The 71,593-nt window shown below is 47.4% G+C and overlaps 3 protein-coding genes across 24 annotated transcripts in view; 1 reads left to right on the top strand and 2 right to left on the bottom strand.

The window, feature by feature from the left end:
* Positions 1 to 23,372: 23,372 nt before the first annotated feature.
* On the top strand, positions 23,373 to 35,466 carry tmem221 (transmembrane protein 221). Its single transcript, XM_072482267.1, has 3 exons — positions 23,373 to 23,760; positions 31,082 to 31,167; positions 34,503 to 35,466. The coding sequence occupies exons 1-3, from the start codon at positions 23,435 to 23,437 to the stop codon at positions 34,997 to 34,999; spliced, it is 909 nt and encodes a 302-aa protein (XP_072338368.1). The 5' UTR covers positions 23,373 to 23,434; the 3' UTR covers positions 35,000 to 35,466.
* On the bottom strand, positions 26,672 to 52,060 carry borcs8 (BLOC-1 related complex subunit 8). Of its 22 annotated transcripts, none has more exons than XM_072482272.1 (7): positions 47,857 to 47,932; positions 45,206 to 45,318; positions 44,095 to 44,159; positions 42,402 to 42,509; positions 40,256 to 40,325; positions 32,887 to 32,998; positions 26,672 to 26,836 (listed from the first exon to the last, which is right to left on the bottom strand). In XM_072482272.1, the coding sequence occupies exons 1-6, from the start codon at positions 47,891 to 47,893 to the stop codon at positions 32,912 to 32,914; spliced, it is 480 nt and encodes a 159-aa protein (XP_072338373.1). In that variant the 5' UTR covers positions 47,894 to 47,932; the 3' UTR covers positions 26,672 to 26,836; positions 32,887 to 32,911. The 22 variants fall into 22 exon arrangements, 17 of the variants coding, with proteins under 17 accessions (XP_072338373.1, XP_072338378.1, XP_072338376.1 ...); XM_072482277.1 differs by having other exon boundaries at positions 40,256 to 40,283; XR_011936087.1 differs by lacking the exon at positions 26,672 to 26,836 and adding an exon at positions 37,637 to 37,716 and having other exon boundaries at positions 31,763 to 32,998; positions 40,256 to 40,368.
* An 18,823-nt stretch (positions 52,061 to 70,883) lies between these two features.
* The window catches only part of mrpl34 (mitochondrial ribosomal protein L34), a 4,778-nt gene continuing 4,068 nt past the window's right edge, over positions 70,884 to 71,593 (bottom strand). The window contains exon 2 of the mRNA XM_072482266.1: positions 70,884 to 71,312. Within this exon, the coding sequence (XP_072338367.1) occupies positions 70,991 to 71,312 (322 nt within the window). The 3' untranslated portion in view covers positions 70,884 to 70,990. The remainder of the gene's footprint in view (positions 71,313 to 71,593) is intronic.

Raw genomic sequence — 71,593 nt, 5'->3', positions numbered from 1 at the left:
AAGAGAGTCCTCCCCATATTCCGGCCAATCTATATCCCTCATCCAACATCATAAATCAGATTATTGCGTCAATATCACATTGCTGTTTGTGGGGGTTTTCCTGTGGGCAAGTTGGATTCCGCCTTTTCTACATTATATCAGTGACTACAGTTTAAGATTGCTTCATTGGCTATAAGGTTCTTTGGGATGTTCAGCGATCATGAAAGATGCTTTATAAATGCAAGTGTTTCTTATTCCTTCTCTCTCTCTCGCTTCCTCGCCACTCCAAAAGAAGGCATTGCACCTTACACAACATCAGGGTAGCCCTTTGCACTTTGCAGCCAATTATGACCTTTTTTTCAATTGTAATCATTGTTGTAATTTAGGAAACACAGCAGTCAATTTGCGCACAACAAGATCCCATAAACATCAATGTGATCAAGGGCAGCACGGTAGCACAGTGGTTAGCACAATTGCTTCACAGCTCCAGGGTCCCAGGTTCGATTCCCGGCTTGGGTCACTGTCTGTGCGCAGTCTGCACGTTCTCCCCGTGTGTGCGTGGGTTTCCTCCGGGTGCTCCAGTCTCCTACCACAGTCCAAAGATGTGCAGGTTAGGTGGATTGGCCATGCTAAATTGCCCTTAGTGTCCAAAATTACCCTTAGTGTTGGTTGGGGTTACTGAGTTATGGGAATAGGGTGGAGGCGTGGGCTTGGGTATGGTACTCTTTCCAAGAGCCAGTGCAGACTCGATGGGCCGAATGGCCTCCTTCTGCACTGTAAATTCTATGAATAAGTACCGGATTGAGGGATGAATGTGTGGCGAACACACCGAGGATGACTCACCTGTCCTTCCTCAAAATAGTGCCATGGGTTTGTTTACATTCACCTACAAGGACAGACGGGAACTCATTTAATGTCCCAACTGGAAGACAGCACCTCTGGTAGTGCAGCATGCCGTGGTACCGCACTGGGAGGCTAGGCTATGTGGTCAAGCTCTGGAAAGACCTTCCAGATCTCCGTAGCTCAGTACCAGACACAGGATTTGGTGGGGGGGGGGGCACATTGACTGTAAATTACCGAAGAATGGAACCACAGGCCCTATCCAAAACAGCAACTTGGATTTACGCAGTAGCTTCAATGTAGTAAATGCCACAAGGCACTTCACAGGAATGTTATTATTAAACAAAACCAAGAGCAAGAGGAGATATGAGGACAGGTGGCCAAAATCTTGGTCAAAGAGGTTGACTTTAAGGAGGGGGTTTAAGGAGGAGGAGATAGGTGAAGATGTTCAGTGAGGGCATTCCAGAGCCTGGTGGGCCCAGGCAGCTGAAGCCATGGCTGCCAATTGTGGAGAGACTGAATCAGGGATATCAGCAATATTCCAACATGTCATTATTTTAATGTTTAAAGGGAAAGAGCTCGTCCAATCAGGATATAGCAACCTGCTTTGTTAGCTGTCAGTTTGAGCCCAGGGTTCAATACCCCATCACCTGATAATGTGACTGTTTCTAAGATACACTGATAAGAGGGCAGCTGTCTCCCTTTATCTGATTCTAAGAATTTTTGTGTTTCAGGTGAGTGTCCTTTTGAGAGAACACCGCCCCCTCAAGGCTGCTGAAAGCTCCTCCTCCACATTTGTTGGTCATCAGCGCCCCCTGTTGTTGCTTGCAGGCATTTTGCCCTGACAATCCATCCATGTCTTAATAATAATAATCTTTATTGTCACAAGTAGCCTTACATTACCACTGCAATGAAGTTACTGTGAAAATCCCCTAGTCGCCACATTCTGCCGCCTGTTGGGATACACAGAGGGAGAATTCAGAATGTCCAATTCACCGAACAGCATGTTTTTCGGGACTTGTGGGAGGAAACCGGAGCAGCTGGAGGAAACCCACAAAGACACGGGGAGACAAAGGCAGATGAAAGTGCAAGGATAGATGATTTTAAAGATCCAGGGACACTATAACAAAGAACCACCGGGAATTTTTCCCCCGTGTCCTGGGGCCAATATTTATCCCTCAACCGAAAAAAAGGTTATTCTGGGAATGATCACATTGCTGTTTGTGGGGTGTTTGCTGTGTGCAAATTGGCTGTGGCGTTTTTTTATGTTACAACAATTCACTATACTTCAGAAAAATTCTTCATTGGCCTTGACACCCTTTGGAATGGCCTGAGGATGTGAAAGGGGCTATGCAAATGCAAATGTTTTCATTTGTGTGATATCTTCATGCTCCCAGATTTTTTTAATCTTTCTTGGGATGCGGGCTTCGCTGCCTAGGCCAACGTTTATTGTCCATCCCTAATTGCCCTTGAGAACGTACTGGTGAGCTGCCCTCTTGAACCGCACACCGGTGGGGGTATACGGACTGTACTGCTGGGAAGGGAATTTCAGGATTCTGACTCAGCGCTGGTGAAGGAACGGCAATATATGTTCGAGTCAGGATGGTGAATGACTTGGAGAGGTGACCTGAAGGTAGGTGGTGGGGTTCCCAGGTATCTGCTGCCCTTCTAGATGGTGGAGCTTACGGGTTTGCAAGATGCTGGTGAAGGAGCCTTGGCGAACTGCTGCAGTGCATCTTGTAGATGGTGCACACGGCTGCCGCTGTGTGTCAGTGGTGGAGGGATTGAATGTAGAAGATGATGAACGGGGAACCGATGAAGAGGGTAGATTTGTCTTGGATAGAGTTGAGCTTATCAAGTGCTGTTGGAGCTGCACTCATCCAGGTAAGTGGAGAGTATTCCTTCACATTCCTGGCTTGTGCCTTGCAAATGGTAAACAGGCTTTGGCGAATCAGGAGGTGATTTACTCTCCGCAGAATTCTCAGCTCTGACCTGCCCTTGTAGGCGCATTATTTAAATGGTTGGTCCAGTTCAGTTTCTGGTCAATGGTAACCTCCCAGATATTGACAGTGGGGTTTCAGCAACGGCAATACCATTGAATGCCAAGGGGTGATGGTTTGATTGTCTCTTGTTGGAAATGGTCATTGCTTGGCATTTGTGTGGCACAAGTGTCACTTGCCACCTATCAGCCCAAGCCTGAAGATTGTCCAGTCTGGCTGCATTTGGACATGGACTGCTTCAGCACCTGAAGAGTTCTGAATGATGTAGAACATTGTGCAATCATCAGCGAACATCCTCACTTCTCACCTTATGCTGGAGGAAAGGTCATTGATGAAGCAGCTGAAGATGTTTGGGCCTAGGACACGACCATGAGTCTTGTTGGGCTACATAACCAGGGATTAGCACCCTCCTGAGCCACCTCCTGTCCTCTTGCCTAGAGGGTCCATGCACATTCCAGCAGACTGTCACTGAAAGAAAAATAAATTCTGCATTTATTTAGCACCTTTCATGACCGTAGAATTTCCTAAATCATTTTACAATCAATACAGTGCTCTTGGACTCTCGTCCCTGTTGTAATAAGAACGTAAGAACTAGGAGCAGGAGTAGGCCATCTGGCCCCTCGAGCCTGCTCCGCTATTCAATGAGATCATGGCTGATCTTTTGTGGACTCAGCTCCACTTTCCGGCCCGAACACCATAACCCTTAATCCCTTTATTCTTCAAAAAACTATCTATCTTTATCTTAAAAACATTTAATGAAGGAGCCTCTACTGCTTCACTGGGCAAGGAATTCCATAGATTCACAACTCTTTGGGTGAAGAAGTTCCTCCTAAACTCAGTCCTAAATCTACTTCCCCTTATTTTGAGGCTATGCCCCCTAGTTCTGCTTTCACCCACCAGTGGAAACAACCTGCCCGCATCTATCCTATCTATTCCCTTCATAATTTTATATGTTTCTATAAGATGCCCCCTCATCCTTCTAAATTCCAACGAGTACAGTCCCAGTCTACTCAACCTCTCCTTGTAATCCAACCCCTTCAGCTCTGGGATTAACCGAGTGAATCTCCTCTGCACACCCTCCAGTGCCAGTACGTCCTTTCTCAAGTAAGGAGACCAAAACTGAACACAATACTCCAGGTGTGGCCTCACTAACTCCTTATACAAATGCAGCATAACCTCCCTAGTCTTAAACTCCACCCCTCTAGCAATGAAGGACAAAATTCCATTTGCCTTCTTAATCACCTGTTGCACCGGTAAAGAAATTTTTGCGACTTATGCACTAGCACACCCAGGCCTCTCTGCACAGCAGCATGTTTTAATATTTTATAATTTAAATAATAATCCCTTTTGCTGTTATTCCTGCCAAAATAGATAACCTCACATTTGTCAACATTGTATTCCATCTGCCAGACCCTAGCCCATTCACTTAACCTATCCAAATCCCTTGCAGACTTACAGTATCCTCTGCACTTTTTGCTTTACCACTCATCTTAGTATCGTCTGCAAACTTGGACACATTGCCCTTGGTCTCCAACTCCAAATCATCTATGTAAATTGTGAACAATTGTGGGCCCAACACTGATCCCTGAGGGGCACCGCTAGCTACTGATTGCCAACCAGAGAAACACCCATTAATCCCCACTCTTTGCTTTCTATTAATTAACCAATGCTCTATCCATGCTACTACTTTACCCTTAATGCCATGCCTCTTTATCTTATGCAGCAACCTTTTGTGTGGCACCTTGTCAAAGGCTTTCTGGAAATCTAGATATACCACATCCATTGGCTCCCCGTTATCTACCGCACTGGTAATGTCCTCAAAAAAATTCCACTAAATTAGTTAGGCACGACCTGCCCTTTATGAACCCATGCTGCGTCTGCCCAATGGGACAATTTCCATCCAGATGCCTCGCTATTTCTTCCTTTTTTAAAAAATGTTTTTATTCTCCATTTTCACATTTTCCTTCAAAATTTACACCCTACCAACAGGCAGCAAACGGTAACAAATACAAAGTCAATACCCTTAACATCAACAACGATCCCATCCTCCCACCACTCCACCCAGCTGCCAATATATGCATCAAATAAAACAAAACCTCCCACGGTGGAAAAAAAAACAAAGGCGAAAAAGAGAAAGAAGTCCGCAATCGCCCATGGCCACCATTAACCTATAGAGTCCCCCCCGTCCCCCCCGTCCCCCCACGACGACACTCAATGCCATCCAACCTCCAAAAAAGTACCATAAATGACACCCAAGAGTTGTAAACCCTCCCCCTCCCAAACTCCTCCCCTCCACTTCCTCTTGTAAAACTCCTCCCCCCAACCTCAGTTCCTTCCCCCCCAACTTTCCACCCCGACTAGACTCCTCGGACCCTGTTCTGCCAGGCTCTGATGGCTGCAGCCCCTTCCCCACCTCACTCCCGTTCACTGGCCGGCTTAAACCGGCCAGCGTGGAGGCCTCCGCCTGGGTCTCTTTCCCCCTTGCCCGGCCCCGGGAAAAACCTAGAAGTCCCCTTTAGCACACGAACCCCGCATACACACGCACACCACAAAGAACCCTCATTCCGACTGAAAGTCCCATTTCTTCCCTTGTCCAAATATATACAACGTTGGCTCCTATAGCCCATACACCCGCACGCAGTGAAACAAAAAAGAAAAAATACATTGGTACATGACCATTTCTCAATTCTACCACAGTCCTGCCTTCGCAAACTCCTCCGCTGCTTCAGCCGTCCAAAAATAAAAGTCCTTGAACTTCTTGGTCACCCTCAGCTTCGCTGGATATACAATGCCGCACTGCACCCTGCTAACGTACAGTGCCCTCTTCACCCCGTTGAAGGCAGCCCGCCTCCTCGCCAGCTCCATCGTAAAGTCCTGGTATACGCATATACCAGCTCCAGCCCACTGCACCACCCGCTTCTGCTTAGCCCAGCACAGGACCTTCTCCTTTACACTGTACCTACGGAAGCACAGAGTCACTACTCTTGGCGGCTCACTCACCTTTGGTACAGGCCTCCACGACCGATGTGCCCGATCCAGCTCATATCAGGTGGGATCCTCCCACTCCCCCAATAGTTTCGCCAACATCGCGGCAAAGTACTCAGTCAGCCTCGGTCCTTCCACCCCTTCGGGCAGCCCCACAATCCTCAAATTCTGTCGCCTGGATCTGTTTTCCAGGTCTTCTGTTTTGCCTCGCAGATCCTTGTTGATCTCTATCACCTTCCGCATCTCCTTCCCCATCGAGGTAAGTTGCTCACCGTGCTGCAATAATGTCTCTTCCACTTCCTTCAGCGCCTCGTCTTGCTCCGGCACCTCCGCCACTGCGCTCGCCACCGCCGTCCTCACTGGGGTAATCGCCTCCTCACTATTTCTTCCTTGATGATAGATTCCAGCATCTTCCCTACTACCGAAGTTAAGCTCACTGGCCTATAATTACCCGCTTTCTGCCTACCTCCTTTTGAAATACGATATCCAACTTGTGCAAAAGCAATTTCCCACGAACAGTTACGTGATAATGACCAGATAATCTGTGTTTGTGATGTTCACTGAGGGACAAATATTGGCCAGGTCACCAGGAATAACTCCCCAGCTCTTCGTCAAAGTAGCATTCTGAGATATTTTACATCTATCTGAACGGGCCTCAGTTCAGAAACCTAATAAAAAAGATGATGGGCTGGAATCTCTGTCGGCGGGACCGTCTGTTTCACCGGCAGCGCACTCACGCCCGTGGATTTCCTGACAATGGGAAACCCCATTGGCCGACTGCCGACGGGGAATCCCGTTGCCGGCACCGGAAAATTGGTGCGGCGGGACGGAGAAACACGCCCGACATCTCCAACAGTGCAGCACTCACTCAGTACCGCAATGGAGTGCGCGTGCTCGAACAATGGAACGGGACTTGAACCCACAACATTTTGACTCAGAAGATGAGAATAGGATCCACTCAATTGATGATATTTGCCCCTCCCCCAGCACAGGTCACCTGTAAGTCTGAAATATACGATTGTGAGATTTAGGACTACATTTGGATGACAATTTGCCCTTCTGGGGTCATGAAAGGTGCTAAATAAATGCAAGCCTTTCTTTTTCTTTCAGTGACAGCCTGCCGGAATGTGCATGGACACAGAGGACAGGAGCTGTCTCAGAGATGGTGCCAATTCCTGGTCAAGTAGCCCAACAAGACTCAGGGAAGTGTCCTCAAACTAACCATTTTCAGCTGCTTCGTCAATGACCTTTCCTCCATCGTAAGGTTAGAAGTGGGGATGCTCATTAACTCAGATAGACGTCCCCAGGTATCTCACCAAGGCACTGGGGTAAAGTAGAAACTTTGAGGCATAAGGTAACGAAAGGACAGGTGACCATAGCACAGTTTAAGAGGTAGGAATTAAGGAGAGACTAAAAGGGTGAGAGAGAGAGGTAGGAGAGGCAGATATTTTGGGATGGAATTCCAGAATTTAGGACCCAGACATCTGGAGGCATGGTGGATCAACTTAAATCGATTAAAATCGGAGTGTGTCAAAGAGCAGAATTGGTGGACCACAGATAACTCAGAAGGTTGCCGGTCTGGAGATTACAGAGATCATGAATGGATTTGAACACTAGGATTTTAGGATTGAGCCACTGATGAACTGGGAGCCAATGCCAGCCAGTGAGCACAGGGAGAGATGGGGGAGTGGGACCTGGTGCAACTTAGGATACAGGGCAACAGAGGTTTGGATGCGATGCTTGCTAAGGTACCTACAAGGAGTCTGCACTTTAAAACTCTCGGGGTGCATTCTAACCGGGGTTTCAATGGAAGTTAAACCGGGAACTTTGCGCAACAAGTGGGTGTTTCACCCCTCTCCCCCCTCCGCACCCGGCCCCAGTGAAATTTAGAATTTATCCTTGAGCAGCTCCCCTTCAGCTGGACGCTGCAATGTTAATAAAGGACATGGGAGGGAGCCAGTGAGGTGACTGGCTGGCATAAACTGTGTTTGTGCATTGGGCAGATCAGGGAGGAAGAATATCAGATTCTCCCCCTCTCTTCCAGAGGTATGGTTCCTGGGAAAACAGGGAAGGAAGAGGGGGAAGATGCCAGCAATGGGCTTCCGACCCCAGTCACAATCCAATGACTCCTGCAGGATCTTAAAGCACTGAACGAAACCATTCAACCCATCATATCAGTCCTGCCTCTGTGAAAGCATTACCCACACTGTTCCATCTGCCATTCAATGTTTTCCTCCCATTCAATTTTTAAAAATCAACCAATTCCCTTTTGATGTGTTGGGTACTCTGCTACACAGACGAACCAACACGGTTGCGAATGGTACAACTCAGTTTTATTACTAACATATATTTACAGTGGTAAACTGGTTACTGAGGTTCGATCATAACCCTAGAATCTGTGGACCTATTCCTCACTATCTTGGAGTGGCACTCAGCACATGGTGGATGTCTGAGTGGCTTGCTGTGAGCTCTGTGCCCTGAGCTGTCTCCTGCTGGAATGCCCGGGAAGTGTTGTGTTCCCTGTTTTGTAGTGTGTATGCTCTTGCCTGTGATTGGCTGTGGTGTTGTGTGTGTGTTGATTGGTCTGTTGATCTGTCCATCAGTGTGTATGTATGTTTGCACCATGATGTTTACCTGAATATCATGACACCTTTGAGAAGCCGCCACAAATTATTCTTCTTTAAAAGCGTCGGGATGTGGGAATCACTGGACAGGCCGGCATCTATTACCCATTGTCCTGTTACACTGAGAAGGTGGTGGCGCATCTTCCTCATCGCCAACAGTCTGTGCTCATCCAGCAGACTGGTTCGTGAGGTCACTCCAGAGGGCCTGACCACATGAGGAAGTCACGTTTCCTTCACTCTAAAAAAGGATTCACCTTCAAAAGGAATGCATGCTTTGAAACGACTCTGCTGTCACTGAAACTCACAGGCTCAGGATTACTGACCAGTAGCATTGCCTCTATAATCTGCCCTGCCTCCACCCTCACTTCTGGTGAGGAGATCTGTATCGTTCCAGCAGTTTGGTGACAAAGAAGCAGCCGTTCTTTTGTAATGCCCAATAACATTATTTTTAAATCAGTCAAAGGATGTGGCGTCACTGGCTAGACTAGCATGTATTACCCCAAATAATTGTCCTTTGGAGGGTGCTGGTGAGCTGACTTCTTGATCCGCTGCAGTCCATATGTGCAGCCCACAATGCTATTAGGGAGAGGATTCCAGGATTTTGACCCAGCGACAGTGAAGGATCGACGGATATATTTCAAAGTCAGTTTGATGAGTGGTTTGGAGTTGAATTTCCAGGTGTTTGTGTTCCCATGTGTCTGCTGCTCTTGTCCTTCTACATCGCAGTGGTCGTTTTTGGAAGGTGCCACGGCTGCCACTGTGCGTCAGTGTTGGAGGGAGGGAATATTTGTGGATGGGATGCCGATTAGATGGGCTGTTTTTTCCTGGATAGTGTTGTTGGAGCTGCACTCATCCAGGCAGGTGGAGAGTATTCCATCAAACTCCTGACTTGTGCCTTGTAGGTTGTGGAAAGGCTTTGGGGAGTCTGGAGATGAGTTGCTCGCGACAGAATTCCTAGCCTCTGACTGTCATGATATTCAAACATACCTCATAACACATGCATAATGATAGACAGACCAACGGACCAATAACATGACAGCCAATCACAGACAAGAGCAGACACAGTATAAGACAAGAAACACAACACTTCCTGGGCAGTCCATCTGGAGACGGCACAGGGCCAGGGCATCATAGCAAGACACTCACAAAGTCACAACGTGCTGAGTACCAAGTCTGATGTATAAATAGTTTAATGGAATAAAACTGCGTTGTACCAATCGCAACCGTGTTGGTTCGTCTGTACCTCAGAGCACCCAACACCTCATGATACCAGGAGTGAATCGATACCTACCGGCAAGTCTGCCATCCTGAGCCATGGGCACCCGCAACAAACTGCAGCCGTTGCAAGTCGCTGGGAACCTGGGCACAAATTGGAAGCTCTTCAAGCAGCGCTTCGAACTCTGCATGCAAGCCAATGAAAAACAGGGCGCCTCGGACGAAACAAAGATTGCCATGCTCCTCACTGATGCAGGTCAGCACGCCATCGATGTATACAACTCCTTGGTGTTCGCGGAAGGCGAGAACAAAGCTAAGTATGACACGGTCCTCCTCAAGCTCGACAAGCACTTCAACGTTGAGGTCAATGAAAGCTTTGAGAGGTATGTCTTTCAGCAGCGCCTGCAAGGTAAGGATGAGCTCTTTCAGTCCTTCCAGACGCACCTAGAACATAGAACATAGAACAATACAGCGCAGTACAGGCCCTTCGGCCCACGATGTTGCACCGAAACAAAAGCCATCTAACCTACACTATGCCATTATCATCCATATGTTTATCCAATAAACTTTTAAATGCCCTCAATGTTGGCGAGTTCACTACTGTAGCAGGTAGGGCATTCCACGGCCTCACTACTCTTTGCGTAAAGAACCTACCTCTGACCTCTGTCCTATATCTATTACCCCTCAGTTTAAAGTTATGTCCCCTCGTGCCAGCCATATCCATCCTCGGGAGAAGGCTCTCACTGTCCACCCTATCCAACCCCCTGATCATTTTGTATGCCCCTATTAAGTCTCCTCTTAACCTTCTTTTCTCCAACGAAAACAACCTCAAGTCCATCAGCCTTTCCTCATAAGATTTTCCCTCCATACCAGGCAACATCCTGGTAAATCTCCTCTGCACCCGCTCCAAAGCCTCCACGTCCTTCCTATAATGCGGTGACCAGAACTGTACGCAATACTCCAAATGCGGCCGTACCAGAGTTCTGTACAGCTGCAACATGACCTCCCGACTCCGGAACTCAATCCCTCTACCAATAAAGGCCAACACTCCATAGGCCTTCTTCACAACCCTATCAACCTGGGTGGCAACTTTCAGGGATCTATGTACATGGACACCTAGATCCCTCTGCTCATCCACACTTTCAAGAACTTTACCATTAACCAAATATTCCGCATTCCTGTTATTCCTTCCAAAGTGAATCACCTCACACTTCTCTACATTAAACTCCATTTGCCACCTCTCAGCCCAGCTCTGCAGCTTATCTATATCCCTCTGTAACCTGCTACATCCTTCCACACTATCGACAACACCACCGACTTTAGTATCGTCTGCAAATTTACTCACCCACCCTTCTGCGCCTTCCTCTAGGTCATTGATAAAAATGACAAACAGCAACGGCCCCAGAACAGATCCTTGTGGTACTCCACTTGTGACTGTACTCCATTCTGAACATTTCCCGTCAACCACCACCCTCTGTCTTCTTTCAGCTAGCCAATTTCTGATCCACATCTCTAAATCACCCTCAATCCCCAGCCTCCGTATTTTTTGCAATAGCCTGCCGTGGGGAACCTTATCAAACGCTTTGCTGAAATCCATATACACCACATCAACTGCTCTACCCTCGTCTACCTGTTCAGTCACCTTCTCAAAGAACTCAATAAGGTTTGTGAGGCATGACCTACCCTTCACAAAGCCATGCTGACTATCCCGGATCATATTATTCCTATCTAGATGATTATAAATCTTGTCTCTTATAATCCCCTCCAAGACTTTACCCACTACAGACGTGAGGCTCACCGGTCTATAGTTGCCGGGGTTGTCTCTGCTCCCCTTTTTGAACAAAGGGACCACATTTGCTGTCCTCCAGTCCTCTGGCACTATTCCTGTAGCCAATGATGACATAAAAATCAAAGCCAAAGGTCCAGCAATCTCTTCCCTGGCCTCCCAGAGAATCCTAGGATAAATCCCATCAGGTCCCGGGGACTTATCTATTTTCAGCCTGTCCAGAATTGCCAACACCTCTTCCCTACGTACCTCAATGCCATCTATTCTATTAGCCTGGGGCTCAGCATTCTCCTCCACAACATTATCTTTTTCCTGAGTGAATACTGATGAAAAATATTCATTTAGTATCTTGCCTATCTCTTCAGACTCCACACACAATTTCCCATCCCTGTCCTTGACTGGTCCTACTCTTTCCCTAGTCATTCGCTTATTCCTGACATACCTATAGAAAGCTTTTGGGTTTTCCTTGATCCTTCCTGCCAAATACTTCTCATGTCCCCTCCTTGCTCGTCTTAGCTCTCTCTTTAGATCCTTCCTCGCTACCTTGTAACTATCCATCGCCCCAACCGAAACTTCACACCTCATCTTCACATAGGCCTCCTTCTTCCTCTTAACAAGAGATTCCACTTCCTTGGTAAACCACGGTTCCCTCGCTCGACACCTTCCTCCCTGTCTGACCGGTACATACTTATCAAGAACACGCAGTAGCTGATCCTTGAACAAGCCCCACTTATCCAGTGTGCCCAACACTTGCAGCCTACTTCTCCACCTTATCCCCCCCAATACCTCCGCATACTTGCGCAGTCCTGCGGTTACGACAACAACTCAGAGTCCATGATCCGGGACCAGATCGTTTTTGGCGTTGCCTCCAGTGGCCTACGCCAGCAGCTTCTAAAAATTAAAGGCCTGACCTTAGCATCTGCAGTTAAAGCCTGTGCCCTGCATGAGAATGCGACCAGCCGCTATGCCCAATTTCAGGCGACCGAATCAGCACGGAGGGGGTCCCACGCGATCGAATCGGCAAGCCAGGCCGCCCACGAGGCCGAACGCGTCCAGGCAATAGAGTTTCTCCCGGCCCGCGGCCCGGACGAGGGCGACCGTTTCGCGCGCTTTTTAAGGCCTCCCGCGTTTTTGCGCGCCAAAACCTACGGCAACACTGAGGGATGTGCTGCGCAGGCGCGCCCGACGCAAGACCGAACTGCGCATGCGCAGTGGCGTAACGAACGCCATGACATCATGACGTGCGGCAACTGTGGAGCTTCACATTTAAAAGGGCAATGTCCTGCAAAAACCCGACAATGCCTACGCTGTGGCAAGATGGGCCACTACGCTGCCTACTGTCGAGCGGCTCAACCTGTTGATCTTCCACATCTCCGACAACCTCGCAGGAACGTGCGGACCATTCAGCCTCCACATCACGATATCCAAACCGACGACACAGATGACCAAGACGCCTTCCGGGTTGCGGTCATTGATGCGAACCGGGTCAACACCATCAATCCGGGCGATGAATGGTGTGCCACCCTAACGGTCAACCGATCGCCGATCACTTTCCGCCTGGACACTGGCGCCTCCGCCAACCTCATAGCATGGTCAGCCTTCTACGCCATAAAGGTTAGACCACCAATCCAGCCATCCCGGTGCAAGATGGTCGACTACAACGGGAACGTTATCCTGGCCATGGGATCCTGCCAGCTCCAGGTGACACACAACACACACTGCCGCACTCTCGTTCAAGATAGTTGGCTCATCGAAGGACTCCCTGCTGGGCGCACAGGCATGCAAGGCTTTCCACCTTGTGCAACGAATCCTCTCTCTCTCTCCAGACGGCACGTCTGACTTCGCGGATGCAGAGTTCGACGCACAGCTCCCATCGCTCCTCGCCCACAACCAGGAGGCATTCGAAGGCATGGGAACACTGCCATACACCTACCGAATGCGCCTCAAACCGGACGCCATCCCGGTCGTTCACGCACCTCGCAGGGTTCCTGCGCCACTTAAAGACCACCTCAAGCAGCAGCTGCAGGATCTCCAGGACCAAGGGGTCCTATCCAGGGTCACGGAGCCCACGCCATGGGTCAGCTCCATGGTGTGTGTCAAGAAGCCTTCTGGCGAGCTCCGCATCTGTATTGACCCCAAAGACCTCAATAATAATATTATGAGGGAACATTATCCCATACCCAAACGGGAGGAGATCACCAGTGAAATGGCCCAGGCGAAGATATTCATGAAACTGGATGCTTCGAAAGGATTTTGGCAGATCCAACTGGACCCATCCAGCCGAAAGCTATGTACCTTCAACACCCCTTTCGGCAGGTTCTGCTACAACCGGATGCCATTTGGCATCATCTCGGCATCCGAGGTCTTCCATAAAATCATGGAGCAGATGATGGAAGGCATCGAAGGGGTGCGCGTATATGTGGGCGATGTCATCATCTGGTCCACCACACCGCAGGAGCACATATATCGTCTCCAATGCGTTTTTGCCCGCATACGGGAAAACAGCCTGCGCCTCAACCGAGCCAAGTGCTCCTTTGGCCAGACCGAGTTGAAGTTCCTGGGGGACCATATCTCCCGGTCAGGGGTCCGTCCGGATGCAGGCAAGGTGAGCGCCATCACAGCCATCCGCAGCCGGCCGACAAGAAGGCTGTCCTACGCTTCCTTGGCATGGTCAACTTCCTGGGGAAGTTCATTCCCAACCTTGCCTCCCACACGACGACTCTGCGCCACCTCGTCAGAAAATCCATAGAGTTCCAGTGGCAATACACGCACCAGCTGGAATGGGAGGAGCTCAAACGCAAACTCACTACGGCACCAGTGTTGGCGTTTTTTTGACACGTCTCGTGCCACCAAAATCTCAACTGATGCCAGCCAATCTGGCATTGGAGCAGTGCTCCTGCAGAGGGATGACACGGCATCATGGGTCCCAGTGGCCTATGCATCGCGGGCCATGACCCCCACAGAGCAGCGCTACGCGCAAATCGAAAAAGAATGCCTGGGCTTGCTAACCTGTTTAGACAGGTTCCACGATTACATCTATGGTCTTCCACGGTTCACGGTCGAAACTGACCACCGCCCCCTGGTCAGCATAATAAACAAGGACCTGAACGAGATGACCCCTCGCCTCCAGCGCATCCTACTTAAACTCAGGAGTACGACTTCCAACTGGTCTATACTCCAGGGAAGGACCTCATCGTGGTGGATGCCCTATCCAGAGCAGTGAGCACGCCGCCAGATGCGGAGGGTTCGTATGTCAGGTCGAGGCACAGGTGGCTTTCACATCGGCCAATCTGCCAGCTACTGATGCACGTCTGGCCCACATTCGCCGTGAGAAGTCATACGCCTGCACGATTTGATGTTGTCTGCTGTTATCAGGGCCTGCAAAGACACCTTTGCTCACCACGGCATTCCGATGACTGTCATGTCGGACAATGGGCCCTGTTTTGCCAGCCATGAATGGTCATCCTTTGCTGCTTCGTATGGCTTCACACACGTGACGTCCAGCCCTCTGCATCCCCAGTCCAATGGAAAGGCGGAGAAGGGCGTTCACATTGCCAAGCGGCTCCTCTGCAAGGCTGCTGCTGCCGGGTCAGACTTCTACCTCGCCCTGCTGGCCTATCGCTCAGCCCCACGAGCCACTGGTCTCTCACCAGCACAGCTGCTGATGGGTCGCGCCCTCAGAACCACTGTGCCTTCCATCCTGGCACCAACAATAGACCATGCTCCGGTACTGCATAGGATGCAACTGCAGCGCGATCGCCAGAAGAGATCGTACAACATACGGGCAACTGATCTTCCCTCCCTGGCCCCTGGAGACAACATCCGCATCCACCTACCAGACGGTGGCTGGTCAGCACCTGCCGAAGTTCTCCGACGCGTGGCTCCCCGCTCGTTCCTGGTACGCATGTCGGATGGATCCGTGCGTAGGCGCAATCGCCAAGCCCTTCGCTTACTTCCACTCTCGCAACGGGACCCTACACAGACGCCATGTCCTCCACTGGTTCCTGATAGCGACTTCGTGGAGCTGCCATATACCATGCCCCTTCTATCGCCGCCCGTGGCCAGGCTTGCACCTCAGCTGGTGGTTCTCGACCCACCCTTGAGGCGGTCAACCCGAATTCATCGCCCACCTACTAGACTGGACTTATGAGACTGTTCACACGTCAAACTTTTGCAACCACTGTTTTATAACATGTCACTGTTTTATCGTTACAGGCCTTGTTTGATCGTTCCAAATTTCCACGTTGTTCTTCTTTTGTTATGGTACAACCTCGTTAGCATGTTACACCTGACATCGCCCCTTGTATATAGTTAAGCCCCATGTACATGATGTAAATATTACGCACACACACACACCTTTAGCTGCATTCAGGACACATTTATATTTATAACCACGTAGGCACATAATCTTGTAAAAAAGGGGGGATGTCATGATATTCAAACATACATCATAACACATACATAATGATAGACAGACCAACGGACCAATTAGCACACATAACACGACAGCCAATCACAGACAAGAGCAGACACAGTATAAGACAAGAAACACGACACTTCCTGGGCAGTCCATCTGGAGACAGCACAGGGCCAGGACCTCATAGCAAGACACTCACAAAGTCACAACGTGCTGAGTACCAAGTCTGATGTATAAATAATTTAATGGAATAAAGCTGCGTTGTACCAATCACAACCGTGTTGGTTCGTCTGTACCTCAGAGCACCCAACACCTCACTGACCTGACCTCGTAGCCACAGTATTTATATGGCTAGTCCAGTTCCGTTTTTAGCCTGCACATTCAACTTCCGTGCTCAATGAAGAATGGTCAAAGTACCTGGGGGGATGTCAACGTGTGTACCATCATAGCCCAGGTTGAGTTGGTGCAGTAAGAAAAAAAGCAGCATAATTAGACCCTTCCAATTAGTTTGACCAACAGAGAACATTCAGGTTTTGAGTCCAGTCAAAATTGGGAGGTATTGGATTTAATATTCAGTAAAATCTTGGTGCACAAATTCTGCTTGGTCCCTTAAACAGTTAATGAAAATTCTCTCTGCTGCTCAGATCGGGTTCCCACAGTTTGGAGATATGTGCTAATCTCCGTTGCTATGGAAACTCTGGGAAACTTAGACAATGCAAATGAGACAAGAATAGAAACTGGATCTGGGTCAGTGGCTGCTCATCAGTAACTGGAATCCTCCCAATTAACAGGGAATGAGGAAAGGGGGAACGGGAAAAGAGGAGAGGAGGAAAGGGAGAGGGGAATAGGAAAGGAAGAATGAAAGAAGGGGAAATGGGGTAAGGGAGGGGACCGGCAAAGAGGGGGAGAATGGGGTAAGAGGGAGAGAATGGGGAAGAGGAGAGAAAAGGGAGGGGGAAAGGGGCAGAAAGAACGAAGAAAGGGGAAATGATGAAAGGGAGGGCGAATGAGGAAAAAGCAAAGAGAAGAGGAATGGGGAAAGTGGGGGATTGGGGAAAGGGGAGAATTGAGGAAGAGGAGGCAATGGGGCAGGAGGGAAGGAATGTGGAAACAGGAGGAATTGGGAAGGGGAGAGAAAAGGGAGAGGAGTAATGAAGAAAAGGGAAATTGGGAAAGAGGGAGAAATAGGGAAAGGGGGAGATGAAAAAATGAGGAATGGGGGAGGCGGGGGGGGGGGGCTCTCCCATTTCCAGTAAATAGTAATCCAGTTGAACACAGACTGGGTTTCTCTCTGAAAAATTGTTAGATAATTGACTCAAAGTCTGTGATGCCAGTGTGAAAAAACAACTTTTGTTTCAAAACCAATGACTTTTTTGGATCACGGGACTCTCATTTATAGTTTCAGTTCTCTATGGTTTTAAAGTGAGTTTATTGGTAGTAAATTTTCATTCTAAATGTGTAAAACACTTTTCAGATCAGCCAAGGTAACTTAAAGCAAAGTCAGTTTTTTATATTTGTTCGAGGTTGTGAGCATCACTGAATCAGTCAGCATTTATTGCCCATTTATTGGTGCAGGCTTGATGGGCCGAATGGCCTCCTTCTGCACTGATTCTACTTGCCCTTGAGAAGGCGGTGGTGAGCTGCCTTCTTGAACTGCTGCAGTCCATGTGCTGTAGGTACATTCACAGTGCTGTTTGAAAAAGGAGTTTACGATGAGATTTGCAATGAATAAACTCACTTTAACACTACAGAGGCCTGAACTATCCAAACAAAAGGGAAACAAAAGTTGTTTTTACGCACTGGCATCACATACGTTTAGTCAATCATCTACTAAATTTGCAGAGAAAAATCTAATATGTGTTCAACTGGATTTCCATTTAGTAGAAACGGGAGAGATTCCCCCAATCCTCATATTTTCTTCCCCCCCTTTCCCTAATTCCCCCTCTTTCCTAATGTTTTTTTCCTCATTCCTTCTCTCCTTTTCCTCTTCCCCCTTCGCAACTCCTCCTTCCTTCTGTTTCCACATTCCTTCCCTCTTACCCATTACCCACTCTTCCTCAATTTCCCCTTTTCACATTCCCTCACTTTCCCCGACTCTTTGTCTTTTCCCCATCCCTCCCTTTCCCCATTTCCCCTTTCTTCATTCTACCTCCCCCTTTCCACTCCTCCTCGTCCAATTTCCCCTTTATCCTCATTCTCGCCCTCTTTCCCATTCCCCTCCCTTTCCCCAATCCCCCTCCCTTTCTCCATTTCCCCTTTCTTCATTCTTCATCTCTCTTTACCCGATCCCTTTCCTTCCGTCCTCCTCCCCCATTCTCACTAATGCCCTTTAGGGAAGGAAATCAGTTGTCCTTACCTGGCCTACATGTCCAAACCCACAACAATGTCATTGACTCTGAAATAGCCCAGCAAGCCACTCACTGTATCAAAGCTCTACGAAGTTTACAAAAAGTAATGAAACTGGACCGACCACCCACCATCAGCCTCGGCACCGGAAACGGGAATGGCAAACCCGGCCCTGTCGACCCTGCAAAGTCCTCCTGACGAACATCTTGGGGCTTGTGCCAAAATTGGGAGAGTTGTCCCATTGGCTAGTCAAGCAACAGGCTGACATAGTCATATTCCGGGAATCATACCTTACAGACAATGTCCCAGATACCCACCATCATCATTCCTGGGTATAATCTGCCCCGCCAATGGGATAGACCCAACAGAGGTGGCGGCACAGTGGTATACAGTCTGGAGGGAGCTGCCCTGGGAGTCCTCAACATTGACTCTGGACCCCATAAAGTCTCATGGCATCAGGTCAAATATGGGCAAGGGAGCCTCCTGCTGATTATCACCTAGCACCACCCACAGTTGATGAATCAGGACTCCTCCATGGACTTGGAGGAATTACTGAGGGTGACAAGGGTGCAGAACGTACTGTGGCTGGCGGACTTAGATGTTCATCACGAAGAGTGGCTCAAAAGCGTGAATACTGAACGAGCTGGCTGAATCCTAAAGGACATAACTGCTGGACTGGGACTGTAGCAGATGAGGAGGGAACCAACAAGAGAGAAAAATATACTTGACCTCGTACTCACCAATCTACCTGTCGCAGATGCATCTGTCCATCACAATATTGGGAGGAGTGGCCACTGCACAGTCTTCGTGGAGACCAAGTCTTGTATTCACATTGAAAACACTCCATCGTGTTGTGTGGCCCTACCATGCTAAATTGGGTAGATTTCAAACAGTTCTAGCGACTCAAGGCTGGCATTCAAGATGCGCTGGGGGCCATATGATGAATGTAAGATATTGTCATATTTTATATCTTTTGCAGTAATGTTATTAAAACCTGGGTTAAGATGCATACAGACAGTATGACTGCTAGAACTGTGATTAAGAAGTCGTAAAATTGGGATAATCATTAATATGCAGGTGAAGTGTACTGCTAATAGATTTTGAGAACCATTTACTTGTTTACAGATAGACCCTTGGGGTGAAAGACCCTTGGGGTGGAGATAGTTTATGAGGGGTATTGTGTTTGGTCCTGGCTAAACAAGTCAAGCGACATCATGTAAGAAGAGACAAAAGAATGCCTTATGCTTTGGGTACAGGTGATGCAGTTAATGGGAGGAGCCAGGTCTGTCTGAAAAGTCAGTTGGTCCGAGAACTCGCATCTGAACAGGGGTGTTTCAGTTTGCTTCTGAAAGGTTCCCTCTCAAAAGATTCTGCACAGAGAAAAGCAAGTAGATACCTGATTGTTAACTTTATTCATGAGTGGTATTTGAAATATTTGATTTTCTTAATTGGAATATAGTGGCAGGCTTAGGAAGTAAGTTCAGGATTTCTCTTTTACTTCAGAATTGTGGTAACTGTTAACTGTAAAACAGTTTTTTCTTCTAATGTGGCTAATTCTGTGTTTAAATTAAAGTTTGTTTTGACATAAAAGATACCTATGGGTCAGTGTTATCACTCCTGGGTGCAGTAACAATTCCTCATAGTTTTACAAATTGAAAACAGTTGTGTTCTCAACCAGGATCCTAATAGCCATTAGCAGCATCAGAATTGTATACAACCACAATTTCTAACCTTGTGGTCTGATGTAGCTTCATTTACCATTACCATTGTCATGTGAGGGTGCCTTTAAGACATGGATGTTTAAGCAATGTACCTTTAAGAAAACAGTGATGTCATACAGTGGGCGGAGCTCAGCTCAGTTCAGCCATTTTGAAGTTTCAGTTTTAAAAAGTGCCTGGCTGGTTTTGCTGAGAGCAGCTTCAAAGTGCCTGGCTGTTTTGCTGTGAGCTGATTAAAAGGAGAAAGCCAGTTTGAGACAGCAGCTTGAGAAGTTCTGGTTTGCTGTGAGTTGCTTGAAGGGAGAAAGCCAGTTGGAAAAAGCAGTGTGTGTGTGTCTGTGTGTGTCCAGAGAGCTGCAGGAAGAAAGCAAGGTGCTGGAGCTGAAGTCAACCAAGCTAATATATCTCTGCCATTCTACAGAAAAAATATATATCCTTTCACCTGATGTGATACTGTTTAAAGGTGTTAAGTCTCTTGGAAGTTTGAAGGAACGTTTTAAGGAATTATTTACTGTTGCAATATTTTCTGAGTTATCTTTGAAGTAAAGGGTGATAAGAGATCCAATGTTTATTTAAGATGTTAAGTTGAGTTCATGGAATAAACAGTGTTTTGGATTAAAAAACCCACGTGTCCATAATTGTAATATCACACCTAGGGAAAAAGCCGTGTGCTAGGAAAAGCAACAAATACATTAAAGGGTGAAGTTGGTTGAACTTTAAACGCCTCGCCCATAACACCATCAAGCTGGGTATTCAACCCTGATTCAACAAAGAATGCAGGTGGGCATGGTCCAGGACCAGCACCATGCATACCTAAACATGAGCTGTTAGACTACAGCACAGAACTACCTGCATGCCAAACAGCAGAAGCAGTGCATCACCTCCATACTCCCAAAATGCCTGATCCACTGCAATTCGCATACTGCCGCAACCAGTCCACAGCAGATGCCATCTCGCTGGCCCTACACTCATCCCTAGAGCATCTTGACAACAAGGACTCCTACATCAGACTCCTATTTATTGACTACAGCTCCGCCTTAAACACCATAATCCCAGCCAAGCTCATATCAAAGCTCCAAAACCTAGGACTTGGCTCCTCACTCTGCAACTGGATCCTCGACTTTCTGACCCACAGACCACAATCACTAAGAATAAACAACAACACCTCCACAATAGTCCTCAATACCGGGGCCCCGCAAGGCGGCGTACTTAGCCCCCTACTCTACTCCCTGTACACATACGAGTGCGTGGCAAAACTTGGTTTCAACTCCATTTACAGGTTTGCAGATGATATGACCATAGTGGGCTGGATCTCGAATAACGATGAGTCCGAATACAGGAGGGAGATAGAGAATCTAGTGGAGTGGTGTAGCGACAACAATCTATCCCTTAATGCCTGCAAAACTAAAGAGCTGGTCATTGACTTCAGTAAGCAAAATACTGTACACACCCCTGTCAGCATCAGCGGGGCCAAGGTGGAGATGGTTAGCAGCTTCAAATTCCTGTGGGTACACATCTCCAAAAATCAGTCCTGGTCCACCCACGTCAACGCTACCAACAAGAAAGCACAACAACGCCTATACTTCCTCAGGAAACTGAGGAAATTCGGCATGTCCACATTGACTCTTACCAACTTTTACAGATGCACTATAGAAAGCATCCTATCGGGCTGCATCACAGCCTGGTATGGCAACTGCTCGGCCCAGGACCACAAGAAACTTCAGAGTTGTGAACACAGCCCAGTCCATCACCCAAACCTGCCTCCTATCCATTGACTCTATCTACATCTCCCGCTGCCTGGGGAAATCGGGCAGCATAATCAAAGACCCCTTCCACCCGGCTTACTCACTCTTCTAACTTCTTCCATCGGGCAGGACATATAGAAGTCTGAGATCACACACGAACAGACTCAAAAAAAGTTTCTTCCCCGCTGTTACCAGACTCCTAAAAGACCCCCTTATGGACTGACCTGATTACCACTATACCCCTGTATGTTGTTACATTGTGTTCCTTATGTTGCCCTATTATGTATTTTCTTTTCATGTACTTAATGGTCTGTTGAGCTGCTCACAGAAAAATACTTTTCACTATACCTCGGTACACGTGACAATAAACAAAATCCAATCCAATCCTGGCCAAGTTATTCCAGTACAGCTATAACACTGGCATCTACTCAACCATGTGGAAAGTTGCCCACTTATGTCCCATCCACAAGAAACTGGACAAATTCAACCTCACCACTTACCACCCTGTAGGTCTACTCTCATACCAGGGCAAAGGAATGGAAGGGGCCATTGACAGTAGTATCGAGTGGCAGTTGCTCAGCAATGGCTTGCTCGATGACTCTCAATTTGGGTTCCACCAGGGCCACTCAGAGACTTGGTCAATATATGGACAAAAGAGCTGAACTCAAGAGGTTTGATGAAAGTGACTGCCCTTGACACCGAGGCCACATTTGATCTAGTGTGGCATCAAGGAGCCCGAGCAAAACTAAAGTCAATGGAATCAGGGGGAAACTCTCCGTTGGTTGCCATATCTGGAGTAAGGAAAATGGTTGCAGTTGTTGGAGGCCAATCATTTCAGCTTCAGGACATCACTGTAACAATTCCTCAGGGTAATATCCTTGGTCCAACCATCTTCAGCTGCTTCATCGATGACCACCTTCCATCATAAGGTCAGAGTGGGGATATTCAATGATCATTTCATTATATTCAGAACTATTCACAACTCCTTTGATGCTGAAGCAGTCTCTGTCCACATGCAGCAAGACTTGGACAATATTAGGAATTGGACTGTTGGGTAGCAGGTCACATTTGTGCCACATGGATGCCAGGTAATAATCATCTTCAGCAAGAAAGAATCAAACAATCTCTCCATTAAATGGCCAATCTCCCACTATCAACGCCCTGGGGGTTACCATTGACCAGTAACTGGACTAGATCAGCCATATAATGATGTGGTGGCACAGTGGTTAGTGCTGCTGCCTCACAGAGCCAGGGACCCGGGTTCAATCCCGGCCTCGGGTGACTGTATGGAGTTAGCACGTTCTGCCCATGTCTGCGTGGGTTTCCTCCGGGTGCTCTGGTTTCCTCCTACAGTCCAAAGATGTGCGGGTTAGGTGGATTGGCCACGCTGAACTGCCCTTAATGCGCAAAGATGTGCAGCTTAGATTACGGGGATACACGGATAGGTCAGGGTGGGTGGGTGGGGGAGGGTGCTCCTTCAGAGGGTCGATGGGCTGAATGGCTTCCTTCTGCATTGTAGGGATTCTATGCTGTTTGTAGAAGCTATTTGTATGAAAATTGGCAGCATTGATTGTAAAATGCTTTGGCGTAGCTTGCGAATAAGTGCAAGCGTATTAAATTTTTTTAATGTGGATTGAATATATTTTATTTTAAGTTGTTGGTTTTACTTTGTATAAATGTTGCACACTTAAAATGCAATAAGTGACCGGAAATGACAGGTTTAAAGTGGTGGAGGAGCTGGAGGGAAAAGTTGGAGCAAAGTTTTGCAGAGATGCAGTGATGCAGTCAGCGGACAGGAGGGTGGCCGAGGTGGCAGCTCCCAGCTCCGGGTGCCTGTCCCCGGACCGCTGCCTGGCCGCCTTGCTCTTGCTGGCAGCCCTGGCCGCCCTCATGTCCCTCCTTTCGGCCAGCCTCTTGCTGCAGCTGCGGTGCCAGCAGCCGGCCGAGAGCCTGTCGCCGGTGCCCGGGGCTCTGCCTCGCCGGCTGCTGCGCTCCGTCTCCCAGGGTCTGGCCTCTCTCTCCGTCACTCTGCACTTGTGCTGCCTGCTCCTGGCCCTGATGCAGGGCCAACTGGCCGCCGAGGTCTGCGGAGGACAACCGGACAGGTAAGAGGAGGAACGTCTTGCTTTCTTCAATGGTCAGAGGTGGGGGTTAACTTTAACGAGCGTTGTTGATAAAGTTAAGCTAGTTTGCATTGATGCAGCGACGGTTCTGATGGGAATAGTACAACACAGGAGGCGGCCATTCCGCCCATCAGATCCATGCTAGCTCTTCCAAAGGGCTATCCAATCAGTGCCCAACAGTTTGCATTTCTATAGCAGTAAAGTCGCCATAGTCCCAGATGGCTGCTTTCCCCTTTTGGGCGGGGGGGGGGGGGGGGGATGATTTAACCTGAGGATCACCACACCTCAGTCAAGATAGCGAGGTTGAGAAGGTGGGGCCTTCATGAATAACCTCAGCCGGTACGGGAATCGAACCCCCTGGCCTCATTCTGCATCACGGACCAGCTGTCCAGCCGAGCTGAACCCACCCCTATAGCACTAAGCCATGTGAATGAAAGGAAATGAAAATCACTTCTTGTCACAAGCAGGCTTTAAATGAAGTTACTGTGAAAAGCCACCAGTCGCCACATTCAGGGACGCTGGTACGGGAATTGAACCTGCGCTGCTGGCCTCGTTCTGCTTTACAAGCCAGCTGTTTAGCCCACTGTGCTAAACCAGCCCCGACAGGAGCAATCCGGGACGGGTGACCAAAACTCGGTCAAAGTGATAGGTTTTAAGGAGTGTCCTAAAAGGAGGAGAGGCGGGGAGGCCGAGAGGTGTACGGCGGGACTTCCAAAGTTTAAAGTCTTGGCTCAGGCTCAACTCCAATGGCGGAACAATTAAAATCAGGGCCACGGCCGAAAGAGGCCGGGTTAGAAGCAATGAGATTCTGGAGAAGTGAAATGCTGGAGATTCCAGGGCTGGGGAGGGGCAAGGCCGGGGGTGGGGGGGGGTTTGAGAGCAAGGATTTAAATTCCAAAATCAAGATGTCGTTGGACTGGGAGCCAATATGGGTTAGCAAGCAGGTAACAAAAGCAGGGATGAGGATTTCAGCAGCCAATGAACTGAAGCAGGGGCAGAGTTGGACGATGTGACAGAGCTGGAAATAGGCGGACTTACCGATAGCACGAAAGCTCATTCTGAGATCAGATATGACCAAGGTAATGATACGAGTGCAAAGTTGTCCCTACCCTGTTTATATGGCATTATGCACAGGATTACCATAGATTGGTGGTCTAGATTGATAATCGGGGCGGGGGTGAATTTAAATATCAATGTGGCAGTATGAAAGTGCAAAGCTGGACCATGAACCAGTTGCGCTGATGAACAGGTTCATTTATGACCTTCAGTGAGAAGAAATCTTAGTCTCCTTACCCAGTCGGGCTATGTGACTCCAGTCCCGCACCAACTTGGGTTGACTAGAGATGTTTGGTTGGCTAAAGTCTGGCCAACATGCCTACTCCCAGTGCATGGAGTTCCTGACCATAATGAAACCAAATTCCTTGGATTTGTTAAATCTGGGAATATTCCATTCAGTGACTGGGACAAATTCAGGAACCCTGACAGTAAACGCCAAGGCAGATTCGGGTCATAGTGTTGATAGGACACAGCTTCAATGAGGTCACCTCCTTGGGAATGACATGAGCTTAGGATTGACTGGAATCGCTGAATTGTTACAGCCCAGAAGGCCATTTGGTCCATCCTATCCATGCTAACTCTTTGAAAGAGTAAATCAGCTGATCCCCCTGCCCCTTTCTCTTTAGGTGTCACTAGCCTAGCCAATATTGGGATACAAAAACAGAGAACACTGGACCATCTCAGCAGGTCTGACAGCATCTGTGGAGAGAAAAGGGAGCTAATGTTTTGAGTCTGGATGACTCTTTGTCAATGTTAGGATAAATGACTCCTGGAGTGTAACTCTTGTTCAGTCCATAGCTGATTGGTGCCAATAATGTGAAGTCACCTCCAGAAGGATAAGATAAGCTTGGCAGACTGCTGAGTATAACTCCAGTGTGGGCCATATAACATACTGTCAGCTCCTGCCAGGAGTAACTCATAGTCCAAGTCGGGGGAGCGGGGTAGTATTCTCTGGGGCAGTGTTTTTCAAACTTTTTTTTCCGGGGACCCATTTTTACCAACCGGCCAACCTACGGGACCTAACCCGGCCGGCCTTTGCGGCCCATGCCGGCTGACCTGCGTGACCCACCATTTTCTCTTGCCTTGTTTGTTGCTGACAAAAATGGAGGAAATGTTTTGGGTCCCTTTGGCCCCCCCTGAAAGTGTAAAAAAAGGCTGCGACCGTATTTTTAAAAAATGTGGCCGCGCTGCGCATGCGTGCCCGATCATCAGCACGTATACGCAGTGCGGTCAAATTTGTTTTATATGTTTGTGGCCATTTTGAAGGCCGCTCGCAGCCGGCATAGTTAAAAGCCGGCTGCTGCGGCTGTTGCGCATGGATTTGCGCGATCGGGAGCGCCGCGACGGACGGCTCCGTGACTCTCCCAACAGCCGCCCGCGACCCACCCACTGGGCGCGCCCCCGAGTTTGACAATGCCTGCTCTGGGGAACTGCACTCTGCAGCTACAGTACTGGACTGCCTGAGTAATGCAGCAAATCAGAGCAGCGAGAGCAGATCTAATTCTGTGAGACAATGGGCCGAATGTCTAAGTCTCAGTCTGAGTGTGCAGCTGGGACTGGGTTGCCCCACCCATTACACAAACTGCCCGACTTTCATTTCCATCAATTTCATCCTCAGTCCTGCCTCAAGAGATCAGTCACTTCGGTATTTTTGACAGGGAATTAAGGAATAATGCAGAGAACCTGGGCCCAATTTGCGCACAGCAAGCTTCCATAAATGACAATATTATAATAGCCAGATAACCTTTTTGTTTCGGAAGTTGGTTGAGGGGTAAATATTCATCAGGTCACCAGAGAGACCTCCACCACTCTTCTTTGAAATAATGACCATGGAATCTTTTATGTCCTTCTTTAAGGGCAGACAGGGCCTTGGTTTAATGTCTCATCTGACAGGTGGAACCTCTGACAATGCAGCATTGCCTCTGCTGAAGTGTTTTGCCTCAATTATCAGCTTGTTGGTGTGTCTCTTGACCACAGCGGAAGGTGCATCTATCAACTGAGCCTGCGGGGAAAGAAGTAAGCTTGTTGAAGAATGAAGTGCTTTGTGGCTTTTACAGAGACCTGATTCTATAATCAGTCACAACGTGGGGGGAAAGCATCCAATTGCGTGAGCAGTGAGTTTAATGAGCCACGGTCTTTGTGTGAGCCTTCCTTCAATAGAAAGCACCCCCCCCCCCCCCCTTCCAGGACAGGCCCCTTTCGCTGGGAGCCAGGTTGGCCTAGATCAGAGCGAACGTGCCACCTTAAACCTGTCCATTCTGCAGCCAGTGCTGGTTTGAACAAACTCTCTCTTTTAAACAGAACATCAGTGCTTGTGAACTTGTTTCAATCCATCGCCAATCACTGCTTTCTCACGGACTTTGGTTGACCGGAATTCAGTTTGAATCACAATTTACTGGGGGTTGTTTCGGTTCCAGCTTCGAAGGGACGGAAGGAGGAGAAAGAAACACAAGTTATAAAAGAGAAGGTATTCGGTGAAAGGTCTCGCCTGGTCACAGTGTAAAGCCATGCTGTAAAATTCTTTATGTTTCTCCTCCCGGAGTATTTCCATAAACACCGTACAGCATTGACATAGTAATATGTGCAAATGCACTTTAGACGAGTGTGATCAGACACAATTTGATAATGTTTTATTTTTTAAAATAAATTTAGAGTACCCAATTCATTTTTTCCAATTAAGGGGCAATTTAGCGTGGCCAGTCCACCTACCCTGCACATCTTTGGGGTATGGGGGTGAAACCCACGCAAACAGGGGGAGAATGTGCAAACTCCACACGGTCAGTGACCCAGGGCCTGGATCGAACCTGGGACCTCGGCGGCGTGAGGCAGCAGTGCTAACCACTGCGCCACCGTGCTGCCCTCAATTTGATAATTGACCCATCAGAAAGAAAATACTTGCCTTTAAATCATGCTTTGCGCAACCTGATGTCTCAAAGTACATTACAGCCAATGAGAAGTGCAATCACTATTGTAATGGAGGAAATGTGGGAGCCAATTAGCGCACAGCAAGATCCCACCAACAGGAATGTAATAAGGACCAAATAGTCTGTTATTGTGATGTTGGTTGAGGGATAAATGGGGAGAACTCCCCTGCTCCTAGAATCATAGAAACAACAGTGCAGATGGAGGCCATTCAGCCCACCGAGTCCGCACCGCCCCTTGCAAAGAGCACCCTACTTAAACCCACGCTTCCACCCTATCCCTGTAACCCCACCTAACCTTTTGGAATCTAAGGGGCAATTTAGCATGCCCAATCCACCTAACCTGCACATCTTTGGACTGTCGGAGGAAACCGGAGCACTCGGAGGAAACCCACGCAGACATGGGAAGTGCAAACTCCACACAGCCAGTCACCCAAGGCTAGAATTGAATCCAGGTCACTGGAGCTGTGAGGCAGCAGTGCGAACCACTGTGCCGCTCTTCTTTGAAATATTGCAATGGGATCTTTTACATCTACTTGTCCCCGGCAGATAGGGCATTGGTTTAAAATCACATCCGAAAGACTGCACCTCCAACTGTGCAGCACTCCCTCGGTACTGCACTGGAGTGTCAACTGTGATTTCTGTGTTCAAGCCCTGGAGAGTGGGACTCAAACCTGGAACCTTGTGATTCAGAGCCAAGAGCTACCATCTGAGTCATGGTTGACACAAGCAAATATTTGGACAGATGGACAAATCTTGGTCACAAGTAAGTTTTAAGGAATATCTTAAAGGGACCAGCAGCGTGGGTTCAATTCCCGTTCCAGCCTCCCCTAACAGGCGCCGGAATGTGGCGACTAGGGGATTTTTACAGTAACTTCATTGAAGCCTACTTGTGACAATAAGCGATTATTATTATTATTAATAAAGGAGGGAGAGATAGAGGTTTGAGAAGGAATCTACATTCAAAATAGCTCCCAAACCCAAAGCTGCATTCAAGTTTCCTACTCCAGGTTTAACTTGTCCGTTGTGCCCTTACGTTTTTAACCTATAGTACCGCAGTGTGCATGTTCATTGCGGGTGTTCCTCACTGTGATCCCATAATCAGGAAATTGGACGTTCATTCCACCCGCCTGATCAGCCCTCTCAACGATGGCAGTGTGGAATTTTGCCATGGTTCAAGGCTGCTACAGAGCACATAATCTGGGCTGACGTTCCCAGTGTTGTGCTGGGGGAGTACTGCATTGTCAGAGGTGCTGGGAGACATTAAACTATATGACCACTCGGGTGGATGTACAAAAATCCCATAGCACTATTCCAAAGAACAAGGGTGTTCTCCTCAAAGTCCTGGTAAATATTTATCCCTCAACAAACATTGCAAAACAGATTATTTGATCATTATCCCATTGCATTTACAAATTGCTGTCTTGTTTCCTAATGTACAAGTGGTTACACTTCATAAAGTATTTCATTGCCTGTTAAGCATTTTGAGATTGCAAAAGGAATGGTGCAAATGCAGTGACCCTGACTCAGACAGAACTCAGCACATGTGCCTGCTTAAACTAAGTGGGGTGACGAGTTCCGCCCATGTCCCATTGTGTTTTTGCTCCCTGAAACACTGGCATTTCAAAGGGGAAGGATGGGGGTGGGCATGGAGAGGCAGGGATCAATTGGAAAAGGGGCAGAAATTATTTGGATAAAATGTTCTGCCACATGTTCCATCCCCATGCGAACACCCCCCCCTTCCACCACCCTTTGCATTGCGGAACTGTCCTCCCATCGACTGAGATGTTTCAGATTCCACAGTAATTAATCGAGCATGGATCCCAAGTCTGCCAATATTTGTCTCTCAACAATCAGTAAAACTGATTATTGGTCATTATCACATTGCTGTTTATGGGAGCTTGCTGTGCCCAAATTGGATGCCACGTTTCCTACATCCCACTCTTTAAAACATTTTTTAAAAAATTTAGAGTACCCAATTATTATTTTTTCAATTAAGGGGCAATGTAGGGTGGCCAATCCACCTAACCTGTCTGCACATCTTTGGATTGTGGGGGTGAGACCCATGCAAACACAGGGAGAATGTGCAAACTCCACACGGACAGTGACCCAGGGCTGGGATCAAACCCGAGTCCTCGGCGTCGTGAGGCAGCAGTGCTAACCATTGCACCATCGTTCCGCCAGTGCTAACCATTGCACCATCGTTCCGCCAGTGCTAACCATTGCACCATCGTTCCGCCAGTGCTAACCATTGCACCATCGTTCCGCCAGTGCTAACCATTGCACCATCGTTCCGCCCCTACATCCCACTCCTGACATTGATTTGCGGTGGCACGAGGCACAGTGATTAGCACTGCTGCCTCACAGCGTCAGGGAACCTGGTTCAATTCCGGCCTTGGGTGACTGTGTGGAGTCTGCACGTTCTCGTGTCTGCGTGGGTTTCCTCCCAGTCCAAATATGTGCAGGTTAGGTGGATTGGCCACGCTAAATTGCCCCTTAATGTCAAAAGGTTAGACGGGGCTCCGGAAATAAACAGGAGAGTGGGACTATGTTAGGGTGCTCTTTCAGAGGGTCGGTGCACTGTGGGCCAAATTACCTTTTTCAACCCTAACCCTAACCCTAATAATTCTATGATTACAACACTGACTGCACTTCTAAAGTGTTTGATTAACTGTGAAGTGATTTTGGACCTCCTGAGGTTGTGAAAGGCACTGTATAAAATGTGTCTTTCTTCACCACTTGGCCGGTCGCCTGGGCGATGTGAGGGCCACCGGCCTGGAGGGTAGAATGTGAAAGGGAGGGATGTTAAGTGACACCATCGGGGGAGGCTGTGAACTTCACTTTCCTTAGAATGCACAGAATCATCTTGTATTTAACACAGCACGGAACTTCACAAGAAGATTGCCTGACAAATGTGGCACCAGGCCACAGAAGAAAAATGAGGACAGATAGAAATAGGCCTGAACAAGTATCTTAAAAGATGGAAAAATGTCAGGAGGCAGCTAGGTTTAAGGGAGCAATTCCAGAGCTTTGGGCCTCAGCAGCTAAAGACGCAGCCACCAATTTGAGCAATTAGACGCATAAGTGGCCAGAATTGGAGCAGCAAAGATATCTCCCAGGGTTGAGGTTTGAGAGGCTCACAGAGATGGGGAGGAGTAAGGCCATGGAAGGATTTGAAAACAAGAATTGAAATTTTAGATAATAGTTCAGGAACCTTGTTTGGTGGTCCACACTTATTGTAAAATGATAGGTTGTAAACAATTGATCTCAGTCAGGTCGTCAGGATTTTCACCCTGGGTCCATTTCTTCTTTCTCTCCTGTTCCAGAACTGGTTGGATTCTCCTTAATAGTCGATCTTCCCGCCATGTGGCCCTCAGCGCGTTCTGTCTGGGTGTCATCGTATATTTGGCAGGTAAGTTGTGAAACAGCAGGGACATAATCTTCCAAACCCACCTGTAGGCAACAACTGAAATACCAGTTTGCATCTCTTTCAGATAAGACGCTTAACCAAGGCTCTCTCGGTTGGAGATAAAAGATCTCGGGGCAATATTTTGAAGATGAGCAGAGTTCTTCCTGGTGTCCTGCATCAGTATATATCCCACGATTAGCATTGCTAAAATAGATGATATGGTCATTATCCCACTGTTTGTTGGAGCCTGCAGTGCACAAATTAGCTGCTGTATTTCCTACGTTATAACACTGACTATACTTCAAAGAGCCCTTCATTGTCTTGAAGTGCTTTGGGATGTCCGGAGGTCACGAAAGGCGTTAATAGAAATGCAAGTGTTTCTCTTCGAGTAGGTAGCACATTCACTTTCTGTCCCATTCCAGAGACTTCAGGCCGACACTCCCCAGTGCAATGCTAAGGAAGTACTGCACTATCAGAGGTACCGCCTTTCGGTTGGGACATTAAACTGATCCTCCGTCTCTGTGTGTGGGTGAACGTAAAAAGTCCTGTGGAAAAACAGAGTATCTTCCTGGTCCCCTGGACAATAGCCAACCCTCAGTTAAAAAATAAATAAATCTTTATTAGTGTCACAAGTAGGCTTACATTAACATTGCAATGAAGTTAGTGTGAAGCCCCTAGTCGTCACACTCCGGCGCCTGTTTGGGTACACTGAGGGAGAATTCAGAATGTCCAATTCACCTAACATCACGTCTTTAGGGAGGAAACACACGCAGGCACGTGGAAACGTGCAGACTCTGCACAGACAGTGATCCAAGCCAGGAATCAAACCCGGGTCCCTGGCGCTGTGAAGCAACAGTGCTAACCACTGTGCTGCCATGGCGCCCATTGTCACCATCAGAACCACGTGGGGAGAGTTGAATAGCATAAATCGCTTTAAGGGGAAGCTAGATGATCGCATCAGGGTGACGGTGGGAGAAGATTTGATTGGGTGATAAACACCAGCAGTGGCCTATCGAACTGAACCGCCTGTTTCTGTAAAACCCAGTCTAATTCTATGTAATTAAGTGTACTGAACTCCAAACTTGGTTCGGGGCGAGTGAAGAGGCCTTATGAGAAATTCTCCAGTGTCTGGGATGAAGTCACCTGTACGACAGATAGAAAAACATCTCATTAACAAGGCAGTTTGATATCTCCATTTATTTATTACAGTAGTCATGCACAGGGTGCAACTGGGTTAACGCAAACCCATAAAAATAATGTCAAATATTCTCCCGATGTCAGTCCCTACTCTCAGCAGTCTCTGTAGCCCAAGATCGGGAGTGCAGAAATTCAAGCAAAGAAACCATAAAATCTCCGACAGAAAACAGACCTGTATACCGTGCCTTTCGGACATGTTGGGAAAGCTGTAGCTGGCTAGGAAGATAAAGGAAGCTGATTTCCTTTACACATAAACTCAAACACAGAGCAGACAAATGACTTCTCCGCCGTCTTGTACGATAGTGCAAGTTTTTGGGGGACGTAGGCAGTCTGCTGGGATAGGTGCAACAGATCTTCACATGCGACTTAACTGCTCTGAAATAGCTGCTTCCATGTTGTCGTAAAGTGCTGACGGGATGAATTCAAAGCTGTTTCCTGGTAAAAGCTGTGTTCGGCAAAGTAAAGAGGGTTTTTTTTTAATGCTTGTGAAAACACACATACAAACACACGCACGTGTAAACACACCAGTGCCGACAACTGTCCATCTCCTTCAGAACCTTATCCCGTCTGATCCCTTTTCTTCGCGTGGCCCGGAACGAGCATTGCGACCATTGTTCACTGAATACACCATCCAACACTGCGGAGAAACCAAACCATACGTCAGCCCATTAGTATTAGACCCGATGGGTAAGAGCCTTGCTGGGTAAATACTGACCCATAAAGTCACAATGTACTAGCTCTGATCCCTGATCTCTCCCATTTGGAACACTACAATTAGCCTCGGGACCAGTGTGCCGAGAGGGGGAGGTTAACTGGGCTGAGGTTCCCACTCCTACATCTGTTATGAACTAGAATCCGGAAAAAGTAGCAATGATAATTTTCGACAACAAATTAGATAAATACTTGAAAAGGACTTTACTTTCTCAGCCGGAGGTCAGCACCTCTGACAGTGCAGCATTCCCTGGCCGGGGTGCATCAGCTTTGAACCTATGACATGACAGTAAGTGTCTGAGGGAAAGCAGCAATTCTGAAGAGCAGGTCTGAAACAAAGATCGATCTTTCCATCTCCAGACAAAGAAAAGGAAACAACCGTTAAGTCCGGAAGTGATCCCTTCGACCGAGGACATTGGAAAGAAACCAAGTTTGAGATCCACAGTGGACTAAATCAGCAGCTAATATACGGGAATGTCTGTGAAACCAAAAATATAGTTAGGCTTCATGGAAGGGGAAGGGTCCCAGCCTCAGACCAGATCCCTTTCATCTGGAATATAGCACATGGGAAAAGGAGGTGGCCATTCAGCCCCTCGAACCTGTTCTGCCATTCAATTAGCTCATGGCTGATCTGACTCTGAATTCCATCTACCCACCTTAATTCAATAATCATTAACATCCTTACTTAACAAAATGCTTTCATCACACACTGACGTTTTCAATTGGCTCGTGGCCTCTATGGCTTTTTGGGAGTGAATTCCAGGTTTCCACAAGCCTTTGTGTGAATTGCTTCCTGATATCACCCCTGAACAGCCTGGCTCTGGTCGCAAGGAGATGTCCCCCTGGACTTTTCCCACCGGAGGAAATAGTTTCTCTCTCTATCGACTTTATCAACTCTTTTAATCATCATAAGCAGCTCAATCAGGTTACCCCATAATCTACCATACTCAAGAAGATACAAGACTAATCTGTGCAACCCACCCACATAATTTAACCATTTCCACCCGTTACATTCTGATGAATCTGTAGTGCAACTTGTCCGAGGCCAATACATCCATTATGCAGTTTACTGCCTAAAATTGAATGTAGCGCAAATCTGCCTCTGTCCCACTCAATGTAGAGAGCTTTACTCCTCAATGGCAGTGTGTGTGTTTGACAGGACAGTTTAGAGGGAGCTTTACCTTGTATCTAACCCTGTGCTGTACCTGCCCTGGGAGTATTTGATAAACAATGTAGAGGGAGCTTTACTCAGTATCTAACCCTGTGCTGTAGTTGGTCATGGTATGTCTGATGCTGCCATTCAATAGACACAAAAAAATATGAATTGAAAGGAGCAGCTTCTGGCATTTCCCCCATGACAGTACTGATGCTTGGAAATTTTAATCATGCATTTTTCGCAACTCCTTTTACATACTGTACTTTTCTTCCAGCTCTCTCCATTTATGTGCTGTTGGAGTTTGAAAATGAGAGCGCAATGGCGAGTGCCAGTGTCCTCGCTGCTGGGGTACTGTTGCTCTTCATCATCATCATCCAAGCCCTGGTGAAGGCTTGGTTGGCAAGCAGGGCCAGACTCCCGGAGCATGGCACCACCTTGTTTGAGAATAATCGCACCCCAAGAGGCGGTTGGCCAGAACCAGAGCATTCGGATCACAGGGAGGAAGAGGAGGAGGAAGAGTCGCACTTGCCCGCCTTCCATAGAGAGACCGCCTATGAGCGCTACCGGGAGCAGAAGGCCTTTTACGTGGCCACTTCAGCGAGCCGTGCTGGCCCTGCACCAGGAGGGAGGAATGGGTACGGGCGCTCGCAGGCACTGTCGGCGGGGCGCAGCATGCCATGTGCCGGACCCTGGGATGGGGTGACGCATGAAATGAGGCGGGTACTGGCACGCAAGGGAACAGTCTGCAGGAAGGACTCGACCCTAGTCTGAGCTCGGTGTCACCAGCAGAGACCAGAGTGCGGCAGTTGGCAATATTGGCACAGATTCCACAGCAGCATTTGTGACCCAGTTAGAGAAGACTTTTTGCAACCACCCCCTTTTTCCCTCCATCCCCACTTCTGCTCAGAAATAGATTTTGGTCTGAGAGTTTCAGGGTGTGCACAGCATAGACAATAGGGCATCTGGTAACTGGGTGAATGACAGGACCAAACATCGAGAAAGGAAACAGGGAGCGATGGAGAAGTAAATTGGTAGAGTTGACAGCAAAATCAGGTCGAAAAAGAGAAACAAAGAGAAGGGAAGGAAGATTGGATTGAGAAAAAGATTGAACAAATATAGACAAGTTTTTAAAAATCTCTAACAACTTACTACCTACAGGAATGGGACTCCACAATCTCAATGGTTGAAGGAGTTGAGCAGGAATGTAATTTCCTCATTAAAAGTTACTTACGCTGTTACGTTGCGGTCCTAACTTTCTGCAGTGATTTTAATGAATTCATGAAATGCAGCAATTTCACAAAACTCATGAGGAAATTGAGGGTGAGCTGCTGTTTACATGTGGCTAAAGGCAGAGCAGTGAAACCGCCCAGCAACTCGTGGCCATGAGCAATTCACTGGGTACCTCTTCCTCGCCACAAGTTGCTGGGTCAATTTCCACTTTGATAAATGTGGGCCCGTGAAACACACCATTGTTTTGGCAGCAACGTCTGGTCTCATTTCTTCAGAGGCAGGAATCCCACCTTTATCAGGAGTGAAAACGAGGCAGAACCACCACAAAACACAAGGAAGAAATTTACCAGATTTGATGACTGACCGGGGCAATTTTTTTTTGATAACTTAAAACCAGGGCAGGTAGAATTAACCAAATGAGGATACGAATGTCTTCGTGCCGCTACATTTTAACCTCAGAAAACTGGCTCCTTTTGCAGATATATAAATATATTTTTGACTATTCCCTTTGCCGTGTTGCAAGGTCATTACTGTAAAGGGGCCAGCTGTCTTCCATAACTCTCGATGTTCAATAGGCTGCTTGGCTTTGGAGGGCGTCACACCCGAACCAGAGCCCTTTTCCAGCCGCTAGTGGGAATCTTTGGCAGATTTTCCATCTTTTTTAAAAATAAATGTTTTTATTCAAGGTTTTTCAATAATTTTTACAAAACACTCAAAAAGGAAAATAATACAAAGAAAACAGGGCAATATGCCAACAAAACAAAACTTAACCCTTTAAACGATTAACAATTTAACACCCATCTCAAAGCAAAATGGGGCATGCACTCCTTACAAAAAGCAAAAGAAATCAGCCCCCCCCCCTTATTTTCGATCTTCACCCACCATCTCACAGTCCAGGGGAACTGAGGCTGATCCTGTGGGAGCATCCCCATAACTCCCCCTGGGTGGGATGAACTACTTCAGCACACACTGGTTTTGAAACTTGGGATGTCTCTGTGCCTGCTGTCCTAACCTCAGTTAGCAATACATCGTAGTACACTTTTTACACCCCCCACACTGCTTTGTTAAGTCAAGTGACGTTCTGTAATATGTTTGGGATTATTTCAAGCTGGGTTTGGTTGGATTTCCAATTCCCTCTCCCAGGGCTTGGACCTGATCTGCTGGGGAGCATAAGCATTTAACAGCAGCTATCTGATCTCCTGGGAAGGCATCACATCCAAGCGCCAGGCTTTTCCTCCAGTTTTTACACATACACAGAGAGACACACATTTTCCAACAGCAATGAATATTGATTAAGGGCCGAATCCCTCGCTGATGTCCCCCACCCGCAACACACAAACATCTTCCTAACCCCCTGGGATGCTGAGGCCTATTGTATGTTGGGAAGGGGGTTACGCTTGTGTCCTTGGTTTCAGAAGGACAAATTCCTCACCCCCTCACAGATTGTTGCAGTGAACAACTCTCAGATTTTGTTATCAGGAAACAGATTGGTACGATGATGGGTTTCACCTGTCACAGAAAGAGTAACAATCCCAATAGACTGAAGCATAAAATGCACTTAATGTCAACATACAGAAACATTCCCGGTTCCTGGAGTGCTACCAAATGAAACATGAGGCACATCTTTGGGAACTATTCCTCAACTTATCATCCAGAATGTCAGAAATGCAGAATTGTGCTGCGTTAACTATGCTGGGTCAGGGTGGTGAGCTGGATGTTACAGAAGCCCTCGACACTCCAGAAAACAGGAAGGATCAGGCTTGGCTGCGATGCCCTCTATAGTCAAACAACCACCAACATTCTCTGTCCAAGCTGAAAGCAGAAGCACAGTCATTTAGGTGGGCAATTCTACATCGTGGGGCATCAGAAACCTGCGGAATCTCCTCCTTCCTCTAGCAATAGATATGCTCACCATCCAGTAAGAGGTGGGGATGCAGGTCATGCCAACAGCAATTGGCAGAAGCCGCAAGTCCATACTTTCTGATCTGATTGATACCCTCTGCTGTGAATCCAAAGGAAGGGTTTAAGTCCCAAATCGACACACAGGAAGGCACTTGAATCAATGATCTCCAACCTTGCTCATCCGGTCAAGTGGAAATCATGTGTTTTGGGGGTGAAGTGGGCGAGGGGAGCTATTGGGAAGGATTGATGACAAACAAATGGTCGCCTGTAGCTCACCTGGCTTTTTGAAGATGAGAATGATGCTCACACGACTCATTCTCTTCAACCCAAGCTCAGGACATTCTTTACATCACTTCCTGCGATGAATAAAAGAAAATGGCTTGGTAACGGTTGTCCAATCAGAAAACACCATGCATGCGCATAGGTTAAATTTTTCCCCTGTTGGATTGATGTTTTCCCAATATGAAAAAGACAATAAGGATGTTGTTAGCTACAGACGTCATAAAGGAAGCGAGACTGACCACTTGACCAGTCAGCGAGTCTTGGACAGTGATAGGTTAGATCGGTTGGACACCGATCAAGTTAACCAGGGAATTTTCAACGTATCACAACTGCAACCGAGTTATCCTTCTGACAGCGGTTTAGTGCTCGAATCACCAAACTGAAGCCATTCTCCATTACAGCACAGAAGGAGGCCATTCAGCCCATCGGGTCCAAGCCCGTTCCCTGCAGAGCAATCCAGTCAGTCCTACCCCATTAATAATAATAATCTTTATTATTGTCACAAGTAGGCTCACATTGACAGTGCAATGAAGTTACTGTGAAAATCCCCTAATCGCCACACTTCCTCTTCCAAGTTCCAAATTGCTGCATCCCTTCCAGCACCCACAGTGGTTGCCAACCTTCCAGGATTGCCCCAGAGTCTCCAGGAATTAACAAATTAATCTCCAGGACTCTGCTGTGAGTTACCCCAGAATAATCACCGGGCATTTAAAAAATTGTGAATTCCCCCCCGCCCCCGCTCCATTTTATTTGAACATGTACCCATCATAAAAATTATCAGAAGACAGGTTAAAAAGGACTTCCAATTGTGGTAATTCAAAACAAATTGCTTTTTTTGTTGCCTGTGGAAAGGCAGGCACCATAAGGTTGGATATGTTGAATGGCGGGAGGCGGGAGAAGACAGGTCATAACGTGTAAACCTCGAGGAACAGTAGAATGGTGGTTATTCCTGGGGCAGCACGGTAGCATAGTGGTTAGCACAATTGCATCACAGCTCCAGGGTCCCAGGTTCGATTCCGGCTTGGGTCACTGTCTGTGCGGAGTCTGCACATCCTCCCCGTGTGTGCGTGGGTTTCCTCCGGGTGCTCCGGTTTCCTCCCACAGTCCACAAAGATTAGGTGGATTGGCCATGATAAATTGCCCTTAGTGTTCAAAATTGCCCTTAGTGCTGGGTGGGGTTATGGGGATAGGGTGGAGGTGTTGACCTTGGGTGGGGTGCTCTTTCCAAGAGCCGGTGCAGACACGATGGGCCGAATGGCCTCCTTCTGCACTGTAAATTCTATGAAGTAACCCAGAGGCCTGAACTGATGACCAGATACATGAATCCCACCACAGCAACTGAGAAATTTGTGTTATTTAGCCAATTAGTTGTCAGGAAATGACTCATCACAACCTTCTCAAGGATATTTCAGGATGGGCAATAACATTCGCATCTCGTGAATGAATAAAACAACAACATTTCAGAGTTGGTAACCCTAAGCTCACCTTGAATTCCAATGCTCTTCTCACAACCTAACTCAGGACCTCCAAACTCAGGACTTTTCACCTTCCTCAGTCTTCCCTTTTGATAAAGAAAAGATTGAGGGGGTTGGGCCTATTTCCATTGGAGTTCAGAAGAATGAGAAGTGACCTTATTGAAACATATAAAGGGCTTGACAGGGTAGATGCTGAGAGGATATTCCCCCTCGTGGGGGAATCTAGAACTTTCAAAATAGGATGGGGGGGGTCTGCATTTAAGACGGAGAGGGGAAGAAATTTCTTTTCTGAGGGTCATTTGTTTTTAGAATTATCTTCCCCAGCACCAGTGAGTCAATTGAAGCTAATTTGGACAGATTTTTGTTGACAAGGGAGTCAAAGGTCATGGCGGGGGGGGGGAAGAGAGAAGAGAGTAGAGTTGATCAGCCAGGATCTTAATGCACGGGGTTGCAGGGGCCGAATGGCCTATACCTGCCTCTTATGAACTAACGTTAATCCACCTATCTGTGGCCTTTTGAAACCCAAACGTTGTCTCACTACTTCTCAATTTGTCTCATCTTGTCGACTCTTTTCGATCTTCCCTGCTCTGCTTTGCAATTTAACACAATACACTGGGGCCGGACCCTCTTGCTCAAGGTGTCTAAAATACCTAGACAGTCATGCAAGGTTGTCAGCAGAGCTGGGCTTTCTTGCTCCTGCACCCACACATTGATCAGAGGAGAGCACGGGGATGATTAACAGCCTGTAGGGGGGAGGAAAAATAGGACAGAAAAATATAACTCTTGGCACTTTAGCAGACCTTCCAACCTGGAAGTAAATTTCATTCAAGGGTAATGGAGCCAAATGCCAAGGGTTGAGGTGAAATCAAATTGACCGAGGATTCAAACATTGCAATAGGCCCACAGAAGCTTCGGACTGCCACTAATCATTCATTTAACTGGATCTGAAACAAAATATAAGCAAAGCAAAAACCAAACATATAATGATTAAAACACTGCAGGAGATTGCTCAAACAAAGGTGGCAAGTTGGAAGGTCTGCATTGGTCAAGTATTAAAGATTCAACTGTACTTGAGGCTGCGGAGGCCCCAAGCCTGGCATTAGAGTTTGGTTTGCCTCCCGATTTCAGCAATACTAACCTGGAAAGGGAGGGGTGCACGCTTGGCTCTGCACTCAGGAAGAAGAGAAGGAGGGAGGTTCAGGAACTGCCTGTGTAACAATGGAACTGTAACAGACACTCACATCACTAAAGCTGCATGCAACGATGGGTAAAAAGAAAAGAAAACGCAAATGCAACATGAATACTGGGAGTACTGAGGGTGCATTTTAACATCGTGCAATTTAAATCAAGTTACAAGCAGGGCACAAACTTGACCCTGCCGCACATCACAATCTAGTCAGCCCGTCCAGATCCTGGCAACCTATCATCTCACAAATGCAACGGGTTGGGATAAATTCAGAAAATAACATTTTGTGACACGGTGGAATAATTTGAGACATGAGGTGTGATGAGTGTAGCATGCCTGGGAAGTAAAAGCTGATTGCACCGATGGTTTTCTGAGCTCTCCGCCAGAGGGTTTTCCCTGCCTCATGTCATAACAGACATGTGAATAGAAGCAGGAAGAGGTCAGACACACACCGCCCCCCCACACACACACACAAGCTAGTCAACAAAATCATGAGCTCCATGTTTCTGCTCGATCTCCACATCCCTTGATTCCCTTAAATATCCAAAATCTTACGTATCGATTTCAGTATTGAATGATACTTGATGGCTGCGGATCCACAGCTCTTTGGGGTAGAAAATTCCAAGATTCACAACCCTCTTGTGAAGAAATTTCTCCTTATCTCAGGCCGATTCCTTGTCTTGAGTCCTACACTCTCGTGCCAGAAGGAAAACAGCCTCTCAGCATTTGCCCTGTCAGGCCCTCTAATAACTTGGATGCGTTTCACTAAAAATCACCTCTTATTCTTTGAACCTTCAGAAAATATATGCCCATTCTACTCAATCTTTGCCTGCTTCCCCGGGCATTAAGATCCTGGCTGATCTGATTGTGGCCTAAACTCTACTTCCCTGCCAAACACTCCTCCCCCTCAAACCTTGACTCCCTTGTCAACAAAAATCTGTCTACCGTAGGTTCAAATTGACTCAATGCTTTCTGGGGAAGATAATAAGACAGTGATCTCTGAGAACGACGCCCATTATTAGCAGCGAAAAATTTCTGCACCATTGCCATTCATTGACCCTCTGTTTTAAAGTTCAGGTAGACATAGAAGGAGGACAGGATGGCACAATGCCTCCCTCAGTCAAGTAACTTACTGAAACACTCTAGAGGTTCACTTATGAAGAATGGCCACTTGTAGTGAGGTATAAGTGAACAGGGGCAGCTTCCATGCACAGGACCTCGGCAAAATGGGGCTTGTGCAGACTTTGGGATGATGCTCTTGGGGTGGGGCAGGGTAAAGCCTTCATTTCTTCAAAAGTTGAATTCAAGACCTCCTGGGACCTCCCGGGTAGGCGCACCATTACACTGACTGCAGACAGCAGTTCCATAGTCTTCCATCACTGAAGAAAGCCTTTCACTGAGCAACGGTTTGCCTGGCATGGAGAGTGTGGAAGTGCAGATGGTTTGACACAATCGAACAGTCTCTGCATAGAGAAAAGTTCCCACCCACACCCTCCATCCAAAATATCTAATTGGAAGCAGGGCTGCATTGTGAGACTGATGGAAGCACAGGACTTGGTCAGAGGCGTCACCTGATGCTATAATAGTCACTCAGTACTCACAGAACTTAAAACAGCTACAAATTAAAATACTTCAAATCAAACATCGAACTATATAATCCCCCAGGAGGTTTCAGTAAATCAGCACTTCATCACCATCATCCTTGTTGTCTATTTCTCTCTGTTGGTGTCACACTTCCAGTCAAGAACTCATTTTCAATTGTTGAAAGTTATGAGCAAAAATGACATGTACCATTGTCAACATTTCCCATTCAATTTTTCTGTCACACTATAGGCTCCGGCCATTAAGTGGTACAGTGAAGTAATTCCACCCCCCAAAAAAAAGTTGTCAGGTCATTTTAGTTAAGTCAGCCAGTTTTGGTTAATGCAAATTCTAACTTCATCGCTACACAGAAGCTCCACGACTATCCAGGTCTGAGGTGCTGCTTTCAATGATTCCCCCTGACACACACCCAAGCTGACAGCCGAATGATTAAAATTAAATGAGGGGGGCTAGAAACAATGGGCGCACCCAGCAGACCCCATGACCCTCACAGTACCTGCGGCTCTGCAGAGAGCTCATCTGGTCCTTGATGCTGATGGCTCGTCGCAGCAGCCCCTCGATGTTCTTGAAATATGCCCCACTGTTGGACATGCTTTTAACAGCACTATACAGGGAGTGGGGAGGAAAGAAAAGAGCAGAATAAATCCATTCAGGATAGATGCCAGCAGTGGTTTAGTCAGGAGGACCTTGTTTGGAATCAAAGGGTTCAAGATCCCACTCCAAAGAGAATGCATAATCCAGACTAACGTGTTCCACGCAGTACAGAGGGAACGCCATACTGCTGCACGTCTTTTAGATGTGACATTAAACCAAAGTCCCATATGCCTTTCTCAGGGTGGTTAGAGATCCCACACTTTGAAGAGCAGAGAATTTCTCTCTGGTGTTTTGCACAATAATTATCCAGAGGGTGTAAAAGGTGCACATTACTGTTCAGAGTAAAGGTCATCTTGCCAAGTGCAAATTGGCTGCTACATGTCAACAGTGACAACACTTCAGAAAAGTATTTCATTGGTTATAAAATGCTGCAAAAACGTGCAGAGGTTGTGATAGGAGCAAGTTTACTTTTATTTTTTTTAAATGGTTGTATTTCTCCAGCTGAAGATATTTCACTTCTGACTTTTCACCTCTGATACTGGAGTCAATGCCAGGGCTGACCCCTGGGAGGAAAATTTACTCGTTTGTTGGCCACAAGGATGTTGCAATGTTAAATGAATTTGGTTTTCAATGGAGATCCTCGTGGACATGGACACCCAGCATAAAACTGGCACCAAGTTCAAAAAATGGGGGTCATAGATTGGCAGAAGGATTAGAGGGGACATGAGGAAAAACCTCACGGTGGTGGGTATCTGGAATTTGCTGAGTTGGTGTTGGAGTTGGAGGTAGAGACCCTAAACTCTTAAAATACAACCTGGATCTATACCTTAGGTGCTGTAAGCTGCAGGGCTATGGGCCATGTGCAGGAAGGTGATATTAGAAAGGGCACCTTGCTGTCTTTGGGTCAGCATGGACAAGATGGGCCAAATGGCTGCCTTCTGTGCGGTATCATTTCTATGGTTCTAACTCTCAAAGTGTTCACTCAGAGGGAGACCATGGGCCAGTAGAGCTGGTGTGGCATAGACAGCCCTAGGGAGTGTTTTATGGGACAGTTTAGGGGAGCTTTAGCCTGTATCTGACCCTTTCTGTAATTAACATGAGAGTGCTGCCATTGTGTGTCCAAAGTGGGCAAATGTTCCATCCCCAGCATTGACAACCCTCACCTACATCTGTTCACAGAATGGTCTCTGTATGTGATTTGATTAGAAGGTGCTACAGATATTTATCTCCTCCTTCTTTGAAGGCGGTGGCCCCTGCTGGAGTACATGATCTACCATTCTGGCAGCACATCAATATCCCACCTAGACATCCAAGTCACATCCAGTCAGTGAATGCCAGCTGGCTGTCCAACAATGGGAGCTTCACAGGCCAGCAGTTGCCTTGGTCTACTGGCTGTATATACAAGGGTTCTCCAGCCATGATCACGACACAGTAATCCAGAGGGGGAATCCACCTCTTGAGGAGCCCAATATCATTACAGCATCTCCATTTGTGAACACTTGCTTCAATTATCACACATAACACATACCAGGGCCGATACTGGCACCTTGCACTCATTTAAAACATTCCCTTCAGCTTTACGAGGACAGTCTCACCTGCAGGCATATTCAACAGTATATATCGCCCCTTGGCACTGCTCCTCCACTCCTTGCATGTCTGTCTGTGGGGGAAACAAAGGAGGAAAATCTGATGGACCAACCCTGCCGATTAAACACAGCATTTTATTTTCAGGATGAGGGAATTCTTCCTTTCATAAAGCTAGCTGATCAAAACCACACCTGCAATGCACTTGGGGCTCCCTGTGCCATCGACAGTCAGATGGGTTCAATGGGACTGATACATCGGTACCAACACAAAAAGAGATTAGTGTATGTATGTAGCTATGTAAGGACTGCTTACCCGCAAGTGACTGTTCTACTTTCATGGGTAAGAATGCAGTTTCTGTTTCCTATGATTGTAAATGAGAGCATGCTCTGTTACCCGCAAATGATTCTAAACATCCTTGTGTGACAGCATGAGTTGTGTGCCCTGTGTGTTTGCTCTGTAAAAGACTAATACCAATGGTGAACTAGTGGAGGAGGAGAAAACATCACTGCCATCCTCACCCCCGTTATTCTCCTGTTCCCCAGTCATGACTGTGGGCGAGGAGGTGGGAGGTCTGCTGGATAAACATTCACAAATCAAGAGAAACTGATGTAATCCCTGATAGCTCAAAGGGCTAGATGATGACTGTACAGTGCAAAATTCAAACCCCGACTTCAATCTGTATCACTCTGGCTGATCATGACCAGGAATAACACCAAGGTCAACATGACTGAGGTTTAGTGCCTTTGAGGTAGGAAAACAGGGGGGGGGGGGGGGAGGGGGAGGAAAAGAGGTGGAGGAAAATAAAAAACAGACACAACCCTTCTTGTGGATACTATTCAGGAAGTCCAGCTGGATAACTCACAATTATGTTGAGGAAGATTGGCCACAATGGCTCCTGCAGTCAAATCACTTTTGTTGACAGCAAATATCTAATATTGCTGATGAGGCGGTGGGGAGGAGGAAGAGGAGTTTGTGTGGGGCACGGGTGGGGGAGGAAAGAGGGGGAGATCTGCTTGGTTACTCTCTGTCGGTAATGGACAATGAGAATGACACAATTGGAGCAGAGATAATTCAATTGCAATCCAACAATTCCCGGTAACTCACTCGCCCTCCCCTCACCTTGTGCTGCACCAGCTCTGGGAGAGATCGACGCACGTGCTCCTGCAGTCGGTACAGAGCCAGTGACGGCTCATTGGCCAAGAAGTACATACTTTCCGTGAATTTCTCTGTAACTGGATGAGAGCCAGAAGTTAGACCATATGTGACTTTTGGGGCTGCCCTTCACTCAGGCAGAGCTATGTTGCATGGTTTATCTGACACAGGTTAATCAAGATAATGTGTATTTATATAGTGCCGTTCCAGTAGCAAAAAGATCCTGAGGTGCTTCCATTAAGCAATACTTCGATTTTAAAATTTTCACCCTTGTTTTCAAATTCTTCCATGATCATATTCCTCTATCTCTGTAATGTCCTCTGGGCCTACAATCCTGCATATCTGCACTTCTCCAATTCTGGTCTCCAAACCACCCCCCATTTCCATCATTCGAGAATTGGCAGCCGTGCCTTCAGCTGCCTGGGCCCTGCGCTCTAGAATTCCTTCCCTCAGCCTCTCTTTCCACCGAAAGACACTGCTGAAAACCCAATTCTTTATCCAGGCTTTTGGTCACTTTCCTAACATGATCTCATGTGGCTCCGTGTCAAATTACATACGAATGTACAAACCAGGGCCATTCAGCCCCTCACTATTTAATAAGATCATGGCTGATCTAAAAGTAACCTCAAACCTACATCCCGCCTATCATAGAATCACAGAATTTGCACAGTACAGAAGGATTCAGCCCATCGAGTCTGCACCGACCCTTTGAACGAGCGCTCTACCCATATCCACTCACCCAACCACCCCTCCCTACCCCCATAACCTAACCTGCACATCCCTGGACACGAAGGGGCAATTTAGCGTGGCCAATCCACCTACCCATACATCTTTGGACTGTGGGAGGAAACCAGAGCACCCGGAGGAAACCCACGCAGACACGGGGAGAGTGTACAAACTCCACACACTGACGCAAGGCTGGAATTGAAACCGGGTCCCTTGTGCTGTGAGGCAGCAGTGCTAACCACTGTGCCAACCCGATAACCTTTCGTCCTCTGGCTCACCAAGAATCTATCTAGCTCTGCCTCAAAATATTCAGACTGTTTCCACCACCTTTTCAGGAAGAATGTTCCAAAACCTCACATCGTTCAGAGAACACTTTTTGCATCATCTACTTGATCCCTTATTTTTAAACAGTGACCCCCCCCTAGTTGGAGATTCTCCCACAGGAAACATCCTCTCCATATCCACCCTGTCATGACCCCTTTTGCAAACCCTCCTGTGAATCACTTTGGGACATTTTTTGATATTAAAGATGCTTTATAAATACAAGCAGTGGCTGCGAAGCGGTTTGGAACCTCCTGAGGCAATTGTATTTCTTTAACTTCAATTTCAAACTGCCTAATCACGTTTAGACACTCCCACTGATATTGTTTAAAAAGATACAAAACATTAAAATCCGCAGAGCAGACTTCTTCACGTATATCTTTGTTCAAAAGACCTTTTTAATGTCACCTCATGTTCATTCAAATTCATTTTCCTGGTAGGAAATTATTGAGGATGGGTGTGGAAGGGAAGTTAATGAGTTACCAATTTAGAAGCATGCTGGGAATATTAACTATATTTTAACACTGCTTTTGAGCAAAAATAAGGAGGTCAAGTAATGTAAACCAAATACTGCTTAGTATGTGGTACTGGCCTTATTATAATAAGTTGTTCTTCCGAAGGACAACAAAATGCGTACTCAAATTGTTTTTAAACCAAGGGCAAAACATTCATATTTCCTCTTGCGTATGTTCCCAAGCTTTAGCTCTTCAAAGTTGTTTATTTCAACCTATAAATATAATGGTTTTTGACTGCATAACTCAGAGTGCAGTGCCTTGGCTTTGCAGCTGAAACACTCTCTCTCCACAAGTATATTTGTGTAAATAAATTTCCTTAAATCGAACCTCGAGGAATTTGTCTTTATTATGATTTCCACGACAAAGGGAATGCAAAAACATAATAAATAAAGTGGTAACTGAGGTGTTGGGGGAATAAATAAATACTCAACTTCACAGATTAGGTGAACTAAGCAGCTTCGAATCCAGAGTGGACTGTATCAGGAACAATTTTAGTGCAAGAGGAGGCCACGCAGCCCTTCTCTTTTGTTGACTCCCTTCCTTCTGTCCGCATTCCCTGGCCACTGACACTGAACACTCTTTTCCTGGGGATTGCCAGTTCTTGCTGGACACATTCCTGAAGGTTGCATCATTTGACCTCATATCACCCAAACCCGTCGAACAGCATTTTGTTTTCTTTTCCCCCCCTTTAAAAAAAACACTTTTGTTTACATAGCACCTTTCATGATCTGAGGACACCTCGCCACGCCTTACAGCCGATTAAATGCTTTTAAAGTGCTCCCACGAGGTCACATTATTGTTTCTGGGATCATGCTGTGCGTGAACTGGCGGCCGGCTTTCCTACTTTTCCAAGTCTCCACTTCATTGGCTGTAGTAACACTTCGGGGAGGGGGGGGCGTGAAAGGCGCTATGTAAAAGCAGGCTCTTCCCTTCGTGCTCGCTCTTTTCGGTTTACCGCACATTCTCATTTCCGGCCCCTTTAATTCAGCCCCTTCCTGAGAGGGGTTGTCAGGCGGAGGAGGCGTCTGTATAAACACTCACGGGGGACGCACTCACCCTTCTTAACTTTCAGGTGCATCTCCTGATCCTCCATCTTCCATCCGCCGCCACTTCCTGTCCCGTCCGCAGGAAGTGTTCACCCGCCCCACCTTCCCCCCTCCTCCTCTGGAAAACCAACACCATCAACAACGGTTCTGCCCTCTCCCTTCACACAGCAAGGGGTTCTCTTTGACCATCTTTCATTTATTTGGTTTAACCCAGTTCATGCTAATTTTTTTGGGGGGGGCTAGGATTTGCTTTTAGAACTCCCCCCCCCCCCCCCTTTGTGCTGCAAAAGTCAAAACTCCTGACTGTGATGCCTTCCCATTGTGTCCCATCAGCATAGCTGGAGTTGCCAACCCTCCATGATTACCCTGGACTCTCCAGGAATTGAAGATTCATCTCCAGAACACCTCTGAGACACACACAAAAAAACGATAGGAGCATTGAAAATAAAGTATAGAGTTTTGAACGCCCTTGTTTATTATTTTTTTAAAAATTGGAGTGGCAAAAAAATCGACGGTTACACTAACCGTCAAGCATCGTTCAATCCTGGATTGGGAAGCGTGTTCGGTTTACAATTGGTGGGTGGTGGTGGGGAGAAGCGGGGCACTGCCAGGGCAATCGATGATGGGAGGGTTGCAGGGTGGGGTTGGGGCAAGTGGTTGGCCATGGAAAGCCATGAGATTACAGTTCCAAGAATACAACCAACCAGCGCTGGCAAAAAAAACTGCCATTGTATCCCTTTCCATGTGAGAGTCAGTACATTGAGTGTTGGTCGGCTATTTGACCACAGGGAGTATCACATCCAAGCACGATCTGCTTCCCACTTGATGTCCTTATGGAGGCCGTTAGGCTGTATCAAGTTAAAGTTACAACATCAATTTGCTATTCATGTGGCACCTGTACCACAGAAGGACCTCCCACAGACGGGTAATCAAACAACATGAACTACATTGTAAGGCAATATGAAGGGGGTTGGTACAGTGGTTAGCACCGCTGCCTCATAGCGCCAGGGATCCAGGTTCAATTCCAGACTTGGGTGACTTTCTGTGTGGAGTTTGCACGTTCTCCCGATGCCTGCATGGGTTTCCTCCGGGTGCTCCAGTTTCCCCCCACAGACCATAGATGTGCAGGTTAGGTGGATTGGCCATGCTAAAATTGCCCCTTAATGTCCAACGGTTAGATGGAATTACAGGGTTACGGGGATAGGGCAGGGGTGTGGGCCTAGGTAGGGGGGGTTGGTGCAGACTCGATGGGCTAAAGGGCTTTCTTCTGCACTGTAGAGATTCTCTGATTCTACGAGGTGGATTTCAAGGAGGGGTTTGAAGAGATAGAGGTGATTTGAGAGGAAATTGTGAAAACATTGTCACCAAAACCAGAATTGAAAATTGGAAATGTTTCAAACTGGTCTTGCATATCTTAAAATGGGACTGTAGTTTTGGACCATGCACCAAATGCTTGAGTCAGACTTTGATGAGGTTAATCTGATTCAATGGTGGAATGTGCTTAAGAGGCCGAATAGCCTCCTGTCGCTAGATCTCTGTGCAATGTTAGAGGAAGTTGGAGAGATAGGGAAAGTCCAGAACAAGGGGATATAATATTAAAATTAGATCTAGGCCGTTCAGGAGGGAAATCTGGTACTATCCTTACACAACGGGAACTCGTTTCCCCAGAAGGCTGTGCTTGCTGGAGGTAAAATAGAAATTTCAAGACTGAGGTCGACAGGTTTTTATTGGGTGAGATTATCAATGGATATGGAGTTGAGGTACCAATTAAGCATGATCTACTTGAATGGTGGAGCAGACTCGAGGGCCTAAATGGCCTCCTTCTGTTCCAGTGTCATTAGAATTGTGTATCAAATGAAGGCAGGTGGCACATTTGAGTATGAAAAGGCTCCAGTGTGTCAGGTTCCAGGTTCAATTCTTTGTCAGTACGGAGTTAATTTATCCAGCACCTCTTCTGGGTTTGGGAGGAGTTATCTGACTGGGTTTGACTTTGTGCTTGCTCTCCACTGCCCCTTGCTGGAAAATGAGTATATATTTATGCAGTGAGTGAGGATTGATTCAAATTAAACTGCAAAAGCCCCATGGTAGAATAACATTCAAACACAGATGAGCTACAAGAGAGCTCCTGCCAACTGTGCAATAAGTTCCAAAATGACTCAATTCCTTCTGGCGATTTCAGCCTCCATCTGCACAGGATCCCATAGAATCCCTACAGTGCGGAAGGAAGCCATTCAGTCCATTGAGTCGGCATCAACCCTAGCGAGGTCCATCTCCCGCCGTATCCCTGTAACCCCGCGCATGGCCATTCACCCACCTAACCTGCACCTCTTTGGACACTAAGGGACAATTTAGCATGCCAATCCATCTAACCTGTACATCTTTGGACTGTGGGAGGAAACCGGAGCACCCGGAGGAAATCCAGACAGACACCAGGAGAACGTGCAAACTCCACACAGTCACCCAATGCCAGAATCGAACCAGGGAATCTGGCGCTGAGCACAGATTTGAATTTGACTATGATGCTTTGCTTGGTCAAACATTCAATTAATAGCGCAATCCATCGACCAGAGACTGGCCCTACCATCCTTCGCTGCTTCATCAATGACATTCCTTCCATCATAAAGTAACCATTCACAACTTCTATTGAAGATGTCCATATCCAAAATGCAGCAAGACCTGGACTATATCCAGGCTTGGGCGAACAAGTAAAATTCGTGCCACACAAGTGCAGGGCAATGACCACCTCCAACAAGAGAGAATCTAACTATTGCCCATGACATTCAGTGGCATTGCCATCACTGACTCCTTCACTTTCGACTTCCACTATTTACAGAAACTGAACTGGACAAGCCATATAAATACTGTGGCTACTAGAGCAGATCAAAGCTAGGAATCATGCAGTGAGTAACTCAACTCCTGATTCCCCAAGGCCTGTCCATCATCTACAAGGCACAAGTCAGGAGCATGATGGAATACTCTCCACTTGCCTGGATGAGTGCAGTTCCAACAACACTGAAGAAACCAGACACCATCCAGGACAAAGCAGCCCACTTGATGGATACCCCTTCCACAAACATTCAATCCCTCCACCATTGATGCATAGTTGCAGCCGTGTGAACCATCCACAAGATGCACTGCAGGAACTCACCAAGATTCCTCATACAGCACCTTCCAAACCCATGACCTCTAGCACCTAGAAGGACAAGGGTGGCAGTTACATGGAACTCCAGCACCTGCAAGTTCCCCTCCAAGTCACACACCACCCTGACTCGCTGTTCCTTCACTGTCACTGGGTCAAAATCCTGGAAATCCCTAACAGCACTGTGGGTGTACCTACACCATGTGGACTACAGTGGTGCAAGAAGGCAGCTCACCATCACCTTCTCAAGGGTAGTTAGGGATGGGGAATAAATGCTGGCCTAGCCAGCGAGACACACATCCCTTCAACAAATTTAACAATGCTACTTGTTGTTTCAGATCCCATGGGTAAACAATGAAAATTTGCTCAGGTATTGTTGAAATTCAGACAAACTGTTTCTCAGGGTAGCCCCTTCGGGTGGATCTGCCCCTCCTCCCCGCTCCCCACCCCCTCCCCCGCTTTCCCCTGGAATGCCAGCAACCACAGAGGAACCTGTGTTCCAGGGAGAATCAGCACCCAAGGGGTGTCCTTGTCCCTCAGAGAGAGCCAGCATCTTTGGTACGGGAAGCTGGTAAACAGGAGGGAGCAGCTAATTATCAAAGAAGCAACTCAGCGCAAACCGTATCCTCTCCCCCCTCCCCCACACACAATCCATGCAACCTCAAAACATCTAAAATGAAATACTAGCTTGTTTTAATGTTTGAGCTTTCAGAATGTCCTGCTGGGATGATTGAATGAGCTCAATGCATGAGTAGGCCAGCACTCTGCAACAGGCTTCAGCTGAATATTAATGACACCAAGTGAAGCTCCTGCCAGTGCTGTACAAAGGCAGAATGCCAGTCTGCCAGCTTGCTGTCTGCATGTCATTGGGATATATTTTCACAATACTTACTTTTCCTCGGGGTCTCTTATTTTTCTCCTTCCATTTCTCACCCTGTCTCTTGAAGATGCTGACTCATTTTTTTTTTTCTTTATTCGTTCACGTCGGTGTGGGCATCGTTGGCTGGGCCAGCATTCATTGCCCATCACTGGTGCCATTTAAGAGTCAACCACATTGCTGTTGACCTGGAGTCACCTGTAGGCCAGACCAAGTAAGGACGATAGATGGGCTTTTATGACAATCGACAATGGCTTCAGACTTTCAATTCCAGATTTTTATTGAATTCATATTTCACCATCTGGGTTTCGAACTTGGGTCCCCAGACCATGACTCTGGATCACTAATCCAGCGACAATACCAGTACGTCACTGTCTCCCCTATGTGACAGTACATTATAGGAACATAAGAGATTAGGAGGAGTAGGCCATTCAGCCCTTTCAGCCCTCTGCACCACTCAATGATCATGGCTGATCTACTTCAACACCATTTTCCTGCACTATCCCCGTATCCCTTGACGTTTTTAGTAGAAATCTATCGAGCTTTGTCTTTGAACATGATTGAGCCTCCACAGCCCTCTGAGTAGAGAATTCCAAAGATTCACCACGCTCTGAGTGAAGAAATTCCTCATCGTCTCAACTGTAAATGGCCGGCCCCTAATTCTGAGACTGTGCCCCCTGGTTCTGGACCCCCTCCACCCAGCCAAGAGACACACCCTTCCTGCATCCACCTTGTTGAGCCCGATAAGAATTGTGTATGTTTAAATCAGATCACCTCTCATTCTTCTCAACTCTAGAAGATAAAGTCCCAGCCTATTTAATCTTTCCTCATAGAACAATCTCTCCATCCCAAGCATTGATTTTGTGAACAGGGTGGCCCAGTGGTTAGCACTGCTGTCTCACAACGCCGGGGACCCCGGCTTTAATTCCAGCCTTGGGTGACTGCGGAGATTCCACTTTCTCCCCGTGTCTGCTTGGGTTTCATCCGGGTGCTCCGGTTTCTTCCCACAGTCCAAAGATGTGCAGGTTAGGGGTGGGGTTACAGGGATAGGGCGGGAAGTGGGCCTAGGAAGGGTGCTCTTTCAGAGGGTCGGTGCAGACCCGATGGGCCAAATGGCCTCCTTCTGTGCTGTAGGAATTCCATGATTGTATGATTAATTGCACTCCTCTACAACAAGTATATCTTTCCTTAGGTAAGGAGACCAAAACAATACACAATACTCCAGGTGTAGTCTCGCCAAGGCTGTATATAATTACAGGAAGGCACCTTTACTCCTATACTCAAATGTTCTTGTAATACGGCGCCGAGGTCGCAGGTTCGATCCAGGCTCTGGTTCACTGTCCATACGGAGTTTGCCCATTCTCCCCGTGTTTGCATGGGTTTCGCCCCCACAACCCAAAGATTTTTTAAAATATATTTTTATTAAGATATTTGAAAATTTTTATTAAAATAACATAGACAATGACATCAACATGGTATAATAAACATTTGCCCCCCCACATCTCAATCTTCACACACCCCAACCATAAAACAACAATCCGCACCCCCCCCCTTGGAATACTGCATCTGCTGACATTTTAATTTCCCCCCGAGAAAGTCAACGAACGGCTGCCACCTCCGGGTGAACCCTACCGTTGACCCTCTTACGGCAAACTTTATTTTCTCGAGACTGAGAAACCCAGCCATGTCACTAACCCAGGTCTCTACACTTGGGGGCTTCGAGTCCCTCCATATTAACAAGATCCGTCCCCGGACTACCAAGGAGGCAAAGGCCAAGACGTCAGCGTCTTTCGCCCCCTGAACTCCCGGCTCTTCCGACACTCCAAAGATCGCTACCTCCGGACTCGGCACCACCCGTGTTTCTAGCACCGTGGACATTGCCTTAGCAAAACCCTGCTAAAACCCTCTAAGCTTCGGGCATGCCCAAAACATGTGGACATGATTTGCTGGGCTTCCCTCGCACTGCTATCTTCGACCCCGAAAAACCTGCTTATCCCACAATCCAAAGATGTGCAGGCCATGCTAAATTGCCTCTTAATTGGAAAAAATGAATTGGGTACTCTAAATTTAAAAAATAAATTCTTGTAATAAAGGCCAGCATACATTTGCCTTCTTAATTTCTTGCTACCCCTACACTTTAGCTTAGTTTTCAGTGATATATGACCAAGGACACCCAAGTCCCTTTGAAGTTCACCATGTCCTAGCCCTCATCATTTCAGAAATACTCTTCATCTCTGTCCTATAAGGGTTGCCCATAATTTTAAAACTAGTTCCCCAGAGTTCAGGACTCACCCACAAGACAAAACATTGTTTCCATGTTCACCTTGTCAAGACCATTCAGGGTCTTGTATGGTTAATCAAGTCACCCTCCACTCTTCTAGACTCCTGTGGAAACAGGCGCAGCCTGTCCAATCTACCCTCATAAGTCAATCCCTTTACAAACACTTCACAAAGCCTTGGGCAACTGCCCATCTGCACCACCCCTCAACCCCAACCCCAAGGAGGACAAAGAAAACAGCCGTAATGGCACATTCTCATCATCTTGTGTCGGCTCTGTACAATAATTGAGTTCACCTCCACCTTTTCACAGTAACTTCATTGCAGTGGGCGGCACGGTAGCACAGTGGTTAGCACTGTTGCTTCACAGCGCCAGGGTCCTGGATTCGAATCCCAGCTGGGGTCACCATCTATGCGGAGTCTGCACATTCTCCCTATGTCTGCGTGGGTTTCCTCCGGGTGCTCTGGTTTCCCCCACAAGAAGTGCTTGTTAGGTGAATTGGACATTCTGAATTCTCCCCGTGTACCCAGACAGGCATCGGAATGTGGTGACTAGGGAATTTTCAGTAACTTCATTGCAGTGTTAATGTAAGCCTACTTGTGACAATAAAGATTATTATTGTTATAATGTTATCCTACTTGTGACAATAATAAAGATTATACAACTAACTTCTAGCCTTTCATACCCGGCAACAGAGCCAGTCCTAAACAACGCACACACGAACACACACTCTGTATTGGAATCACAACCTGGGTCTCTGTTCAGTTATAAAAGAAACAGCCTGGAAACTAGGTCAGATTCCTTGCAGCTCCTGCACCCTCCGACAGACCCTATGGGAGTAATTTTGTTTTTTTTGCAGCCTGTTACTCTCCTGTTTCTGTGGTAGCTTTGCAATCTGTTCTGGCGTTCAAAATGAAATGACCTTCGCTGAACTTGGCTTAAAAGGCTAACAACGTCCAATGGAGATCGTGCGTTTTAATTTTAAAAATGCAGGCCCAGATACTTTGGCCACAGTCAGCAACCAGGGTGCAAATTGTGCTCAAAAATTGCCTTCGTTTTCAGAGGTGTTGAGTAAATAGACTCTGTCTGCTGAAAGATAAACTGCATTAAACCCCACCCCAACTCCAACGCGCTGGCTGGTATAGCAGTGTCAATAATCACTCTTTTGTTAGTTAATTCTCTTGGAATGTGTGCATCATTAACAAGGCTGACATGTATTTCCCATGACATGTATTTCCCATGACTAGCTGCCCTGACTGAATCGCTGACATATTGGCCAGGTCATGGCACGTCGCCTTCTCTAAAGGACACCCGGTGTTGGAGAAGCAGAAATTCTCCCCAATTAACTATCGGGAAGACTGAGGCCATTGTTTCAGTCACTGACCTTGGAACAGTCTGAGATTAAATCGGTCTGTTCATGGCCTTGGTGTCATATTTCGACCCCGCTATGAGTTTACAGCCTCATATTTGTGCCTTCACTCGGAGCGTCTATTTCCACCTCTGTAACATCGCTCAGCTTCGCCCTCTCCCAGCTCTTCTGCTGCTGAAACCCTCATCCATGCCTGTGTTACCTCTAGGCTTAATCATTCCAATGTAGCCCTGGCTGTTCACACATTCTACCCACCTTAAACCTGAGCTCAAACCTTACACCACGTTCTGTTCCATCACCTCTGTGCTCACTGACCTGTACTGGCTTCAAGTCGAGCCACCTATTGATTTTAAAATTCTCATCCCTGTTTTATAATCCCTTCATGGCTTTGTCCCTCCCTATCTCTGTAACCTCGTCCAGCCCTACAACACTCTTGAGATATCTGTGTTCCTCTAATTCCGGCCTCTTGAACTTTAATTCCACCATCATTGGTGGCTGTTCTTGTAATAACCCTCACGAGACCCGCGGGGATGACCCAATTGATCTCCTTGTGGGGCTGGTGGAATATGAGCTCCCCTGCTGATGGGTGGAGGCCCATCAGCTGGGGCTCATAGAATCAACCCTTAAAAGCCGGCCAGTATTAGGACCGGCATGATCGGTAGTCCCAGTTGGGACCTATGTTCTGTATGCCGTGTTGTGGCCTTATCCTTTGGTTATAAATAAACCTCTGTTTGAATCACCTTCTCAGATCTCCTAAGTTTTTATAGCTGCCTGGGCCCCAATCTCTGGGATTTCCTCCTCACTTTCTTCCTTTAAGACACTCCTTAAAGCCAATCTCTTTGACCAAGCTTTTGGTCATCTTACTTAAGATGCACTTATATGGCTCAGGGTCATACTTTATTTTATAATGCTGATGTGAAGCGCCTTGGGATGTTTTATTATGTTACAGGTGAAACATAAGTTGCTATATTAATTAACCAGTTGGTATTTTAAAACAATCCTGGAGCTTAACAGCCATCAGTTTTTCTTTAAAATGAGCTCAAAATGCCGCAATGATATCTAAACACACATTCCTTGAATGGCTCTATTTATCCAGATCTCTGCATTGCTCATCAGTAACACTAACTGCTGCACCATAGTACCTGCTGAGGCCTGTTAACTCAGCATACAGTACGAATTAAACCTAGACCTTCCTCCTCTCTCTATGCATCAGTTTCATAACCCAAGGCACCGCGGACACTTTGTGTAATTTCCTTTGAGTTTACCTTCTTGCATTATTAATGGCGGTGATATCCAGTCTCCCCTCCTATGAGAGATTTAATGGACTTTTGTTGGCCCATGGACAGCAGCAGATCGATTTGTTGCTCAGGAGCTGGTTTATACATTGCCTCTCACTAATGGTGCATCGCAGGTCACTGATGTTAATTTGTGTGAGGGACACCCTGTACCCGGCAAGGTCAAAATGTGTCAGTTAGAGATGAACAAGAAAATGAAACTTTCTGGATTGCTCTGCCTTCTCCCTGTTCAATTTTATTTCTCCCCCTTTCATTGTGGAATTGGAGGTAATAGGTTTCAATCTTAGAAGGAAAGTGAGACCAGACTTGCTTTCACACGGTCAAATCATTTCACTTGGAAGCCAACCCAAACCAACTCAGAGGCTACCAGGGCACATCAAAGGCTAACCAACCCCCCCCCCCAAAGTCTGTTCACCATCTACAAGGCACAAGTCAGGAGTGTAATGAAATACTCTCCACTTGCCTGGATGAGTGCGGCTCCAACAACACTCGAGAAGCTCGACACCATCCAAGACAAAGCAGCCCGCTTGATTGGTCCTCCTTCCACAAACATTCAATCCCTCCACCACCGACGAACAGTGGCAGCCTTGTGTACTATCTACAAGATGTACTGCAGTAACTCACCAAGGTACCTTAGGCAGCACCTTCCAAATCCACCACCACTACCATCCCTCCAAGAGCAGCAGATGCCTGGGAACCACCTGAAGGTTCCCCATCCAAATCACTCACCACGCTGGCTTGGGAAATATATTGCTGTGCCTTCACTGTCGCTGGGGCAAAATCGTGCAGCTCCCTCCCTAACAGCACAGTGGGTGTACCTATACCTGTAGGACTGCAGCAGTTCAAGAAGGCATCCCACCACCACCTTCTGAAGGGAAATTAGGGATGGGCAAATGCTGGCCTAACCAGCATCGCCCACATTCCGTAAATTATTTTTATTTTCAAAAATCAGCTACCCACACCCAGTAGACCTGAAGGCATAAACTCCCAAGAGCCAATTTTACATCCCCTCTCTTTGCTGTCACACCTCCAGATTGTTTATTGAAAGAAGAAATTAAACCAGCAGAGACAAGGTCCAAGGCCTCTCTATGGAATAATGCTTGGCCAAGTTAGCCTGTTTCCCTTCCATTCTAGAGGCTGCTGCTCTCCCTCAACTTTTCATTTCCTCTACCCCACTGCGGCCAGTGTCACCATCTGCCTGGTCTTGGCCAGGACTGTTAGACTTAGAGTGAATATCCATAGGTTTGTGAAACTTAAAGCAGGTAACAGTAACTTGCCTTTGCACAGCACCTGTAATGTAATAAACTGTCCAAGGCGTTTTACAGGAACAGTGAACAAAGTTTGCCAGGGATCCACACTGGGAGATTTCCAAAACCTTGGCTAAGGAAGTAGATTTTAAGGAGCATCGAAAAAGGGAGAGATGCTGAGAGGTTTGAGAGAGAGAATTCAAGAGTTGAGGGGCTAGGCAGCTGAAGGGATGGTCACTAATGGTGGATCAATTGAAATTGGGGATATTCAAGAAGCCAAATTCTAGAAATGCGGATATGTCGGAGGGTTATAGGGCTGGAGGAGGTTACAGAAATAAGGATGGATGAAACCATGGAGGGATTTGAAAACAAGGAATAGAATTTTAAATGAGGCATTGCTTGACTAGGAGCCATTGTAAACCAGTGAGTTGTGATAAATATAGGAAATTGTTATTTATTGTATTTTATATTTTGTTGTAATAATGCTATTAAAAAGCCTGGGTTGAAATATACCCAGGCAGTATGTCTGCTAAAGCTGTGATTAAGGAGTTGTAAAGGTGAGGTAATCATTGGTTTTGACCATTACTTGTTTACATACAGATGGCTAATGGAATATAGAAAGGAGATTCCCTGGGTTGTAAATAGTTTTTTTTTGTTAAAATTTTTTTTTTTTTTCGTGTATCCAATTAATTTTTTTTTCCAATTAAGGGGCAATTTAGCATGGCCAATCCACCTACCCTGCACATCTTTGGGTTGTGGGGGTGAAACCCACGCAAACACGGGGAGAATGTGCAAACTACACACGGACAGTGACCCAGAGCCGGCATCGAACCTAGGACCTCGACACCATGAGGCAACAGGGCTAACCCACTGCGCCACCGTGCTGCCGGGTTGTAAATAGTTAATGGGGGGCGGTGTTTAGTCCTGGCTAAGCAGGTCATAGGCCATCTTCGTGGGATACAAATTATGTAATTAATGGGAGAGGCCAGGTCTGTCTGTGGTTTTGACAGTTTTGCTATAGGATTTGAGTCTGACAAGACAGAAGGATTTTTAGGTTGTTCCTGAAAGGGGCTCTCTCCAAAGACCTGCAGAGAACAGCAAGTAACCCTGATTGTTAACTTTATTTCTGAGTGGACTTTGAACTGTATTAGGTTGCTTAGTTGGACATTATATAGTTGCAGATGTAGATATTGAGTTAAAATTTTCCTTTTATTTACAAACTGTTTAACTATTAATTGTAAAGCTATTTCTTCAACATTAATGTGGTTAATTCTGAGTTTACATTAAAGTCTGACTTAACATACATTGGTCAGAGTCATCATTCTTGGCTGAAGTATCCTCTCCTCATAGTTTTACAAATTACAGATTGTTTGGAGTTTCACTTCCAGTATCCTTACAAAAATTGGGGTCTGGTCTGGTATCTGAACAGAATACAGGAATGATTGGTGAACAGGTGTTGATGTGAATTAGCATAAAGGATGCCGGCTTTTGGATAAGCTCAAGCTTTCAGAGGATAGAAGGTGAGAAGACAGCCAGAATTGCGACAGTCACGTTTAGAGGCAGTGAAAGCATGGATGAGAATTTCATCAGCAGATGTACTAAGCTTTGGGGCAGCATGGTAGCATTGTGGATAGCACAATTGCTTCACAGCTCCAGGGTCCCAGGTTTGATTCCGGCTTGGGTCACTGTCTGTGCGGAGTCTGCACATCCTCCCCGTGTGTGCGTGGGTTTCCTCCAGGTGCTCCGTATTCCTCCCACAGTCCAAAGATGTGCAGGTTAGGTGGAATGGCCATGATCAATTGCCCTTTCTGTCCAAAATTGCCCTTAGTGTTGGGTGGGGTTACTGGGTTATGGAGATAGGGTGGAGGTATGGACCTTGGGTAGGGTGCTCTTTCCAAGAGCCGGTGCAGACTCGATGGGCCGAATGGCCTCCTTCTGCACTGTAAATTCTATGAAAAATTCTATGAAATTCTATGAAAAATTCTATGAAATTCTAAGGAGGGAGCTGAGGCAAATAACAAAGGTAGAAGTAGGCTATCTTGTTGTCGGGAAATAGAAAAAATTTTGTAAAAATAGGAAGTCTATTTCTCCTCACTCTTGCATTCTGCTGCGGGTTCATTATTATTCAAACCTCAGAACCCAAGTCCCTGTCCAAACCTCTGTCCAGCTTTGGACCAGGCATCAGCCTGACAGGATATTATAAGCTACAGAATTCAATATCACATACCTGGATGACGCAAATCGACAGAGGTAGGCATGTAGGTAGCTGGGAAAAGATTCTCTGCTGATGAAGTTAGGTGAGGTGCATTGTCCTGTGGGGCTAGGAGCAATGTTTGGAATTAATTCTTCCTTAACTAAGGAAGGATATACAGTAATGGTCAGAGAGAGTGCAACGAAGGCACACCAGACTAATCCCTGAGATGGCAGGATTGTCCTACGAGGCAAGATTGAGGTGACCTGGCCTGTGTACTTGGGAGTTTAGAAGAATGAGAGGTGATTTCATTGAAGTGTACAAAATTCTTACAGGGCTTGACAACCCCAGAGGGCTGTGGAGGCCCAGTCATTGAGCATGTTCAAAGCAGAGTTCAATAGATTTCTAAAGACCAATAACCTCAAGGGATACAGGGATAGTGCGGGAAGATGGCATTGAGGTAGATGATCAGCCTTGATGTAGTTAAATGGTAAAGCTAGCTTGAAGGACTGAATGGCCGAGTCCAACTCTAATGTTCCTAAGTGAGTGTCATTGGCAAGGCTGTCAGTTACTGTCCATCCTTACTTACCCTTAAGGTGATGTTGAGCCACCTTCTTGAATTGAAGACCGTGGGATAAATGTGCCAACACAGCAATCTCAGGAAGGAGTTCCAAGATTTTGAACTGGTGACAGTGAAGGAACGATGATGTATTTCAGTCAGAATGGTATATGACTTCAAGGGGAGTTTGGAGGTGATGGCTTTGCATGTACCCGCTGACCTGGTCCTTCCAGGTGATGGTGTCCGCAGGTTTGGGAGGTACTGTTGGTGAGTTGCTGCAATGCATCCTTTCAATAGCACCCACAGTGGTGGAAGGAGTGGCATTTAAGGTGGAGGATGTCTCCCATTAAGAGGCCCCAATTTGGCCTTCTACGGGGAAGGTTTTTTTTCCGGGGGGTTAGAAGGAAGACTTCCATCTCTTTCACAACCTCAGGATTTCACAACTTCTTTATAGCCAATGAAGCACTTTTTTTGAAATGTAGTCAGTAATGGAGGAATCACAGCAGCCAAATAGCATACAGCAAGGTCCCAAACATCAATTTGATAATGATCAGATAGTTTGTTTTTAGTGACATTGATTGGAGGTATAAATATTGGTTTGGACACCAAGGATAACTCCTCTGCTCTTCTTCTGAATAATACATTGGGATTTTTGTCTTTGCACCCACCCAACAGGTCAGACGACACTTGTCAATGGAGCACTCCTGCTGTACTGCACTGGGAGTGTCAGTCTAAATCTTGTGCTGAAGACCTTGGAGTGAGCCTTGAACCCACAACTTTCTGAGGAGCAAGAGCAACCTACTGAGCCATGGCTGGCAAGGGTAAGGTGCCAACACTAAGAACAGGAAAGTAATCAAACAAGGCGCCGTCGAGAGCCAGAGGTAGAACAGAGGAAAGCAACATAGCTCAATCCCAGCTATAGGTAAGCTGCTGGAAAAACATAACTAGTGGGAACATTCCTGATGGTGTAGATAAGGTAAAACTGGAAGTGGCTTTACGGCATCCCAAGGGTGCAGGACAGGATGGCACAGGTTTCGGGCAACAAAGGGCAAGTTCAAGCCAAACATCAGCAAATGGGCGATTGACAGCTGCTCCAGGGACAACAGTGATTGTGGTTAGGAAGCATTTGTAGGCTTATGTGGAAAGAGCAGTGGAGTACGACTGGTTGGATAGCTCTGGCACTGGCACTCTGGGCAGAATGGCCTCCTCCTATGCTGTAAGATTTATTGACATTTGAGAGAAACAGCCAGTATTGTAACGGGGATACAGTATGATTGTTATGTTGGCAGGGTGAGAGAAAATGGGCTGAAGGGCCTTCAGCATCCATACTGACCGGTGTGGAAGAAAGCACCGAGTTTATTTCATTCACGGTGACCTTTTAACACGAGTGAGTGAAGGACAGATTGATTCTATCCAGAAACAAGCGAAGTTCAATGCCAAACCACTGTCGCCAGGTTTAACTTACTGTCTGACAGAGAATCACTATTGGGCTGGCCTTCATCCAACGTTTCAGGACAAAAACCTCCGCAAGCTTTGAACCACAGACCCGTTCCCCTGCAACTCAGCTTACCCAAACCCTCCTCTCCACCCAGACCCCTTCCCCTTTCTCTTCATCCAGACACCTTCCTCCTCTCTCCACCAATAGAACACCACTTGTTCACTGCCACGACATGCACAGCAGGAGATGCCGGTTATTGGATGGGCTTCCTGCATTCTCCTGTCCCATTGTTTTTAATCCGATAGGTCGAGTCAAACAAAATGGCAAAGACCTCCCCGCACAACATTGTTGGGTCTTTCCATTTTGCTGAAGTTCGGCATTTTCATCCATGTTGCACCCCATTTCAACAGACAACCAAGGGAAAGACGCACATGCTGCTTTGCCTCTCTGTAAATCCCCCCCCCCCCACAAGATACAGGTTCGCACGCACACACCGCACAAACGCAAGTATCGAGATCACTGACTCAACAATGATGGCTATGGCTCATTCTTTTACTTCCTAATCAAAAATGTAGTTAGCTACATCTGGAATCTCATGTGGCTAATTTGTTTGATAACACTGCTTTCCAACATGCATTGGCCCACCCCAAGCCCTCTGGCATGACTTTGGGACCGAGTAACTAGGGCCTAAAAACTTTGCAATGATGGCTGGTAGGAGAAACAAAACAGCCACATTAATGCAGTTCAGGGATTTTGCTCCTGAGGTTGGGAGCAAAGCTCATTACTGGGGACACAGCAAATTTTGCCAGGCCCCTAGCTAACCTACCACATAGCGGTTGCCTGTTGAATAATTAATGTTTGGGAAAGAAATCAGACAACAGCTGCATGTGAGCCCCCTGTAATGGAGCAAGGCCTTGTGCAATTTATCTTGACATGCATTTATATCTGGGAGCGTTCGCTGCTGAGATTCAGGCTCAAAAAATGCAAAAGGTTTCATCCTGAAATGTTGAAATTATTCATCCTGATTCACTCAAAATTTTGCTTAAAGGCAGAGGTATAAAAATCACTTTAAGTAACTAATGCTTGACAATCTCTTGGGTGTAACAGCCCTTCTAAGCGGGCATATGAGCCTGGACAATGAGCGTCAACAAACTATGCAGCTGTTGGGGCGTCACAGGTAAGATCACAACAACACGACATTCACAAGAGTTTCCAGTGAGAACTGCAGGATAGATTAGAAGAGCCAGATTATTTTCTCCTCCTTCCTTCCTTTCATTCCAGTTAAGGCAAATAAAATTGTTGGGGTCCAAATCTTGCTGGATGAATAAATAATAGGAGAAATGCTGGGAAGCAGGGTGTTGGTTGCGAACTTTGCAGATGATCCGGCTGTTCCTCCACTTGCTTTACACAAATGACATTTCACCCTCAGCCCTTCGACTATTTTTATGAGCTTTGCTGCATTTGCACATTAGTGCTGTTGCTCTCTTTTAATGGTTATAAATATAGCGATTAATAAGGTTGCCTTTCTTAATCCTAATTATGATTATGCTTTCAGAGTCGCCAGGTATCTCTTGCTACCGCTACAAGGTTCAACCGAATACCGATCAAAGAACCGATACACCAGTTAGTTAGTTCAAAGTCAGTACTACTTTATTTACACAGTATGATTTACTCATGCACAATAACACTACAGGCTAAACTATATCTATCACTAACACCTATACTTAACTTCGGGTGCCCACTTAGGTCAGAGGAACAATGGCCGTTGTTCGGATCTGAGGCTGTTGGGTTCGAAGAGGTAACAGGAGTACAGCTAAGGTCATCCGGCTGGTAGCGAGCATTGAACTTGAACTTACTTGTTTCTGGTGGTGCAGGTGGGTCTCTCCGGTTGAGAGCCAATTCCAAGAGAGGGAACACATGGCGAGGGTTCCTTCTCATACTTGGGGGCTTCGCGCGCTTTTAGGCGGGCCTTAAACTTGGTCCCAATTAATTGAGCAGCTTCTCGATCACTGCCATCGATCTGAGCCAATAAAGGGGCGGGTGCCTTCATGGCTGGGCATGTCCTAAGTGGCCATTGGCCTTGCTTTGCTTGTCTTCTTGCTGGGGTAGTGGCGCCGGAATGTCGGAGACAGTATCGGCTAACTGAGCACTAGTTCTTTGTTTATCGGAGATGGGCCATCAATGAGCAAATCGGCCAAGAGTTTTGGTTCTGTCTGCAGGCTGCCTTCCAAATACACATTCAGGCTCTGTGCCTGTTTGTTTACTTTGCATTGTCCATTTTTCCCTGTATGCTCTGCGAGAGTCCATTTTATATGCTGAAAGTGGCCATCCCAGATGGCTACAGTGCCCATTAATTTTGCTGCAGAAAGTCAGGTTTGGAACTGAAGTGTAAATACCCTTCTAAAGATGTAATGATGTGATCTTATTGAAATATACAAGATCCCGAGGGGACTTGAAAGCGTGGATATTGAAAGGATCTTTCCCCTTGTGCGAGAGACTAGAACTAGGGGACGCAGTTTAAAAATAAGGGATGGTGGCCGGTTGCGGCGATGCCCAGCTAAGCCGCACGTTTCGGCGGCTCCAGCTCAAACGGACCTTCGAGCTCTTTTAAGAGCCCAAACGGGAAATTTTTTCAGGACGAAACCCGGTGTGGGGTGAGTTAACAGGGAGTCCCTCCCAACGAAACAGAAAAATATCGGCGGCGGTGGCTACATCGCGAAGAATCCTCGAGGGAAGGGACAGGAGGAAAAAAGCAAGATGGCGGCGGAGAAAGCCCAGGCGACATGGGGGCCCGGTCAAGAAGAATTCTTAAGGTGTGTGGAGCTACTTAAGAAGGAGGTGCTGACCCCGATGCTACAGGCAATTGAGGGGCTTAAGGAGGCACAAAGAACCCAGGAGACGGAGCTCCGCGTGGTGGAGCAGAAGGTGACGGATAATGAAGACGAGATCCTGGGCCTGGCGGTCAAAACACAGATGCACGAGGCGCTCCACAAAAAGTGCATTGAAAGGATTGAGGCCCTAGAAAACAGAGCACGAAGGAAGAACCTTCGGATCCTGGGTCTTCCTGAGGGAGTGGAAGGAGCGGACTGCGGGGCTTACGTGAGCACGATGCTAAGCTCGCTGATGGGAGCTGAGGCCCCTTCGGGCCCCTTAGAAGTGGAGGGGGCTCATCGGGTCCCTGCGAGGAGACCAAAGGCGGGAGAACCACCTAGGGCGACAATCGTACGATTTCATCGCTTCAATGATAGAGAAGTGGTTCTGAGATGGGCCAAAAAGGTACGGAGTAGTAGATGGGAGAATGCGGTGGTACGGGTGTACCAGGATTGGAGTGCGGAGGTGGCGAGAAGGAGGGCGAGTTTTAATCGAGCCAAGGAGGTGCTACACAAGGTGAAGTTCGGGATGCTGCAGCCGGCGCGACTATGGGTCACGTACCAGGAGAGACATCACTACTTCGAAACGGCGGAAGAAGCATGGACCTTTATTAAAGACGAGAAACTGGATCGGAACTGAGGGGCTGATCTTAGCGGGGAAATGACACTGTCGATGTATATAGGGATGTAAATTGGGAAGGGGGGGACACACGAAGAAATGTGGGCGCCGGTGGGGGGAAAGAAGAGACATAGGCGGGGGATGAGGAATGGGAGTGGGGCGGTAGAGGGAGCTGCGCCACAAGAGGCGGGACAACTACAGAGAATACGGGGCCTACTGTCCTTGTTCCCGCGCCAGAAAGGTGATGGCGGGAAGATAGGTGCAAGGTAGATGGGAGTTCCCCACACGGGGGGGTCAAGGAGTGAGCGGGAGAAGCCGGGGTCAGTTGAAGTCAGCTGACTTTCGGAAGTAATATGGGGGGAGCAATCACGCTAGATGGGGATCTAGCGGGGGGGGGGGAGGTAACTGGGTTGCTGCTGCAGAAATCAAAGAGGAACTGGTTAAAGAAAGGGTGGTCGGGGCTGGAATGCGCCACCTGGGAAACGGTTGGGAGCGCGGAATCGGGACGTGGGACTGGCCTAGAGAGGGTGATGGCTAGCCGACACAGGAAGGGGGCAGGTAGCCCCCCAGTGCGGCTGATCACGTGGAACGTGAGAGGCCTAAATGGACCGATTAAAAGGGCCCGAGTGTTCGCGCACTTGAAAGGACTGAGGGCAGACGTGGCTATGCTCCAGGAGACGCACCTGAAGGTGGCGGACCAAGTTAGGTTAAGGAAAGGATGGGTGGGACAGGTGTTCCATTCAGGGCTGGATGCAAAGAATAGAGGGGTGGCCATACTGGTGGGGAAACGGGCATCATTCGAAGCTAGGAGCATTGTAGCAGATAGTGGAGGCAGATATGTGATGGTGAGTGGCAGGCTGGAGGGAACGGAGGTCATGTTAGTTAACGTATATGCCCCGAATTGGGATGATGCGGGATTCATGAAGCGGATGCTGGGACGTATCCCGGACCTGGAGGTAGGAAATTTGATAATGGGGGGGAGACTTCAGCACCGTGCTGGACCCAGGGTTAGATAGATCTAGATCTAAGACCGGAAGAAGGCCGGCAGCGGCCAAGGTGCTTAAGGGGTTTATGGATCAAATGGGGGGAGTGGATCCATGGCGATTTGTTAGACCGAAGGCCAGGGAGTTCTCCTTCTTCTCCCATGTTCACAAGGTGTACTCCCGGATAGATTTTTTTGTTTTGGGAAGGTCGTTGATCTCGAGGGTGGAAGAAACTGAGTATTCAGCCATAGCGATCTCAGATCATGCCCCACATTGGGTGGACCTGGAAGTAGGAGAGGAGAGGGAGCAGCGTGCAATCTGGCGATTAGATGTGGGATTGTTGGCGGATGAGGGAGTCTGTGGAAGGGTGCGGGGATGTATCGAGAGATACCTGGAGGCCAATGACGACGGGGAGGTCCGAGTGGGAGTGGTATGGGAAGCACTAAAGGCGGTGGTCAGAGGAGAGCTGATCTCCATCAGGGCCCACAAAGGGAAAACAGAGGCCAAGGAAAGGGAAAGATTTCTGGGGGAGATTTTAAGGGTGGATAAAGAATATGCGGAGGCTCCGGAGGAGGGACTATACAGGGAGAGACGACGACTCCAGACGGAGTTCGACCTGCTGACCACTAGGAGGGCGGAGGTGCTGTGGAGGAAGGCACAGGGGATGAGATATGAATATGGGGAAAAGGCTAGTTGCCTGTTGGCCCATCAGCTGCGAAAGAGGACAGCGGCGAGGGAGATAGGGGGAATTAGAGACAAAAAGGGAGCTACGGTGCGGAGAGCAGGGAAGATAAACGAGGTGTTTAAGACCTTTTACGAAAGACTTTATAGGTCCCAACCCCCGGAGGGAAAAGAGGAGATGCGGCAGTTTTTGGACCAATTAAGGTTCCCGAGGGTGGAGGAGCAGGAGGCGGAAGGCCTGGGGGCACCAATTGGGGTGGACGAGGTTACCAAGGGGCTGGGGAACATGCAGGCAGGGAAGGCCCCGGGACCAGATGGGTTCCCGGTGGAATTTTATAGAAAATATGTGGACTTGCTGGCCCCGCTGTTGGTGAGGACTTTTAACGAGGCCAGGGAAGGGGGGACTCTACCCCCGACAATGTCGGAGGCGACGATATCGCTAATTTTGAAGCGGGATAAAGATCCGCTGCAGTGCGGGTCCTATAGGCCTATTTCACTACTAAATGTAGGCGCCAAATTGCTAGCAAAGGTGCTGGCAACGAGGATAGAGGACTGTGTCCCGGGGGTGGTGCACGAAGACCAGACAGGATTCGTAAAGGGGAGACAACTAAATGTTAACGTGCGACGGCTATTAGGGGTGATAATGATGCCCCCAGCAGAGGGGGAGGCAGAGATAGTGGCGGCAATGGATGCAGAGAAGGCATTTGATAGGGTGGAGTGGGAGTATCTATGGGAGGTGCTGAGGAGGTTCGGGTTCGGGGCCGGGTTTGTTGGCTGGGTCAAACTCCTCTATGGGGCCCCAACGGCAAGTGTGGTCACGGGTCGGCAAAGATCGGAGTATTTCCGACTATACAGGGGAACAAGACAGGGATGCCCGCTATCTCCATTACTGTTCGCGTTGGCAATTGAACCACTGGCCATGGCGCTGAGAGACTCCAGAAAATGGAGGGGGGTGATTAGAGGGGGAGAAGAACACCGAGTGTCACTCTACGCAGATGACCTACTGCTGTATGTGACGGACCCAGTGGGGGGGGGATGACAGAGGTCATGCAGACATTGAGGGAGTTCGGAGATTTCTCGGGATATAGGCTTAACATGGGAAAGAGTGAACTTTTTGTGATACACCCTGGGGACCAGAGTAGAGGGATAGATGGCCTGCCTTTAAGGAGAGTGGAAAGAAACTTCTGATACCTGGGGATTCAGATAGCCAGGAGCTGGGGAACCTTGCACAGACTTAATCTGACACGATTGGTGGAACAAATGGAAGAGGATTTCAAGAGGTGGGACATGCAGCCAGTCACTGGCGGGCAGAGTGCAGGCAATTAAGATGATGGTCCTCCCGAGGTTCCTATTTGTATTCCAATGTCTCCCTATACTGATTACTAAGGCCTTCTTTAAAAAAATAGACAGGAGCATCACTAGCTTTGTGTGGGCAGGGAAAGTTCCGAGGGTAAGGTTCTTACAACGTAGTAGAGACAGAGGGGGACTGGCGCTGCCGAATTTGGGCGACTACTACTGGGCCGCCAATGTGGCGATGATCCGTAAATGGATGATAGAGGGAGAGGGAGCGGCGTGGAAAAGATTAGAGAGAAAGTCCTGTAAAGGGACGAGTCTAGAGGCGCTGGTGACGGCACCACTACCGTTCTCACCAAAAAAATTTATCACAAACCCAGTGGTGGCGGCAACATTAAATATCTGGGGGCAATGGAGGCGACAGAGAGGTGTGCTGGGTGCCTTGGTGGGGTCCCCAATTAGGAACAACCATACATTTGCCCCAGGGAGAATGGATGGAGGATTCCAGAGCTGGCACCAGTTGGGAATTAGGAGGGTGGGAGATTTATTTATAGACAGGACGTTGCGAGCTTGGGAGCGTTGGAGGAAAAGTATAAGCTGCCCCGGGGAAATTTCTTTAGGTATATGCAGGTGAGGGCGTTCACAAGACAACAGGTGAGGGAATTTCCATTGCTCCCGACACAGGGGATCCAGGATAGAATGCTCTTGGGGGTGTGGGTCGGGGAGGGCAAGGTGTCAGAGATATACCGAGAGATGAGAGAAGAGGGGGAGGAGCTGGTGGGCGAACTGAAAGGAAAATGGGAAGAAGAGCTCGGGGAGGAGATAGAGGAGGGTCTGTGGGCGGATGCCCTAAGCAGGGTAAATTCCTCTTCCTCGTGTGCCAGGCTTAGCCTGATGCAATTTAAGGTGCTGCATAGAGCACACATAACGGGAGCAAGGTTGAGCAGGTTCTTCGGAGTGGAGGACAAGTGTGGGAGGTGCGGCGGAAGCCCGGCAAACCACACGCATATGTTCTGGCTGTGCCCGGCACTGGAGGGGTATTGGAGGGGAGTGACGGGAGTGATCTCAAAAGTGGTGAAGGTCCGGGTCAAACCAGCCTGGGGGTTAGCTTTATTTGGAGTTGCAGATGAGCCGGGAGTGCAGGAGGCGAAAGAGGCCAATGTCGTGGCCTTTGCGTCCCTAGTAGCCCGGCGTAGGATTTTACTCACGTGGAAGGAAGTGAAACCCCCCGGACTGGAGGCCTGGATAAACGATATGGCGGGGTTCATTAAACTGGAGCAGATTAAGTTTGCGCTGAGAGGATCGGCTCAAGGGTTCACCAGACGGTGGCAACCGTTCCTCGACTACCTAGCGGAACGTTAGAGGGAAGATAGATGACCAGCAGCAGCAACCCAGGGGGGAGGGGAAGTTTCATTTTATGTTATTTGGTTAGTTTACCAAGTTAGTTAGTTACTCGTTATTAGATTGTAGTTATCATGTTACTTGTACTGTTAACTTTTCTTTTTGTTTGATATGTAAGGGGAAAAATTGTGAATGAAAAATTTCAATAAAATATATATTTTTAAAAAAGTGATGGTGGACATGAGGAGTATTTTTTTTCTCAGAGGGTTGAAGATTAGTGGAACCCTCTTGCCCAGTGAGCAGAGGCTGCGTCCTTAAATATTTTTAAGGTTAAGCAAGGTAGATTCTTGGCCAACAAGGGAGTCAAAGGGTATAGGAGGCAGGCAGGAATGTAGAGCTGAGACCACAGACAGATCAGCCATGATCTTATCAAATGGTGGAGTGGACCAGGCTCAAAAAGCGGAATGGTTAACTCCTAATGCATATGTATATGAATACCATGCTATCAACCTTTCTGGTCCAGAAAGGGAACACAATTTGAACGATTGAGTCTCATTCCTGCAGATAGGCATTCTTTTTTGTCCTTTCTCTTGTTTTGTCCTCTCGCTCTTACCGATAATCCAATCCATTCCTTCCCTCCCTTTATCCGATTTGATTCTAATTCATCTTCTTTAAGTCACATGCGTTAAGGTGATAGCTAGGCTGGTTCTCCAGTCATTCACCGAGGTTCCAGCGGTCCTAGTGTCCTTGCAACATCCAGGGTAAACCTACTTCCTTCTGCAGGAAGAAGCACAGTATCTGGATCACTGTTCCCCTATTCACAAATAACAAAGCCTCAAAAAACAACAGACACCCTATAAGTTCAACAGTTTAATACAATATGTACAAAGACATTCAGAGATAAGTATAGTCTCACAGTTCATCTGTTCTCAGTCGATTCATGCCTAGAGGAATCACAAGGCACTCAGTGAGTCAATGATGCCCGACCCTTGAGCATCCTGCGCAGTATCACTTCGATGCCACCCTGGGTGCTGATGCGCTTCTGCCAGCCATGAGTCCGTATCCTCTTGATGGTCTTGGGCTGGTACTCGGTGCCGCGCTTCTTCGTCCGGACTTGCCCCTGGCCCCAAGGGAACAGTCGGGAGCTCAGGCTACCTGTTTCTGTCTGCCCCGCCGAGGAACTCGGGATCAGGAAGCCACTGGGCCCGGACAGGAGGGAACTGTAGAACTTGCACAGGCTGGAGCTTGACGGCACAACAGGAACCAAGAACTGCGCTGATTGCCACCTGCGGCAGGCAACAAAGATGATGCATTAGCGAGCTTTAGTATTAATGTAATCATCTAGGATTTATTTGAACAAAAAGATATGCCAGGCTTTTCTTCCCTTTCTTAATGTTGTGTACTAAACATATTTGGTAATGGATGTTGATAAACAGTTGGTCAGGAAATAAATTAAGCATTACTCGGATCGAGGGAAAGAGATATATCGCAGAGGTCTACTTCAGTCCCCATCTGGGATTTGTACATTTCTCTACTTAGACGGGCATATCAATTTGGAGTAGGCCCC

This window comes from Scyliorhinus torazame, chromosome 18, assembly GCF_047496885.1.
Source record: "Scyliorhinus torazame isolate Kashiwa2021f chromosome 18, sScyTor2.1, whole genome shotgun sequence".
NCBI classification, from domain to species: Eukaryota; Metazoa; Chordata; class Chondrichthyes; order Carcharhiniformes; family Scyliorhinidae; genus Scyliorhinus; species Scyliorhinus torazame.
Note: the sequence above shows the minus strand (reverse complement) of the source record. Positions and strands in the feature narration are given on the sequence as shown.

Bases quoted from the DNA above. Each gene is read 5' to 3' on its own strand.
- tmem221 (XM_072482267.1), top strand. From the start codon at position 23,435: ATGCAGTCAGCGGACAGGAGGGTGGCCGAGGTGGCAGCTCCCAGCTCC. The intron at 23,761-31,081 runs GTAAGAGGAGGA...CTCCTGTTCCAG, and splicing joins TGCGGAGGACAACCGGACAG to AACTGGTTGGATTCTCCTTA. The intron at 31,168-34,502 runs GTAAGTTGTGAA...CTTTTCTTCCAG, and splicing joins TGTCATCGTATATTTGGCAG to CTCTCTCCATTTATGTGCTG.
- borcs8 (XM_072482268.1), bottom strand. From the start codon at position 47,893: ATGGAGGATCAGGAGATGCACCTGAAAGTTAAGAAGG. The intron at 45,319-47,856 runs GTGAGTGCGTCC...GCTCTCATCCAG, and splicing joins GCACCTGAAAGTTAAGAAGG to TTACAGAGAAATTCACGGAA. The intron at 26,837-40,255 runs GTTAGTATTGCT...CTTTCCCCGCAG, and splicing joins GTGCACCCCTCCCTTTCCAG to GCTCAGTTGATAGATGCACC.